Source organism: Tachysurus vachellii, chromosome 18 (genome assembly GCF_030014155.1).
Source record: "Tachysurus vachellii isolate PV-2020 chromosome 18, HZAU_Pvac_v1, whole genome shotgun sequence".
Taxonomy (NCBI): domain Eukaryota; kingdom Metazoa; phylum Chordata; class Actinopteri; order Siluriformes; family Bagridae; genus Tachysurus; species Tachysurus vachellii.
The window spans coordinates 18,219,038-18,291,126 of NC_083477.1; the positions used below are offsets into that span (position 1 = coordinate 18,219,038).

A 72,089-nucleotide genomic window follows, 5' to 3' on the forward strand; every position below is an offset into this window, starting at 1 on the left:
CCGGAGGTCAGATGAAACAACCACAAAGTCGATCATCGTCTTCCGACCTAGGGTGTCCTGATGCCATGTGTACTGATGGACACCCTTATGCTTGAACATGGTGTTCGTTATGGACAAACTATGACTAGCACAGAAGTCCAATAACAGAACACCACTCGGGTTCAGGTCGGGGGGGCCGTTCCTCCCAATCACGCCCCTCCAGGTGTCACTGTCGCTGCCCACATGGGCGTTGAAGTCCCCCAGTAGAACGACTGAGTCCCCAGTTGGAGCACTTTCCAGCACCCCTCCCAGAGACGCCAAGAAGGTCGGGTACTCTACACTCCCATTTGGCCCGTAAGCACAAATAACAGTGAGAGACTTCTCCCCGACCCGAAGGCGCAGGGAAACGACCCTCTCGTTCACCGGGGTAAACTCCAACACATGGCTGCTGAGCTGGGGGGCTACGAGCAAGCCCACACCAGCCCGCCACCTCTCACCGTGGGCAACTCCAGAGAAGTAGAGAGCCCAGCCTCTCTCAAGGAGTTGGGTTCCAGGAGTTGGGTTCCTAACCCTAACCCAAGCTGTGCGTGGAGGCGAGCCCACCTATATCTAGTCGGTATCTCTCAACCTCCCGCACCAGCTCAGGCTCCTTCCCCCCAGCGAGGTGACATTCCATGTCCCTAGAGCCAGATTCCGTGTCCAGGGATTGGGTCGCCTAGGCTCCCGCCGTCGACTGCCACCCAATCCACATTGCACCAGCCCCTTACGGTTTCTCCTGCAGGTGGTGGGCCCACAGGAGATCGGCCCCACGATGCTCCTTCGGGCTGAGCCCGGCCGGGCCCCGTGGGGTAAGACCCGGCCACCAGGTGCTCGCATGCGAGCCCCAACCCCGGGCCTGGCTCCAGGGTGGGGCCCCGGTTGCGCCATACTGGGCGACGTCACGGAACTTGCTGTATTTTTCTTCATAAGGGGTAATGAACCGCTCTTTGTCTGGCCCGTCACCCAGGACCTGTTTGCCTTGGGAGACCCTACCAGGGGCAAAAAGCCCCAGACAACATAGCTCCTAGGATCATTCAGGCACGCAAACCCCTCCACCACAATAAGGTGGCGGTTCAAGGAGGGGTTCCCAAGACATAAAAAAAAAAAAAAAAAAAAAAAAGACATATAAAAAAAATTACAAATGAAATCAAACTCTTTGTTTTCCAAAAAAATACCAAACCTAATTATCTTTACAGTAAGGGGAGGGAGTTCAAGCTCCCTAGACCGTAACCAGTTTTGCATATCCCTCCAAAAAGGTTGCACCATATCACAAAAAAAGAACACATGCTCTAAATTCTCAGTATTTGTTTCACAAAAAACACAATTATTCACATCAAGATTAAATTTCAATCTTAAAAATTCATTGGTGGGATAAATCTCATTTAAAATTTTGAAATTCACCTCTTTAGCTTTAGGAGGGAGGGGGAAAGACATATTTATACATTTATATTTATATTTATATTTATACAGAAATATTTTTTCTTATTTTTTTAATTTCAGAGTTATCAAAATCCTTAAGCATGTAGTCCCATTTAATAGGGTTTGGATAATATGCTTGTAAAATTAGTTTTCTAATGACTCTGTTTTTGCACTTTTTGTCACAAAAGTCACAACCTTCTAAGGAGAGCTGCCTCATTTCTGTGGAGACCTTCAATGTCTTCTCTAACCATTAATCTTACAACAATTGGAATAGCTCTAATCATTCTATTGTACACATTAACAGAGCACTGCAGTTGGTATTTCTCACAAAATTCTCTGTACAGTAATAAATTTCCATTATCATCTAAGCAATGGGCCACCGCCCAAATCCCTTTGGCTTTCCATTCCTCAAAATATACATATTTTCTGCCAAACCTTATATATGTGTTATTCCAAACTGGAGTGTTGTGAAGAGTAAAGTTATGTTTGAACAATAGTTTCCAATACAGCAGCACTTGCTGATGAAAGGTTGAAAGTTTAAGTGGTAGTGAGGTACACTCAAAGTAGCAGCGTAAAAAAATTGTATTCCCCCAATTTGCTAAAAATTGCATTGGGGACAATAAATCAAAAGGCGTGACTATTTTGAATAAAGGATTTTAACCACTTCGATTTCAAAACCCCATTCATAATGTCAAAATCAATCGCATTCACACCACCTTCTTCAAAATTTTTAATCATATCACCCTTTCTTATATAATAACATTTATTCCTCCAAATAAAATTAAAATTCACCCGATTTATTATTTACTTTATACATTATTGTCCACAAAGGGGAAATTCTTTTCCACAACACTGCACTTGTTTGACACAAACATAAACATAAACAGTCATAATACACACATTCAAAATAACACTCAGCGATGTCTGTTGTTAAGGTACTTAATGACTGAGGGAATCAGGCTTCTTCCAAAGCGGGCCCTCCTGCACCTCAGAGCCCTGTAACTGCGCCCTGAGGGCAGTGGGGCTAGATACTCATTTAGTGGATGTGTGGAATCCCGTTCTATTGAAATGGCAAAGTGTCCGATAGCTGTTTTATTGAGTTCTATAAGGCTAGGTGTTGGAAGACCTATAACTTTTGCAGCAATATTGGACACCTTTGTGAGTTTGACCATATTTTTAACAGAAAGCATGCCAAAAAAACAAGTTGAACAATACAATAAGATTGACTGAATAATGCTTTGATAAAGTAGCAATAGTAATCGAGGAGCGTCCTTTGAGTTTGCGAATGACTGACAGTCTTTGATAACTTCTTTTCTGAATGTCCATAATGTGCTGAGAAAAGGTGAGTGTGTTATCCAGTGTCACTCCCAGATATTTGAAACTGTCCACTAATTCAACTGGTTGATTTTGAATGACAGTATTGTGCTGAGGTGAAGAGGGACTGACTATCAGCTCTTTTGTCTTGCTAACATTCAGATTCAGGTGGTTACCCTCACACCATTGAGTGAAATGCATAACAGTGGTGTGATAATCCATGACAGAGTTGTTGTCTCTAAGCAGGGCAAGAATGGCTGTGTCGTCAGAATATTTTAAATATTTTATGCTAGGCAAAGAGCTGATATTGTCATTTGTGTAGAGAGTATACAAAAATGGGCTTAACACACAGCCCTGCATTGCTCCGGTATTGATAGTAAGAGCAGAAGATGTAATTGAGCCCATCCATACTACTTGCTGCCTGTTGCTAACGAAGTTGTGTATAAGTTGAATCAGCCGAGAGGGGATGTTGAGGTGATACAGCTTCTGAATCATCACATGTCTTTGGATGCAATTGAAGGCAGAGCTAAAATCCACAAAAAGTATCCAAGCAAAATTGCCAGGGGAATCCAGGTGCTGAAGAAGGAGATGCAGCAGACAGGCTACAGTGTCCTCTGTGCCTCTTTTAGCCTTATACTGTATTTGGAGGGGGTCGAGTTGTGGATTGACAGCTGGAAAGATAGATTTCAGCAACAGCTTCTCCAGGCATTTCACAATTATAGATGTAAGGGCAACAGGTCGGTAGTCGTTAAGCTCTGAAGGCCGAGGTTTCTTAGGAACAAGGATTATGATGGACATTTTCCATATGGGAGGTATTATGGCAGTGAGATAAACCTCACTGAAAAGTAAGTGAAAAACATATGAGAGTTCCTGAGCGCAGTTCTTCAGCACCCATGCTGAGATGCCATCGGGACCCGGGGGCCTTGCCCAGCTTACATCTGCTGAGCTGATGCCTTACATCTTCCACGGTAAAGGGGGGGTGATCCATCAGGGTCTGGAGGAGGGAGGGCTCTCAAGATGTTATTCAGTTGAAAAGTCCTACTTGTCAAAACGAGCGTAGAATGCATTCAGTTCTTCTACAAATAGTACTGGATCTGTTGCAGAATTTGCACATGAAGTTGTTCTGGGTTCACTGTCTTTGTATTTCAGTTTTGCCTTAAATACAGCATTCTTAATATTGTGGTTTGCCAATTTCAAGCTAACCCAGTTCTTCTCTCTGAATGCTTTATGTTTTTCTTTAAGACATTGTTTTATTTGGGAAGTAATCCATGGCTTAGAGTTTGGATATTTCCTTACTGTTTTAACATGAATGCATGTGCTGATACAGAAGTTTATATAATCAGTAATAACAGAAACCTTGTCATTCAGATTCCCATTAAAAATGTTCCAATCAGTGCATGCCAGGGAACCCTGTAAGCGTGCAATGGCGTCCTCTGACCACTGTGGGGCACTGTAGCATTGTGGACTATGTTTCTTCAGTTGTTGTTTATACAGTGGGAGAAGTGAGATGATGTTATGATCGTACGGTGGCCGAGAAGTGCAAAACAAATTAACAAATCAGAAAACAAATTAACAAATCAGAAAACAAATTAACAAATCGGAAAACACATTAACAAATCCGAAAACACATTAACAAATCCGAAAACACATTAACAAATCCGAAAACAAATTAACAAATCCGAAAACAAATTATAGATCTGAACAAACTATCCATTTTAGACAAAAGAACTCATCCAAAGATTGAAAGATCCCTCTGTAGCCATCTATTTAGTATATATTTACATTTATCTATGTTATTCAACACATTTTTACTCTCTATTGTTTCTCTATCTTTAGAAATAATTATCCCTAAATATTTAACTTCCCTCTTGATTTGTATATTAAATAATGACTGTAAAGGGAAGTCATGTAATGTTAACATTTCACATTTTTTAAGATTCAAATGTAACCCTGAGGCTTTAGAAAACTGACTAACAGCATGCAAGGCTAGTGGAATTTGGTGTTCATTTTTTAAAAACAACGTTGTGTCATCACTGTTAAACCTTCAATACCATTATTTTTTATCAATATAGATAAAAGTTCTTATAAAAACCATAATGGATAGCAATGGTGAGCTACCACATCCTTGATGAATTTGTTTGTCTGCTTTTTTCTAAATTACTAAAATATGAAGAGTTCTTTTCGCCTTCCTCAATCCACTTGGCACGGGATCTTATATAAGCACCTTGTGCCCTCTCGAGATACAAATGATCTAATTTACATTGAAGCTCCCTCACCTTCTCCTTTTCATAATTATTTAAAATTGGTTTGTTACAACACTGACTTATTTCACAAATTAAATTCCTTTCATATTCCCTTTTTTCTTTGTTTAGTTTCTTAAAGAAAGTTATGGAAAATTCCCTAATTTTAAATTTAAGAAATTCCCATTTACTTATATTACAATCAAAAGAATCATCTCTCTATAGCCCTTATTAATTCTTTGATTTTATTGCAAAATTCTTCATTATGTAAAAGAAAGGCATTGAACTTCCAGTAACCTTTGTTTCTAAATTGCTTAAATTTAGGTTCTAAAACAAGATCTATAAAGCAATGATCCGTTAGTGGAGCTTTAGACACTGTAGATTGAGAAGTATATTTTAAAATGTTGTCACTGACCATCCAATAATCAATTCTAGACTTGCTCTCCCCATTAGGCTTAAACCAAGAAAAACCTTCTACTTCAGGATTTAAATATCTCCAAACATTCAAATTATTTTCTGTTTTCAAAAAATCCACACTTATATTGAACCACCCCTTGTCAAGTCTAGGAGGCCATCTATCTTTCCATTCATCTGGAACCATATTCCAGTCCCCTCCAACTAAAACATTATCAGATGGGTACAAAACTTTGGTTTCTGAAATTGAAAAAAAAATTCAAATCATTGAAATATCTTCAAATAATTTTTGGTTTTGGGCTGCATTGTTAAAGCCATAAATATTAATTAAAATAAAAAAAAAAGAACATCAATTTTAAGTACCACCATCAACCAGTGCCCGCTTTCATCAGCTTTATAAGTGATGACTTCTCCAGGACATTTATTGAAGCATACTGTATTGCCACTCCTCCGGAACGATTTGAACCATGACTGAAAAGTATCTTGTCACCCCATTGATTAGTCCAAAAAAAGCATCCAAATCTGAAGAATGAGTCTCTTGTAGAAACACACAGTTAGCCTTTTGCCCTTTACAAAATAAAAAAACAGCTTTTCTTTTAACAATATCCTTTAAGCCCTGAACATTTAGTGAACTAAAAATAATTTTGTCCTTAATCATCAACGTTAAACAAAACAAAACAAAAAAAAACAGACGAAGAGAACTAGTAAAACACAAATTGAACCACTACTAGTAACTCAGTCAGTGTGAACTGTAGCCTTAGACAGAGCTTCCGTGCCCCATTGAAAAGTTACCAACTACCTGACAATTCGAAACGTATCACTTCATCCGTCAACTTCGATCCATTGTCCATCTATGAAACCGTATGGACCGCGAAAAAAAGCAAGTTTTCCTACCCGCCTTGCTTGATTGATTTGAGGCCATAGCTTTCGTCGGTCTTCCAAAACGCTCCCTTGGAAGCTACTCGGCGAATCGAACTCCTTCCGTCTTGCAGATAAGAGAAGTTTTGGTGCGACGCCAGATTTCATCTTTCACCCGCCTTTGAGTGAACAGCACGATGACATTTCTTATTTTATTGTCCATCCTTCTGCCCAGCCTATGGATGATGTCAACAGCCTCATCCATTTTCGCATTCATCTCAGGTGCAATTTTACTGAGTAACTGGATGACATGTGATCTGACATCTTTGTCTTTTTTCTCTTCTATGCCTTTGATACAGAGACACCACCTCATTCTATATCTTTCTTTTTCTCTCACTCTCTCCATAAGATCACAATTGTTCTTGCACAGATGTTCATTTTGAGTCTCCAAGTCCTTTACTCTTTTCTTGGACTCATTTACCTCTTCCGTGTTGAACTGAATTGCCTTCGTTAAGATTGCAATCACTGCACTACTCTGCTTGGCTTGTTCACTCAAATACGCCAACTTCTCGTCCACCCTCTTTTCCAGATTTAAAATTGCCTTCAGAATGGTTTTGTTAGAAATCTCATTCTTCTTTCTTTCGTCTGTTGGCTTAACCCTTTTTTCAGACGGAGTTTTACATGGCGTTGAAGGAAGGGAGCCTTCACCTTGTTCTCTTTTATTTAGCACAGTAACCTCCATCGCGTAGTCGTGCTGCGTTTCTCTGGCCTCATCTTTCTTTTCAATATTAGGCGTCAGATCTTTTCCTTTGAGGTCTAATTTCAGCTTGTCAGTTTTAATCAGTTTTTGTGCAGACATCTTGACATAAGCTGTTGGAATTACTCTCTTTAGTCAAACTTTTGGGAACAACTATCACGAGCCTCGGAAAACACGACTGCGCAACCCGCCATCTTAGCACAGCCCCTGAACAAGTTTAACTGAAAAGTTAAGTTTTGAGAGCGAATAAAACTTTACAAAAGCTTCAGAAAAACATCGACAGACGTCGAACAAACACAAAGGGTAAGTTTTCTACCGAACTAAAATACGGTTAAACTCGTAAAACCGCCCTTTTTCCTCTCTTTTCTCGAATTTAGTAAAAGAGTGTAGGTTTGTAAAATGGAGGCAGGGTGTGTGTGTGTGTTTGTGAAGCGCTGTCCAGCAATGGGATCAGGAAGACGACTAACACACTCTCACACAATTCACAATTAAACACTGCAAAACGCAAAACTGACGAGAAAATAAACTCTAGCCAAACAGTTTATTGTAAACAATGTGGACATGATGTAATGTACACACACACTTCTTCCGGAAAAGTAGCTAGCTAAAGTTAACTAAAGCTAGCTAGCAAGTGTACAGTAGCTATAAGTTTACCTCACAAACTCTATGTAGTAGCTTAGGAAAGTTTAATGAAATGTGTGTGTGTGTGTGTGTGTGTGTGTGTGTGTATGTGTATGTGTGTGTGTGTGTGTGTGTGTGTGTGTGTGTGTGTCCGAGCTGGACAGCGACTTTTAATTGGACGTGATTTTTGTGGCCAGAAATTCTTTGTAATAGTTTTTTTTAAATCGGTGAGATTTGAGCTGAAATGAGGAAACACGGACTGTTGGATTTACATGACGTGTCGTGAAAAAGTTTAGATCCAATATGGAGAGTCCCCCCCCGTCATTCCATCATGGCTGATTTGAGTCCCTTGAGTCTGGGAGCTGTCCAACAAACGCTCAGTTTTTAACACGAGTTAAAAAGTTTGGTCTATTGTTTTTGTGCCTTATATATCGGCACTTTTTTTTACCAGCACATGTGATCGTGAACAGAGACACATTTGTGTGTGTGTGTGTTATTCACTGTGCTGAGGAGTTGAAGCATTTGCTCTGCCAGCGTGGTGGTGCTGTGGGAAAATGGCCGCATAGCTCAACATGACATGAAGCTGTGAGCAAGGAGGGAGGGGGGGACTTAAAGGTGCACGAGAACATGCGCGCAAGGACAATAACAATGTGCGTGAGGGACAATAACAATGTGCGCGAGAACTTGTTTGATGGACAATAACAATGTGCGCGAGAAGTTGTTTGAGGGACAATAACAATGTGAGAACACACACAAGGGAAACTAATAACATATCAGATACCCGGTAACAAATGGCCAAGATTGGAACTGGATTTAAAAATTAAATATATCTTTATAGCTTTTAAAGAAAATCTTATTAAATGGGGGGGATTGTGGCCATTTCTAATAATAATAATAATAATAATAATAATAATAATAATAATAATAATAATTAATAGTAATAAGGTGGATGTTTAACACCTTGAAAATAAAACACATTTTTGAATTTGGCCTATTTACATTTTTATTTAGAAGCACTAGTAAAGAATTGTAAATGAAGACACTGGTGAGTGAATTGCTGTCTCTCAGACATCCACCAGTTTCTCTGCATCATTGCTTTACTGCTCCATACAGTAATTACCTTCATGCTCACTGATACTGATCTGTACCCTCAGGTTGCTTGGCCTTGCTCTGTCTGTTAAAGTTACTTGAGCTGTGAGACCTGAGCTTGTTGGTTGTTTTTTATTTTAAGATGACTTGAGATGACCAAATGATGCTATTTTAATTAGGATAGCATTAGCATTATATCTGTTTATCAAATCAAATCAAATCAAATTTTAGTTGTCACATACACATACATACAGGGTACGACATGCAGTGAAATGCTTTATGCAACTGTCCGGTATTAGAATAACAAGTATAAAAAAAGCAAAAAAATAAAATAATAAAAAAGCATAAACTATATAAGAAAACTATATTAAAAACTATATAAAAATATGAAAATATAAAAGGAGAAGTAATGTATATACATATGCATAAATATACATATACATAAATGTGTATAGTTTTAGGGGGCACGGTGGCTTAGTGGTTAGCACGTTCGCCTCACACCTCCAGTGTTGTGGGTTCGATTCCTGACTCCGCCTTGTGTGTGTGTGGAGTTTGCATGTTTGTGCCATGGGGGTTTCCTCCAGGTACTCCGGTTTCCTCCCCCAGTCCAAAGACATGCATGGTAGGTTGATTGGCATCTCTGGAAAATTTTGCGTGTGTGCGTGCCCTGTGATGGGTTGGCACTCCGTCCAGGGTGTATCCTGCCTTGATGCCTGATGACGCCTGAGATAGGCACAGGCTCCCCATGACCCGAGAGTTTGGATAAGCAGTAGAAAGTGAGTGAGTGAGTGAGTGAGTGAGTGAGTGAGAGTGTATGGTTTTTAAATATTGTCCTTAAAGTGTCCAGGTGCAGTATGGTGTGTAAATAGTGTATAAAGTGGCACTGTGCAAGTCCAGAGTTAAAGTGTCCTTAGAATGTCCAGGTGAAGTATGGTGTGTAAATAGTGTATAGAGTGTATAAAGTGGCACTGTGCTGTGCAAGAAGTCCAGAGTTAAAGTGACAGTGACAGTCCAGAATTAAAGTGTCAGTGCAAAAAAAAGGGGGGGGGGGGGGGGGGGTTTGCATAGAACAGTGGGGGTCGAGAGAGAGGTCCAGTGCTAGATCCTGAGTGTCTCCTGGTTTAAGATCCTAATGGCCTGCGGGAAGAAGCTTCTCCTCATCCACTCTGTGTTTGCTTTCAGGGAGCGGAAGTGTTTCCCTGAACGCAACAAAGAAAAGAGTCCATTGTCGGGATGGCTGAGATCTTTTACAATCTTCCTGGCTCTGTGATTTTTATGTAGGAAAGTGTCAGGTAACACTGTCATCTGTGCTTTTATAGCCTTCATCTGTGCCTTTGCTATTCACAGTGAAATGCTGCTCAAAGAAATCTGAACCTGCAGCAGCACATGTTCACAAAAACTCATATATGCATATTGTGAAGCTGATCAGGATCAAGCTCATATAAGACTGGATTGTTGGACATATTTTGGTAGATATCTAGTTAAAAGTTTTTTTAGGTTTGAGTAAGGGAGTGTGTCCATACAAGTCCTGAAGAAGATTTTGATGATAATAGTCTTTAGACTATTGTTCAGTTTTGAGTATAGAGTAGTGCAGTGACAGTTAATAGAGTTTGGGTCCATTATGTCTTTGTTTCAACATGTCATGAAGTCAGCCAAGCCAAGCCAGTTACTTCTATAAGTGTCTAATTTATGACAGGAAAAGCTTTCTGCCTCATAGAAAGAATGTTTCTGTGACCTTCCATGACTTATGGAGTGTTTAAATTTTGGCATGTGATGTATTTATTTATAAATAAGTGTTTGTTGTTTTTCAGCTGACCAATCATGGCCTCTCAGACAGCCTTTAGTCTCTGCATTGATGTCTTTGTGACCTCTGGAGGTGCTTCGCTGCCTGAAGAATCTGAAGTAAATGCAATTCCCGGTTCAGAGCTTCCTGCGCCTCAGCTTGTCATGCTGGCTAATGTGCCGCTGCACACAGATTCCCCTCCAGAGGAGGAGAAGCAGATGGCAGAACTTAAAAACGTCGGATGCTGTGGCTACTCTGATAGCGAGGACGAGAACGTGCTCCTCTACAGCTTCGATGAGACTGACCGAAAATGTGGACGAAGAGAGCAGTTTGGGAGAAAACAGCATAGCAGCCGCTATGATCATTATGTTGCACACCTGAGGCACCACAAGAATGAAGGGGATGAGCAGCAAGTGTTCAGGTGCACCATCTGCCCCTACTCCACTGTCAGCCAATATCACTGGAAGAAGCACCCAAGGAACCATTTTCCCAGCAAGCTATTCACGTGTGACCAGTGCAGCTACTTCTCTGACAGAAAGAACAACTACATCCAGCACATTCGCACACACACCGGTACGCAACCTTGGTCAAGGTTTATGGAAGAATCAGGATTACTCACACACAATATGGTGGCATCACATTCTAAGACAATCATCATGATCATATTTTAAGTGGCATTGATTTTGAATCTTTTAATTTCTACCTATGTTTATAGAGCGTGATAATTGAAATCAGATGTTTTAGATATAATGTAAAACCTTTGCTTTTGTGTAACGTTATGTTACATTTGATTCTATGTTCAGTCTGTATTTTCTATTCTTGATTTTTTTTTTATTTCTACTTGAAAAACAAACTGACAAGTGTGAGCTACTTGTTATTTAGAGGCCACCATCAGAAAAGCGATTGAAGCAGGTGAATTAGCTTAATGTTCTAGAAGTAAATATGAACAAAAGTCTTAGTACATAATGTCTCTCATTATTGTAGTGACACCCAGGTTTAACAGCAAAATCAACAGAACTGATAGGTATACAGGTGGGAACATTTTCTTGCTCCTGTTTACTTATTCCATGTTCTACTGTATGTTCCTCAAGGGAAAAAGAAAGAACTGAACTTCATGCTGCTGCTTGTTGCAAAAAACATTAGCTGAATGCTCTAGCAGACAAAATAAAAAGCCCTACAGAAGCTCTAATAACACACAGAGGGCTGACGTGGACTTAGCAGACACCCAAAATCACGTCTCTGGGGTCACGTGTCATAAATAGTAACTAGTTTCTGTTGCACTGGAAGGATAATCAGCACTGGGGGGTGGGCTGGGAAGACGGCTGAGAAGTATATGTAGGGCTATGCTTGGTTGTTTTGGTTATACTGGAAATCACCTTAAAACATAAATAAGACTTGTCTGTTTAGCAATGTCCAAATTATATCATGAATAAAAGCATTCTGGTTAGAATATTTACTGTATTATTTGGAGTCAGAAAACGAAACATAAATGGCAAAAGTTTGTGTACCTTGAATGAATGAGGACAAATCCAAACACCTATGCTCCAAAATCTAGTGAAAAGCCTTCCCAAAATAATTGAGGTTATTATAACAAAGAGGAAATAAATCTAGGTTGCATTTGTTTAACAAGCTCATATAAATGTGATGGTTTTATAGGAAATAGTTTTTATAGAATTCCATAGCTCTGATTTGGATGTAGATTTTGATTAGTGGCGTCACAATGAGGATTTACAAAAATGTGAAAGAAAGTCCAGACGGTATAAGGACTCAAATGGGAACCTGTGCTCCTCTTCGCTGTGCAAGAGGCTGGGTTGTTTATATGGTGATACATTGGTAATAACAATCCTCACAATGTCAGTCTAGACTGGTGAAAGTTGACATGTGGTACAGGTATCCAAACTAAGAAAAGTACAAGATAGATGACATCACGTGGCTCATAGCTTATGTGTTTTGTTGCTATTACTGTCAGCATTCCATGCAGGTATGTGGGCCAGAAAATGGTAGAAAAACAAACACTGAGCTATCACTCGTGCTATCAGTGATCAAGTCAACAAGTAAGGAAAAAGTTTGAACACTGGAGACTCCCTCTGAACATCTTTTCACAGAACACTTCACTTCACCAAAAGAACAATTAGACATTTTTCAAGATCGCATGGCTCGTCTACCATACGAGTCCATGGGATAGTTGGCACAGAAATGATTAAAAGGAGAAAACAAGAAAACGACTTCTGACTAATTAGAATAAAAAATTCAACAGCGCTGTGAAATAAATATGGAAATGAGAGAGAGAGCGAGAGAGAGAGAGCTTTAACTTGACAGAACAAACAGGCCTGATAAGGAGCCATTTTGGCTTAGTTGTTTTGTTGAGTCAAAGCAGACTGGATAAAGACAAATATTTAGAATGTAGGCTTAATCAGGGTTAAGTCTATTTAGTTCTAGGCTGTAACATAAAGGGTGTAAATACTTCAACGGAGTTGAATGGAGTACATGATCATTGGGGGGAGGGATGGTCTTCCTTGCTGTTACATTTTTCTGCACCTCAAACCAAGCATAAAAGTCATTCACCACATCTGGGAGGGAGGCGTCACTATCACAGGCAGGTGAAGCTGTCTTGTAGTTCATGATCACCTGTATGCCCTGCCACATGCACCGGGTGTCTCCGCTGTCCTGGAAGTGGCTGTGGATTGTATGGGCATGTGTGTGCGTTACTGATGGCTCAGGACAGTTTGGCCCTTATTGTTCTTATGTCCGCCCTGTCCCCTGTTCTGAAGGCTAGGTCTCTAGTCTTCAGCAGCGCATGCACTTTAGCAGTCATCCACGGCTTCTGGTTGGAGCGTGTGGTGATGGTCATGGTGACGGTCATTTCATCAATGCACTTGCCAATGTAGCTGGTCACTGATGCTGTGTACTCTTCTAAGTTGAAAGAGTCAGCATTGGTTGCAGCCACCCTGAAGATGTTCAAGTCAGTGCACTCAAAGCAGTCCTAAAGAGCAGAGGTGGCTCCTGCTGGCCAGGTTTTCACCTGTTTCAGAGCCGGTTTAGTGCGTCTGACTAGTGGTCTGTATACTGGAATTAGCATAACAGAGATGTGGTCTGAGTAGCCGAGGTGATGCGTAATGTTTGTGTAAATAAGATCCAGGGTGTTTTCCCCTCTCGTTGGGAAGTCCAAATACTGATTGAAATTCAGAAGCACAAATTTAAGATTTGCATGATTGAAATCTCTGATGATAAACAGTCCGTCGGGGTGAACATTCCGCAGATCGCTAATAGCCCCATAGAGTTCACATAGAGCCTCTTTAGCATTAGCTCTGGATGAAATGTACACTCCGACAATGAAAACCGTGGTGAATTCCCATGGTAAATAAAATGGCCTGCATCTAATGGTCACAAACTCCACCAACAATGAACAGTAACTAGAAACAAAGACAGAGTTCTTACTCTATTCCTTGTTAATGTAAACACACACACCACCACTGCGAGCCTTACCACACAAGGTGAGCCCATCTAACTGAATGGTGGCGTCCGGAACTCTCTTGCTGAGCCACGTCTCTGTGAAAACAAAGACGCAGCAGTTTCTAAACTCTCACCATGTAGTGCATTCCGCTTTTGTAGTGCGGAGGACTAGAGGCCTGGTCTCTGCAGCAAGCCAAGGTCACGAAGCATTTCCAACACATCATCGTGCAGGTTTGTTGCTGCATGATTTCTGTACTGTATTAACTTCTGGCAGTCATCTCCATGAACACTGCTGTCTCTGGTGTCCATGTACTAGGAATAGTCGAGCTAAATATCTTAAATAGCACCATATTGTATCCGGAGTGGCCGCTGCATGCTACTGCCACGCCGCCATCTTTAACAGAAAGAACTAGCTGAATCAGCTAGGATAAGTTGCACTTAGGTTACAAAGAGATATTTTTGTGAAAGGCATTGTAGCGTCTGGTACAGGTCATTTAGATTTCATGTCCCAGGCATCCCTCTTAACCTTCGACATCTGCTCTTCAATCAACCGATGAGCAACCCAGTTTACAATTTTATTGAGAGTCTGCGTTCCACAGTGTCACACCCACACACATACACCACCCTGAGAGCCAGATAACCCCCTGGCCTTAAAATTATTTGCTCCTTACTTTCCTGACAAGGGTGTACTTTATTTATGTATCAGAACACAATACTGTATTAACATCAGTTATACTTTAATTACTGGTCCTGGCATGTTAATGTATACCTGGTCTAATGCTGTATGTCCTTTTAAGGTCTGATGTCAGAATGTATACAAAATTATCTGTTTTTCACTTCCCTAATGAAAATGCATTTTGTTTTGTGTTCTCATTTTTGTTTTCTTTTCCTTTATCAGAACGCAATATCGTAGTAACATCAGTTACACTTTGATTACTGATCTGTGTATGTAATGTACCACTGCCTTTATGCCATCATTCCTCTTCATGTTTAGTATCCAAATGACCACAAAATTATCTGTTACTTATTTTTCAAACAATGTTGCATTTTATTTGAGCACAAAAGGTGCCATACCGTCTTAATACACCTTGGATAAAACTTTAAAGTCCTCTAAAGTTTTATAGCCCAAACCACACCCACAGACACATGAAACAAAGGGAGTTTTTCCCTCAGAAATTTCAGGCCATAGTATTGGCCATCTCCCCAAAGATGGGTGGAGTTCGGGACCTTTACAATGTCACAAACACCACCAAACCTTGGTCAGACTTTCGGACAAGCTGGGAGACAACTCCCTCTTCTGTCAAAGAACTTCCGTCAAGCTTCACTTCCAAGAACAACAACTGCTCTAACCTTCAGGAGAACTTGGAAGAATGTCTGACCCCACCCTAACTGACTCTTCAGAGATTTCTCTGTTGCATCTGGACTCCAATGCAAGTAACTGTTTCCTTTACCAACCAATTTAGATGCGTATTTTAAGTATGAACCTTGTATTGAATGTTAAGGTGAATTTAAATTTCCGGTGATGATTTCCCAGTTAGGGTGTGATTAATTTTGAAGTCTAAGCTTGCCATTCCTTTCCTTTCTTTCTCTAATTTCTTCTTTTCCAGTCTCTTCCTCCCTTTCCCCAATTTTAATTTCTTTTGTGTATGTTATTTTCATCTTTGTCTTCTCTACTTCTTTTGTTTGTTTGTATAGTTAGCTTTATGTTGTGTTTGTCTCATTCATTAAATGCCATATTTTTTCACAAGTGAGTATCGCTCACAAACTTAAGGTACCTGTAACACCTGGTCTGAACTACATGCTCTATTAAGTTAATTTAATTTAAATTACGGTATAAAGTAAAAGGGAAGTGCATCTTTCTTGGCCGGGGAAGATACCTCCTTCATAGAATTAATAAAGATTACATGGTCTGTTCGGCGGATGAACAGACCAAATAAGTGTAACGTTAATTCCATTACCGTCAATTTCAACTTAACTTAAAATATTTAGGAGTCACTATAACACGTTATAATTACTTATAAATATTTACCTTGCTTCGCGAGCTAATGTCGCTACAGCATAGAGATGCTTGAACAATGAACAGCAAGTGAGAGTGAATACAGATTTCAGTCCTTTGTCCTGGAGAGCTTACCTGAGTACTTCACCCAGGTTGAACCCTCATCTCCAGTTCTTGTTTACGTTACCATCTGCCAGCCAGTTCAACCAATCACTTTTTCATTTCATGTGCGAAACTGTTTACTAAAGTGTTTTGTTATGTAAACTAATTGACAATACCAAATGCAAAAAAAAAAAAAAGATCAGTACAGTATAAAATTTGGTCAAAATATCAACAGAATGCATTTTCCAAAATTCAAGACAATTCTCAAACATTTCTTAGAGTTCCTGCTAAAACAAAAACAGATGTTCCGGAGCAAATGGTCTTCCCGTTAGTGTTTACGAGTCTGGCTTATTCTCAGGACAATGTGCTGCCAAACACGGCTGGAGCTCAGCATGGCTGCACCAACTAAGGACTACAGATCTAACGCCTGCAGACTCAGACATGACGCTGTACTATAGTGGACAGCAAACTATTTTCTAATTATTGATATTGTGAAGATTTCTATAAGATCTTTAAAATTTATGGTAGGAGTCTCCAGTTTCACTGCACTGTAAAAAGTCTTCTGGTGGACATTCTGACTTTTTTCCTGCAACATGACAAGCTATGTTTCTTTTCTTCTTCGTTTTAACAGTGATTCTTTATTTTTGAATTTTTCAATTTTATTTTATTAACAAATAAAAGAAGTCAGAATCAAGAACTAGGAAACCAGCCAAGAGGCAGTTTGTGATATTTAATAAATCATCAGTGGTTTCTATAAACACACAGTTTGAACACGCCCATATTTGTTTTTCAATCCAACTGTTATTATCCCTTTGTATCAGGAAAACCATTTCCCAAGAGCTGGAAGGACAATAACCTAGATCAAACAAGATGGAGGACATTGTGTCAAAGGAAAATCAAACAGAGTTTGAAAACTACAACAAACCTGATAAAATAAAACAAAGAAATCATCCTACTATTCCACTCTAGTGAACACAACTGGTAGTGTACTTAATAGCATGCTTAACCAGTTGATTACTCATCTACATTAATTAAATAAGGAAAGGTCTTTTCAAATAAGATCAAACAGGGTAAGGACAAAGAAATAAATGCATTGTTCTTTTTTCCTCTCTCTGACAAGAGAGAAATGGAGTGTGTGTCACTGGATGTGCAACAGAAGTCTGTCATAAATTTCTATCTGTTATAACTAGAGAAAAGTGAGAAGTCCTAAGCGAAGGTTTCCACAGCTGCTCCATGCTTTTGCAATCAGTCCAATTACTAACAGTTCACAAAAGGAAATATATATCAGGTAAAGTGTACAGCCATAAAAGAATAATCTCTTAGCAATAATCTCTTAATTTCTTAGCAATAATCATAAAATGTTTAATGTTGAACGACATGCACCAAAATTTATACTCAGAATCCAAAACATGACATTTAGTTCAAGGTATACACTATATATAAAGGTAAATCAGAGAAGATGCTAACAGAAAATGACCATTTTCACTGTTATGTTGAAGATTTTTCTTCTATTGATCACTATTGTCAGGATGGCACACAAATGTTGACGTCTCATGGGAAAAAACACAATAAACAGAACCAGCACCAACCAACAAATTAGCACCTGAATCCTTAAACCTCCTGCACACCACAGGACAATTTGACCCCGCTGGAAAGTTTAATGTGTCATAACTTGGGTTTTTTCCACATATTTGCCTGAAATTTACCAGGATTGTTCCAAATTATGGACTTTGCAAGTAAAATTAATTTTGTCTATTTTAGGTGAACTATGTGTTTGTAAAATAAATACTTTCCTCCTCAAGAGCATGGGGTCAATCTTGACCCCGCCACATTTAGTGGGGCAATAGGTCACACTTTTGCCCTTTTTAGCGCAATGAACATACATACAGACACAGAAATGCACACATAAAATGTCCACTAACACATGTACCCAAAATATACACTCACACACCACACACACACACATGCACAAATACACACACATATTGGGCATTACATTTTATTAGGATCCAGAAGAAAATGAAAGCTACACATTTGTAAATATTTCACACTATTGATATGCCTTCGCTTAGCAGAGGGCAAAATATGATCTACCAAAATGATGCCCCACACACACACGCACACACACAGAGTCAAACACTGTTCAAAGCATTGGGCATTGCATTTCAGTTGGCCTCTAGACAAAACAAAAGCTACAAATTTGTAAACATTTACATTTACAGCATTTGGCAGACGCCCTTATCCAGAGCGACATACATAAGTGCTTAAATCTCTATCATTGAATACATTAATGCTGGATCACTAAGTTACATACTTAAGATACCATGAGTTTAAAACATTTGTTCAGAGTTACAATGAAAAAGTGTCAAAGGTGTTTTTTTTTTTTTTTTAAATGCAAAAGATAAGGAAAGAAGTGCTAGTTGAAGTGTTTCCTGAATAAGTAGGTCTTGAACCGCCGCTTGAAAATAGCCAGTGACTCAGCTGTCCGGACCTCTAGGGGAAGTTCGTTCCACTACCTTGGTGCCAGTACAGAGAAGAGTCTTGTAGTATACTTGCCTCTTACCCTGAGAGATGGTGGAACCAGTCGAGCAGTGCTGGTAGATCGGAGGGTGCGGGGTGCAGTGCGAGGAGTGATGAGGGCTTTGAGGTAAGAGGGAGCTGGTCCATTTTTGGCTTTGTATGCCAGCATCAGTGTTTTGAATCTGATGCGTGCAGCTACCGGAAGCCAGTGGAGGGATCGCAGCAGTGGGGTGGTATGCGAGAACTTTGGCAGGTTGAAAACAAGCCGTGCAGCTGCATTTTGGACCATTTGCAGAGGACAGATTGCGTTCATAGGTAGACCTGCCAGCAGTGCATTGCAGTAATCCAGTCTAGAAATGACAAGAGACTGAACAAGTACCTGAGCAGCCTGTGTGGACAGAAATGGCCGAATCCTTCTAATGTTGTAGAGCAGAAACCGACATGAGCGAGTCACATTAGCAACATGAGAGGAAAAAGACAGTTGATTGTCCATGGTTACCCCAAGGTTGCGAGCTGTGGCTGAAGGGGAGATCAGATCGTTGTGCAAGGATATAGCAGGATCATGACCTCGGGATGAATCACCTGGCATGAACAGCAGTTCAGTTTTGCTAGGATTGAGCTTTAACTGATGAGCAGTCATCCATGATGAAATTTCTGCCAGACATGCTGAGATCCGGTCAGAATCTGTGTTATCTGAGGGTGGGAAAGAGAAGATAAGTTGTGTATCATCAGCATAGCTGTGGTAAGAGAACCCATGTGAGGAAATAACTTCCCCAAGAGAGTGAGTATACAGGGAGAAAAGAAGAGGACCAAGTACTGAGCCCTGTGGGACACCAGTGGAGAGTCTGCGTGGAGCAGATGTCACTCCCCTCCATGTTACCTGATATGAGCGTCCTTCCAGGTAGGAAGCAAACCATTCCCAAGCTGATCCGCAAATACCAAGACTCCTGAGGGTGGACAAGAGAATCTTGTGGTTGACCATATCAAACGCTGCTGAAAAGTCAAGGAGGATAAGGACGGATGACAGTTTGGCTGATCTAGCAGCATGTAGTTTCTCAGAGACATCCAAAGGGCTGTCTCTGTGGAATGAGCTGTTTTAAAGCCAGACTGGTTGGGGTCTTGGAGGTTGTTCTGTGAGAGATAGACAGACAGTTGATTATAGACAATGCGTTCAAGAATTTTTGAAAGAAACGAGAGAAGTGATACTGGTCTGTAGTTACTGATGTCTGATGGATCCAGAGCAGGTTTCTTTAGGATGGGAATAACCCTTGCTCTCTTGAAAGTAGTTGGTACCTGACCAGATGCTATGGATCTATTGACGATAGTGGAAATGAAGGGGAGAAGGTCTTGCAAGATGGTCTGGAGCATAGTGGAAGGGAGTGGATCCAATGGGCAGGTGGTAGGATTGCAAGACTGGATGAGCTGTAAAATCTCTTCTGCTGCTACAGTTGAGAAATGCGACAACAAAGGTGTAGGGGAATCCATACTCTGAGATGTAAGTGGAGTCGGGGCTGAAGCGAAGGTCCGGCAGATTTCCTCAATCTTCTCCTGGTAGAAAGAAGCAAAGTCTTCTGCAGTCAGGGAGGATGAAGAAGGTGGAGCCGGGGGGTTGAGCAGAGAAGAGATGATGTTGTGGAATTTCCAAGGGTCATGTGAGGAAGCTTCAAGCTTTTCCTTGTAGAAGGAAGACTTGGCAGAAGTCACATCTGAGGAGAACTTGGCAAGAAGTGTTCGGTAAGAATCAAGATCTGCATCAAGTTGTGATTTCTTCCACTTTCTCTCTGATGATCTTAGCTCTCTTCGATTGTTGTGCAGCACATCTGAAAGCCAAGGAGCAGAACAAGTTTTCTTGGGTTTAGTGAACATAGGGCAGAGGAAGTCCATAGTTGAGGAAAGAGAAGAGAGGAAAGTATCTGTGGCTGAGTCCAAGGGTAGTGAGGAAAAAGACTCAGGATCAGGAAGGGAAGAAAGAGTGCCAGAAGCTACAGAAGAAGGGGAGACAGAGTGAAGGTTGCGGCGGGTAAGAGCAAGGGGGTGAGAGGTAGTTTTAGGAAGGGTAGGGAGAGTGATGGTGAAGGATACCAGGTGATGATCAGAGACGTGTAGTGGGGTAAACATTTCACACACACACCCACGCACACGCACGCGCACACACACCCACGCACACACACAGTCAAACACTGTTTAAAGCATTGGGCATTGCATTTCAGTTGGCATCCAGACAAAACAAAGGCTACACATTTGTAAACATTTCACACACACGCGCACACACACAGGTTCATATTTTTATAAAGAAGTTCAAAAATAAAATACATGTGTTTTGCAAATCATATTTGTTTCCTCTCTCTTTTTTATGAATTTAGTTGCATCAGTCAGCTTTGGCCTTGAGATATGCTGAGTAATGTTTGACATATACCAGTCAGTGGTTATCCAAAATAATATGTAATATTTTCTGCTTATTTTACTCAAAAACATGGCATAATTTCATAAGGTTTATGTTTTTGAGTGGTGTGAGTGTGTGGCCTGTTGTTGGTTGATCAGATGTCCTCTGGTGTGCAAAAATAGACATTACAATTGTAAAATGTTCACAAATGTAAGAATGGTGATCATTGTAGAATTTTTGATTTATAAGCATTCAAGTCAATTTGGCCTAGAAAAAACAGGTTTTATTATTTGCTGACATTAAAAATGGTTTCAAAATCTCCTGGCTTTGAAATATACCAGCCTATAATAATGCATCAACTTTTGTGCCTCTATAGTTGTCATGGTCAACGAACCACACACACCGCCCGAGCGTCAGCATAGAGAAGCGTTCCCGGAGTATTAGCTTGCTTCCGGACTACACTCCCCATCAGCCATCACCCACACTTACACCGCCACCTGTTCCTCATGTCCGCTCACTATTTAAACTGAACTTGAACTTCATACCAGTGTGAGGTCTCGACTTGTCTAGTGCAGTCATTCTGAGCGTTTACCTGTTTCTAATTTTCCTGTTTCGACTCTGTTTCTTAATTCTGACCTTTCTGATTGTTTGCTGCCTGCCCTGAACCTTTGCCTGTTTACCATTGCCGTTTTTCGTCTGCCCTCTGACATCCGTGTTTTGCCCGCTCTGATTATTGCCTGTCTGACTTTGTGTATTTTTCAATAAATCGCTGCAAATGGATCCTGAGTCGTATGCCGCCTCCTTACAGGAGACCTCGCCACCAGAAGGTCCAGTAGCTGCCGCTCAGCTCGCGACCCAGCTCACCGGTCAAGCGCAGCAGCTCGCCAGCCATCACCAACAGCTCACGCGCCTCACCGCACTCACTCAAGAGCTCGCCGCGGCTTTACAGGGCTTGCAAGGAGCCACTGGAGCACCGAACCCCTCCGCGCCAGCAACGGTTCCCCAGGCCGCTACGTACCCCACTCCTGCAACCACCGGCCCCCGCCTAGCCTTCCCGGAGAGGTTTAACGGGGATCCCGGGAGGTGCCGGGGTTTCCTCATGCAGTGTTCGCTTCGTGGTACAACAGGAGGCCTTATATCCTACAGAGAACAGCCGCATCGCTTTCGCCTGCTCTCTACTCACTGGCAAGGCGCTGGACTGGGCCACCGCGGTGTGGAGAGAGAACGCCTTCCCCACCTTCGAAAACTTCCTCGCACAGTTCCGCACGGTCTTTGACCACTCCGCTATGGGAGAGAGCGTGGAGGAGCGCTTACTGGCCGTCTCGGAACTCCCCCTGAGGCTACTCTACCGCAAGGGCTTAAATCCGGGCCTCCAAGCCGAACTCGCATGCCGGGACGAGAGAAGGAGCCTGGCCGAGTTTGTGGATCTCTCCATCCAGCTGGATAACCTGATACGTTCCCGTCGCGCCCCTGCATGCCCTGCACATCCCGAATACCCCGAGCCGATGCAAATCGACTACACGCACCTCACGCCCGAAGAGCGAGAACGTCACTTCCGCCAACGGCTCTGCCTCTACTGCGGGGAACCTGAACACCGACTGCCAACTTGCCCGACCAGACCACTGCGAGGGCGAAATAACACTGTGAGTCAAAATTCTGTCATTCCGCAATTACAGAGCTGTGCTCAAATCAGAGTACAGCTCAAGGTTCGAGGAGAGAGCGTGGAACTATACATGCTTATCGACTCGGGCGCTGCCAGAAATTTTATGTCTTGGAAATTCGTTCGAACCCATAACGTTCCGGTAATTCCTTGTGTGTCTCCCTTAGCAGTGGAGGCGATAGACGGACGGCCACTCAGAGAGGGACGTCTCACCAGGTACTTCAACCTACAGGTGGGGGACCAACATCACGAGCGTCTCTCCCTTCACATCATCCATTCTCCGCGACACGCCCTCATACTCGGCTTACCATGGCTCAGGCTCCACATCCCGGTCATCTCCTGGCCCGAGATGTGCATCACCAGCTGGGGCACTGCATGTGCTGCACACCGCCAGGACTCGGAGGAGCCTTTCCAGTTCAACACCATGAACACCACGCCGATTACCTCCGACATCCCCAAACTCCCAAACGAATACCAGGACCTCGCAGAGGCGTTCACAAAACCAAGGCCACGGAACTGCCTCCACATCACCCGGTGACTGTGCCATCGACCTCCTGCCATGGGTAACACCACCTAGAGGGAGAATCTTCCCCCTTTCACAGCCGGAATCCGCGGCTATGAATGAATACATCCAGGAGGAGCTGAAGAAGGGGTTCATTCGCCCCTCCGTGTCTCCAGCGTTGTCAGGGTTTTTCTTTGTCAAAAAAAAGGACGGGGGTCTTCGGCCCTGCATCGACTATCGAGCCCTCAACGACATGACAGTGAAGTTTCGGTACCCCCTTCCACTCGTGCTGTCAGCCCTGGAACAGCTCCGCCGCACGCGGTACTTCACGAAACTAGACCTCCGCTGTGCCTACAACCTCATCCGCATCAGAGAGGGGGACGAGTGGAAGACCACCTTCTCGACCCAGTCAGGCCACTACGAATATGTGGTCATGCCGTTCGGCCTTTTGAATAGTCCAGCGGTCTTCCAGTCGTTCATTAACGACGTAGTCCGAGACATGCTAGACCGCTAGGTAATCGTCTATATCGACGACATTCTCGTCTACTCTGAGAGCAAGGAGGAACACATCCAACACGTGAGGGCGGTATTACAACGTCTCATTCAGCATCGGTTATACGCCAAGGCAGAGAAATGCGAGTTTCACCAGACCGCGACAGCCATCCTGGGATACGTCATCTCGGCCGAGGGGTCGCCCTGGATGACACTAAAGTGCAGGCGGCGCTACAGTGGCCCGACCGCAAACCGTCAAGGAGCTACAACGCTTTTTAGGATTTGCCAACTTTTACCGCCGTTTTATCCGTGGGTTCAGCACTATTGCAGCGCCCCTCACCTCAATGACAAAAAAGGCACCGGCTCACCTCACGTGGTCACCGGAGGCATACTCCGCATTTAAACGGCTAAAAGAAAGCTTCACCTCGGCACTGATTCTCCACCACCCTGACCCGTCCGTAGTGGAAGTAGACGCTTCCAGCACAGGAATCGGAGCTATACTGTCCCAGCGCCAGGGACCTACCAACAAAATGTTCCCATGTGCCTATATCTCCCACAAACCTGGAGTACCTGCACCCCGCTAAATGCATGAACCCATGCCAGGCTCGGTGGGCCATGTTTTTCACCCAGTTCCAATTCACGGTAACCTACAGACCAGGAAGCAAGAACACCAAGGCCGACACTCTGTCACGCGTGCACCGGGAGACTAGTATCCTCGCACCCATTTAGTGGGACATCTTGATCGAGATCGGCCAAGTCAACGCGCAAACGCCGCCGCCACCGCCGATCGAATGCCCGACCACCAGGATGTACGTACCTGAGCACCTGCGCACTCCACTCCTGGAACTGCTGCACACTAGCCCTGCCTCCGGTCACCCCGGCATCACGGGAACAACTCATCTGGCCCAGAATCAGTTTTGGTGGCCTTCGCTGGCTGCGGACAGACGCGAATACGTCCGAAGCTGCGCTGTGTGCCACACCTCCAAAGCCTCGCACCAATGCCTCGCAGGCCTGTTACTGCCTCTACCCATGCCACAACGACCCTGGTCACATATTGCTCTGGATTTCATCACAGATTTGCCCTGATCTAACAACCATACAGTCATTCTGACTGTCGTCGACCGTTTCTCGAAGGCCTGCCGACTGATCCCTCTAATCAAGCTCCCCACAGCCTTCGAGACAGCAGAAACGCTATGCAACTACGTTTTCCACTTTTATGGTCTGCCCGAGGACATCGTCTCGGACAGGGGCCCCCAGTTCACCTCGCGGGTCTGGATGGCCTTCTTCAAGCAGTTAAACATAAATGTCAGCCTCACTTCGGGGTACCACCCACAGTCCAACGGCCAGTCCGAACGCCTAAACAAGGAAGTTGTCCGCTTTCTCCAAACATACCCGACACACCCAACGATCTGCCAGCCATCGACGATTGGTTTCGCCGGAGCAAGGAGACATGGGCTGCAGTGCATCGACAACTACGGAGAGCCATCAGGAGACAGAAAACCCAGGCTGACAAACACCGCAGGGAACATCCCGAATATCAACACGGCCAGTGGGTTTGGCTTTTGACCCGCGACATCCGCCTCTTGACCCTTTGCCTGTATACCGTTGCCGTTTGTTTTTTTACTAAAAAATGAGGCATTTTTGTATATAAATAAGGTTTATTATACCAAATATTAAATTTTTTTTTGCAAAATATATGTTAATATGTTGGAAACAAGTTAGACTAAAAAGGTGAAAAAAAAGGCTATCATATATACTTCATTTTTTATAAGCAGTCAAAACAGACAAGGTCAACTTGACTTGGCGCTCCTAATTTGCATGTGAATGCAGAAAAGGTCTGCAGGCGGGTTACAGAAATCATACACATTTCAATGTTTAACACCTTTCAGGGAGGGTTGATGATTATTATTATTATTATTATTATTTTTAAATAGCCTGAACTAAAGACCAAATTTATCCACAATACATATTAGAAAGCAGTAGAATTAGTAAGGGTGCTGTATACTTAAAAATGAGACAAAATAAAATACCTTAAGTCAGAGATTCATTTAATTCTTTGAGATCAACTACAATTATCTTCAGCAATATGATATGAAAGGCAGAACATTCAGAAATCAAGAGACTGTTCCATCTTGGTATGTCAAAACAAAGTATAATAAACAAAACTTATAAAGTATTCAGCAAGACAGTTTTTGTAAAATGGATTTAAAAAAAACAACCAACCAACCAACCAATCAACCAAAAAAAAAAAAAAAAAACACCCCGAAACTATGTGCTGGCTTTTTGGATTACACAGCATTGTCCAAATACATAGAAAATGTAGATTGCTGCCTGATTATTTGAGGAGAAAGAAAAGTTTAGGACGCATGAAAGAACCTTTAGAGAAAACGCTGATGAAGTCGTTGGGGTTTGGGGAGTTTGGAATGGGGGAAGGTGGGAGGGGAAAATATACAGAAGTCCTACCACTGAGTGCAAGATACATTCTTATGTACCAGCTGGAAAAACAGCTGGATAAGGCATAGCTGTCTATAAGGTATAGAAAAGCATCATGTTAGAATGAGATTTCTGCTTATCCGATGAAACCCAATTTGTGATTCAGTCTTTAGTTTTTACTGTCTATAAAATATAAAGGAAATACAAACAGATATGCAAATCATTCCAATCTATAGAGAACGTGTTCAATTTGGGATTGAGGAGAAATCAGGCCCGATCCCCAGGACACCGCTAGTTTTGGAGTTCAAGAAGAAAATTAACTGAGACTAGGGTCGGAATTCTTATTGATGACAAACCAACAGATAACAGATCTATGACATTTTATACCTATGATATTTTAATGGCTTTGTTTTCCTCTCAGATCACAGCAAATAAATGCCCATAGAACATTTCACCATACAAGGAAGTCCAGAGAAAAAAGAAAAATCAGGCATTGAACATTTTAAACACTGAAAAATGCTTCAACACAAATTAAGCACAAACCAAAAGGTAGACATATTTTTCCATGAACCCAGTGATGATGCAGTTATTATCAAAAACAACAAAAGGCATTATAATATATTAATTATTTCTCAAATGTAGCTCACAAAAAGAAAAAAAAACAAACAAACAAATTTAGAAAATGCAAACACGACCAGCTACACTACATTTTATAGGGTTTTCCAAAAGCAAACTCCTGTTTAGCTGTGTAATAAATTATAATATGCTTTTTATCTTATCACAGAGATTATCACAACTTGAGAGTAGGATGATTTTTGCTGCAACGAATAGGATATCATTATCTGTTTTTATCTTGTCATTTATGAGTATCAAAGACGTGCCAGGATCACTAATAAAAAATCTCGGGAAGTATGCAGTTCTCTTACCTATCTAATAATATCTCAAGACCAGAGTGGTTAAATATTTGCAAGATTTATGTGTAATTAATATTTTATTTATGAACTAATTATTTTTTTTTCACCCACCAACTTGTTTTCTAATGTCTCCCAAGACCTAGGATTGTAACATCACAGCTTAAATTCACCTAGAAAAAGTGCCCACTACAAGAAACACATTTTTTCCCCTTACAATGAATTAACATCGCTATAGCTGAGAAGCCAGAAACGGCTAGTTTTAATGTGTCTCCCATATCACCATAGTAAGGTGTCAAGAACCTGATAAAGAAGTCATGCATGCTGGCACCTCTGACATTGCTTGGATTGTCATACTTACTACTAATGTGTAAATCTCATTCATGACTTGTAACGTCGTTTCTCCTGTTCCATATTAAATGGCTTTTTTGTAAACACAAATGGAAATTTTCAAAGAGTGAAAAATTACATTTTTTAATATACATTACAAAAAGTATCAAGATATTATTTTGAATATTTCTTAAAATAACCACCTCAATTCCTTTACAGTAAAAGGGTAAAGCACAAAGCATACATTCAGGAAAACAAGTCTTTCTTTTTTGGTTTCAGGATCAAAAAAAGTGGAATGAGGATTTTAAGAAGGCTTAAACCCTTTGCATGACTGGAATGATAGCAAGTCCGGGACACAGACTCCTCTCTAAATCTTCAACTTACAAAGAGGTGATCTTAAGGCAAAGCTAGAAAAGTCACAAACACAAACATACACTGCAGCTTACATTCTTTATAAAATGCCTTGCTTGGCAAGTTGTGGCTCAAGAGATGCTCTAGTAGCTCAGTGAGAGCATTTTAGAGTAGGGGAAAAAACCCAGAAACACAAACACACGCGCGCACGCGCACACACACACACACACACACACACACACACACACACACACACACACACACACACACACACACACCAACAACCTTCAAATCTCCTATATGACCTTAATTCACACGTCCACTTCCTTTCTTTTCACCTTCACTTGTGCAAAGATGGCAAATAAATTTCTGAGTACTAATGTCTTTTAAAAATAGTGAATTCTCCTTGAAAAGTTAAAGATTATTTTTTAAAAATTGAAACGTATATTTTCGACTTAAATTGTCAAGGCACATTTGGTTACTGCATCCGGTCTTCCTGATGGACAGTTTTAAAACCTTTTAGGAGGTCCTGGTAAATGATGTGCGTTCTATGGTTTGCCGACGTCCACTGTGATTTTGGTATACAGCTTGTCCTTCTCCACTTTGACCACTTTGTAGGACACTGAGTTGATGCCATCTGACTTCATGGTCTCTCTGGTGTGTGATACTCGGTCAAACCTGGGCCAACGAAATGACAGGAAATGACATCATTAGACTAGCAAACAAGTAGAGCAGCTTTCCATTTAATCTCTTGGAGATAAGGTACACATTATCTCCTAGTCACCTTTAGGTTTGGCTTACAATGCGGTTGATATTTTACGAAACACTTCATGAGGGCGCTTTCATGCTTAGTTAAGCTCCATTAGTGAGTTTAATATATGAACACGTTTCCTGACGGTTGCTATGGAGTATGAAATCATTGCATCTGTCAAAACATATGCTGTCACAATTACCAGTTTCATGCCAATTACCAGTTATGGTTATATATACAGCGGGTAAAATAAGTATTGAACACCACCATTTTTCTCAGTAAATATATTTCTAATGGTGATTGATATAGACATGAAATTTAGACCAGATGTTGGTAACAACCCATTCAATCCACACATGCAATCAAACCATAGATGTCTGTAAATTATGTTTAATAATGTTAAATGACACAGGGAAAAAGTATTGAACACGCTTACTGAAACATTTAATACTTTGTACAAAAGCCTTTGATGGTAATGACAGCTTCAAGACACCGCCTGTATGGAGAAACGAGTTGCATGCATTGCTGAGGTGTGATTTTGGCCCATTCTTCCACACAAACAGTCCTCAAATCTTGAGGGTTCCGTGGGCCTCTTCTATGAACTCTGATCTTTAGTTCTTTCCATAGGTTTTCAATTGGATTCAAGTCAGGTGATTGGCTGGGCTATTCTAGCAGCTTTATTTTCTTTCTCTGAAACCAATTGAGAGTTTCCTTGGCTGTGTGTTTGGGATCATTGTCTTGCTGCAATGTCCACCCTCATTTCATCGTCATCATCCTGGTAGATGGCAGCAGATTTTTATCAAGAATGTCTCTGTACATTTTCCCATTCATCCTTCAATCATATGAAGTTTGCCAGTACCGTATGCTGAAAAACAGCCCCACACCATGATGTTCCCAACTCCAAACTTTACTGTTGGTGTGGTGTTTTTGGGGTGATGTGCAGTGCCATTTCTCCTCCAAACATGGTGTGTATTAAGGCATCCAAAGAGTTCAATTTTGGTCTCATCTGACCAGACTATATTCTCCCAGGATTTCACAGGCTTGTCCAAATGTTGTGCAGCAAACTTTAAATGAGCTTCAACATGTCTTTTCTTCAGCAGTGGAGTCTTGCGTGGTGAGCGTGCATACAGGCCATGGCGGTTGAGTGCATTACTTATTGTTTTCTTTGAAACAACTGTACCTGCTGATTCCAGGTCTTTCTGAAGCTGTCCACAACTGATCCTTGGCTCTTGGACAACACTTCTGATAATTCTTTTCACTCCTCTGTCAGAAATCTTGCGAGGAGCACCTGGTCGTGGCCCGTTTATGGTGAAATGATGTTCTTTCCACTTACGGATTATGGCCCCTACAGTGCTCACTGGAACATTCAGAAGTTTTGAAATCCTTATGTAACCAATGCCATCAGAATGTTTTGCAACAATAAGGTTACGAACATCTCGAGAGAGTTCTTTGCTTTTACCCATCATGAGATGTTTCTTGTGTGATACCTTGGCAACAAGACCTTTTTATAGGCCATCAGTTTGGATAGAACCAGCTGATATTAATTTGCATTGACAAGGGGCAGGATTGCTTTCTAATTACTGATTGTCTTGGCTTTCCCATTGCACCTCCCTTTCTTCAGGTGTTCAATACTTTTTCCCTGTGTCATTTAACATTATTAAACATAATTTAATTTATTGTTACCAACATCTGGTCAAAATTTCATGTCAATAACACCTTTAGAAATAAATGTACTGAGAAAAATGGTGACGTGTTCAATACTTATTTTACCCGCTGTATATAATAATTTCCTTTGGCTTTGCTGCCATTTTCTCAAACTAATACTCATAGTAATGGCTTGTGAAACACGGTATGCTTAAGAATAAGTTTTTAATTTTAAACCCCTGTATCCTCTCCTGACTCGTTTGACTCGTCTTTAACTTTATTGTGCAATGTTATTGTTTAATCCTTACTTAATAAGTCTGATATTAAATCTTGAATCTTTTTTTTTATTAAGATTTATGATGTCAATTGTTAAATGAAAACAAATAAAAAAAAATGTAATGAATTTCGATTCAATTAGAGAGTCATAGTTTACTGTATTATTTTAGATACAGCTTTTTATCTTGGACGATAATGTTTCGTGGAAACAAAAACCTGCGCAGCACACTGAAGCTTTAACTTTACACCAGAGGGCCAATAATATACATTTATGACCTACATGTATATTTTTCTGTCTTTCTGTGTTTACTTTCTATGTTTCTGAGGTCTTAAAACATGATCTACAGAAATCCATTCAAGTTAAAATGATTTGTTCAGGTCTACATGTTTGCATTGTTTTACTGTTCACACAAACCTGTTGAGCAGCAATGGATGTGAAGTACTGATTCATACCGAATAATGAAATGGAACCTTTTTACTTTAAATGTAAAATGTTAAATAATGTAGATAACACTTAGCACATAACGCATAATTAATGGCTATGCTGTAACAAAGGTGACTATTTTTCCAGATTTTCCAGAAAAAAAAAAAAACTTTGCAGTTAGAACAGTAATAAATCTGTATGCTGTAGATTATAAGCAGTGAACATCATATGTGATGTGTAAATATTTATAGTGCTTTTGTTTAAACAATTAAATAGCACAACCACTTTTAAATCAAGTCATTTCCGCCTTTGAATAATTAGCAGTTGTGACTCTTGCTTGGTGTGAATGAAAACTTGCAGCCAAGACCAAAGACACATTCATTGTTTGTCATGTACATTAATCATTTCTCTGATTCGTGTTTTGTAATTCACTATTTTTATTTTGATACAAAACACAAAAATACATCACAACAGAAGGAGAGAAAACCTTTTTAAACTAGTGCCCTCCCAAAACCACTCCCGTCCCACGCCATCCCATCGCACCCCAGGACCCATGTAAATACAAAAGTAAACAATATAAGCTCAAATAAGTATATATAAAAATATACTAACAGAATTTTAATATTAACAACAGAATGACATGTTTATACTAGATAACCAAAATGTTCGAGGTTATAAATCCAGTTCTGCCACATAGATAGAGTAGCAGGCTTTGTGTGATTAGTCCGTGCAGAAGACAGTTCCATGTATAGTATTTCCAACAAGGAGTGAATCCAGTGCTTAGCAGAAAAGTCATGAGGGGGCTTCCAGCGTTGAACTAGTAATTTCTTTGCTGCAGTCAAAGCTGCTAGCCAAAATTTCTGTTCTTTTACACTTACAGAAAGTTGAGAATTATCATTCAACCATAAAATAACAGGATCCTTAGGAAAACGAATCCTGATAACCTTGTATATACCATCAAGCACAATGTCCCAAAATTTTTGTACACCTGGACAGTCCCATAACATATGTCTGAAAGTGTCAAGGCAACCTGGTCCACAAAATATGCAATACGGATGGGGTGAAATACCCACAGCATAACGTACACGTGTGGTTAAATATGCTCTGTGAATAATTTTAAAGGGAATGAATTTGTGATTAGAGATTGAGGATGCATGGAATGTATTAACCTACACTGTGTCCCAATCAATACTTCTATTATAGGGAGTCAAGTCTGATAACCACACTCTAGCTTTAGGGAAATCATCAGAGTTGAGGTTTGAGAAGCAAGAGTAGAAATAAGAGACAATTCCTATGTTTGGCGCATTTTGAATCCATTGCATTACTGGGTGAATTTGTAGATTATTGCCCCAAGGAACCAACGAAGTTGGAAATATAGAAATAAAGTGTTACGGGAAATGTTAAATCTTTCTATTAAGTCTTGAAAATTTAAAATTGATTTCTCTCCATTTACATCGTTTAACGTTAGAATACCCTTTGTAGCCCAAGTTGGCTGTACAAATGGTTGTCCACCAGAAAGCATGTTCCGATTGTGCCATACGGGAGTATGGGTATACCATATAGTTTTAGAAGGAAAAAGGGATTCAATCTTTTTTTTCTTTAATTGTTCTTTGTTTTTATTATGATTTTATCGTATGTCACTTATTTTTACATATATTTTTTTTTTCTCTATTATAAACTGTTTCCTAATTTCTATGTAAAGCACTTTGAATGACCTCTGTGTATGAAATGTGCTATACAAATAAACTTGCCTTGCCTTGCCTTTTTAAATATTTGGAGAGTGTAGGAAAGTATAGGTCCATAATGTAATGAGCACTTCCTATATGTATGACCAGAAAATAAAAAGTCTTGCAATCGAATTGGTGAAATAATCTCTTGCTCTATTACTTTCCACGAGGACTGTGAACAAGGATCAAACCATTTCTTGACCTAATAAAATTAATGCGAGGCAGAATATTCATCTTTATCACTGACATTCGGGCTGAAGGTGATGAGGGTAGATACATCCAATGCTGAGTATCTGACTCTGAGAAAACTGATTTTCTCATAGATTGACAAAGTTTATTTTTGAGATTGGGGTAAAGTAGGTCTGAGTTCGATCCCTAAATATTTAACTTGCGTTGATATTAAGATATTGTTTGGAATAGAAAAATTTAGATCATCGGAATTAAGAGGCATCAAAATAGTTTTTGTGTGATTAATTTTAAATCCCGATAGTATGCCAAATTCGTCTATAATTTTGAGGGCATTAGAAAGCGAGCGCTGCAAGTCAGATAGAAATAATAATGTGTCATCTGCATATAAAGAAATAGAGTGGCTTGATGCGCCTAACCGAATTCAGGGTTTCTGCAGGGTTTAATCAGTCAAATTTAAGACTTTTTAAGACCTTTTTATGGCCATTATGATTTGAATTTATGACCTACACGAATTACGATAAATAACTTCAGTCATTAAAATTCCTTTCAAAAGTCTTTATTATTGACTTTCATTGAAAGTAACAAGTTTTATTATTTAAAGAGTAATTCTATTATTATAGTATTCAACACCCACAGGACCTCCGCTTTCAGTGTGGAGGTTGATCCGAAACCACTGTGTGTGGCACTGGATGCGACAGAAACGGAATCCCGCGCTGTACTTGGACCGGGAAACGTTAGTGACGGAGCCAAACAAAACTGACGGATCGCCTGTACCCGCTGCAGGCCTTTTACAGCAACGATATGCTTTTCCGACTTTGCATGCGACTTCAAGGCTTTTATGCCTAAACTAGACAGCTCCAACGTCTTCTTACACAGAGTGCAATAGGCTTGATACCGATTGTTAGCGACGGGCTTGAGCCAGCTACTAAACGCACCGTCTTCAAGCCACAGATCGTTAAAGGTACATTTTCCCATTGTGATAGCCAGGATGATTGCAATTAAACTAAGCAGTGACTCAGTATAATACAGTATGTTCGGAGTTCGCGCGGGTTTCTGTGAAAGTCCTTCCGACAAGTCTGTATGCTGCCGCATGGATCTTGTAGTTCTGGAACGCTGTGCTACCAGTGTGATACCACCCAGATTCCTCATACAGAACTACAACAGGCGAAACAAATGAATGCCATTGCCGCTGCGAGCACATTTTGATTGAAGAACAAATTAACGGATGAGAATATCAATTTAAGACGTGGCTAAATGTTTTTTATGACCTTGTATGGAAAATCCGGACGTTTTTGTGTCTTTTTATGGCCTTAAATTCTTATTGTTAAATTTATGACTTTTTATGACCCCGCGGAAACCCTGGAATTGGTGTAATGAGACTGCACTGTCTAACATTCTGTGCCAGGGGTTCTATTGATAAGTTGAACAAAAGGGGGGAAAGTGGACAACCCTGCCTTGTACCTCTATGAACATTAAACCTGTCTGAGATGAGTCCACCAGTAGATACCCTGGCCACGGGATTAGTGTATAAAGTTTGTATCATTCTAATAAACCGGTCACCAAAATTTAACTTCTTTAAAGTATACCACAGATTGTTTAAAAAACAGATTGTTGAACATATAATCAAGATTTTCACAACCATATGTAGTAACAAAATCAGTATGGGTCCTGGGTGCTTTATGCGCCTAAGCAACCCCTCCCTCTCCCATATAACCCTTTTAATAAACATCTGTGGCGATCGCGAGGCAATGTCTAGAACACTACTTACCTTATTAACCTCTATGATTTAAACAAACAGAGAAATGTAGAATTATAGGATGATTTTTATAGAACTCGGAATAGTCATCTAACATGTGATTTCCATAGCTTGACTCTTTATGGCAACCGGAATTAAATTATGAACTGAGGCCCAACTTTTCAAGGTTAGTGAGCTTACAATACTCAACTAAAAACTCTCTCTAAAGCAATATCTAATAGTCTGCACATGAGGTAGAAAATATAAAAAATAGAATAAACAGTTAAATAAAATACCATATAAAAATAGGAATGTTACCATTTCACTCTGATGGGCTGAACCATGAGCAAACGTTGAAAAGGTTGCTAGTTCTTGTATTGAACAAATTCGTGGTCAAAAGCGATTATAAGTCCTCCTCCATTGACTCCACAGGCGGAAATTTTAAAGATCTGTGAGCAGTTGTTGTCACTGTTTCATCAAGACCCTCCAGATACTTTTCAGCATCTTCTGGAGATTCAAATGAGTTTTTCTGACCCTTGTAAGCGACTTTCAGCAATGCTGGGTAGATCTTTCTGGTTAAGTTTGGATCTTATGGTTGAAAACGGCTTCCTTTTTTGTGCCGTCTCGTGGCATAGTCAGCATAGAACTCCAAACGCGCTCCTCCGGGCAAAGTGGGTTTTGCTTTACGTGCTCCTTGAAGGATGGCTTACATGTCAGGATAGCGAAGAAGCCGTAATATCATCGATCGTGGTCTAGATGAGTTGGAATTCGAATAAACACGATGGGCTCTGTCGATCTCAATCTGGCATGAGCGCGCCGAAAGGTCAGGGATCCATTTAGGTAGCATTTTCTGTAGAAAACCGATGGGGTCGTCACCTTCCATTCCTGTTGGTAGATTAACCAGACGAACGTTATTGCGACGTGACCGATCTTCGAGGTCATTGCATTTTCGTAGAACCTGCTCTAACTGAGTCAAGCATAAGTTTGTATCCTTTTTTGATTTGTGTAAACCGCCTTGAAGATTGTCCACTTCCATTGTAATAGACGCCATACTTTTACTCAGAGTCAATTTCTTGTTTCATTGTACGAAGAACAGCACTGTTTTCTTTAATGTAGTCATTGAAGGGATTAAGAGCCATCTTTATCGCCTCTGTCAACATACACGATTTCTCGCATAGTCTCCTGTTGTGCTTCGATTGTGTGACTAACAATTGAAGCAACATCGTCGTCGAGTGTTTTGAGGCGTTTGCTGCTCGTAGCAGACTTTTGGGGAGAAATAGACTTTTTGCCGGTAGCCATTCATGTATCAGAATTGACCAGTTGTCAAAAAGAGACAATATTCCCTCTGTATGAAATGAATATCCAGAAATAAGAGGTTAATATTCAGGAGCCTAGTGTTGTACAGCCATCTTGCAGCGCGCGCCACCGGAAGTTCTTTGATTCGTGTTTGGTCATTTGCCACCTACGGAGTTCTCATAAAGCCAGCATTAGATAATTTTTCCTGACAGGGTAAACTGTGTGATTCATAAGTGTGTAATGCAGCTAGATAAACAGACAAAACAAGAACAACTAAAAGGATGTTATAAATACATAATATATAAAATAACAAGTCCAAAAAAAAAAAAAAAACTGGCTAGGAGTTATGACGAGTAAACTCAAGCACAATTTCTTATGAGCCAAATCATTTAGACAAGTTGTTCAAACTGACAATGTAAAAAAAGTCCACAGAGGAAATAATGAATAGGATGCTGGAAGGGGACCTTTGTACTCAGATGTTTACTCGTGAGTACTTACAAACAGTTAGGCACAGTGTATAGCAGGGTGAATTTTATAAAAAAAAAAAAAAAAAAAAAAAAAAAAAAAAAACACGCTACCTTTGGGGATTCGAGTCGTTCTGCTTGTCCCGGTTGTGACGGATCATCCTGCATTTTCCAATGACACCGGTGGGTCTGGATATGACCATCCCTTTGGAGCTCAGCCTGCGAGAAACACAACAAAGGCTTCACTATGTGTGTGTTTGATTAGTAACTGATAAAAAAACAGATAAACATACAAAGGAAAGGAATATACTGTAAAATGTGTTACAACATTCAGAAACATTGAAATGATGTCAGCAGGACATATGAACATAGCAAATTTGGTACATATGGTTAACATTTGGATAAAAATCTGATGACGTTACTGACCAGGCCTAATATTCTATAAAGAATTCATGACTTCCAACAGAACCTGTTATTGAGTATAATACCAGCCTGACATCTGCTAGCTAAGCCTTCACTAATTTGGCTGCTTAAACTTTAAAGGTCGAATAAAAAGCATAAATTCAAAGTTTTATGTTACCTAGGGCACTAAATGTTAGACTGTTTATGATTTCCCTGTGCTTACAGACTTCGCTCACAAATTTTAAAAGCTGTGCTGAAGAGAAATCACTATTTATAAGCCTCTTCCCGGCTTAAAAGCTACACCATCTGTGTAGACAAGAGCACCAAACAAATGAGACCTGTCTGAAGTTTACAATCCTACAGAACTATTCCAGCTCTGGCCTAAAGTCTGTTTTGTGTCATTCTGACTTATATTTATAAAACCATGTGATAAGGATTTCAGAGAAATTCCAGAGCTGCTCATTAGGCATTCTGCCATAATCGCTTCAAAAGTATTTATATAAAAGATTTGATAAGTTATGATATATATGAGGTTTCTAACCAGAGTGCTCTTGAATGCAGTTATAGACAATTGCCATTTCTATAGTAACAACTCACACACGGAGGCTATATGGCAAACCTTTTGAGAAATAGATTTAAAACATTGTAATTGTCGATATGGTGTGATTTTATTTCACATTTTAGGAAAATTACGTTAATAAAGAGTAAGAAGTAAAGTTGTATGTTTATTAATATGGAACATAATATGGTCTTCAAAGCAAATTTTGCACTTAGTGACATTTGGTAATGACATTTGGTGCTGTAACTTATGTAACAAAAAGTCTCAGACCTGTTGAAGATGTCATCGTCCTCGCCTCCCCAGCCCCAGTAGTTATTTGGAAAGCCGTTGATCTTCAGATACTGTTCCTTGCTCAATGAGGACACCCCCCCAAAGTACTGGTTATATGGAAGCCTACAAAAGGAAAGTGTGTTAGGAAAGTGTTTGGGTTCATGCTGAAAAATGAAAGAAAATCTTCCAAGTAAGCTGATATTCATTACAAAACACAGACGCTGAAAATTATACAGTGATGCCTCGAGATACGAGTGCCTCGAAAGCCGCCTTTACACTGCACACGACAAACGACGGCCGATAAAACGGAAGTCATTCCTTTCCTATGGAGAGTCGCAAAGGCGCTGCGTGAGGTGCCGACGCGGATCGGCGACATATGCGGATCCGTTATTTTCGGATCCGTTTTAAGCGTTGGATCCGTTAAAAATTTTTAACTTGTGCGACTACACCACAACTGATATGCCAACCGGACAGGTTTTTATTAAAACAACCGGCAGATGTTAGTGAGGAAAGAGTGACAAAAAAGGCAAAAACGAGTGAAGAGAAAAGCGATGAAGAAAATTAAGCAAAATTAATGTAAAGAAAACAGAAATTGTAGCAATTAAGTTCAGTTAAGTTAAGAGAATTTCAGTTCTGTCAGGACCACTTTGTCAAAAGAGAATTTATTAGATGATATGCATACAGTTAGTGTTGGCGGTATGGTTCTGTTCTGGACAAATGGCGTGCGCATGCGTGGTCAGAGCGTGAAGAGCAGCGACTAGAAAATAGAATAAACCCCCCGTATAACAGAACCACTAATCACGCATAGTATTAGATATGCTCGCTTACGCGTTTTTGGAAAGTAATAAATGAATGAATGGATAAATAAATAATTACAGAGAGAGGGAGAGAGAGAAAAATATGTGAAGATTTATGACGTAAACTGGTACAAGGAACACAGGTTTCAGCATGGTGGAGTTGGGGTTGTAGGAGGGAGTTTAGATCGCGGCAGCAGCGACGCTAGAGCGGCTCTATGAATGGGAATTTAAATTGTCAGGTAATATGGATGTCATAACCGGATTGGTGCGCGTCGTGGACAGCTGATTAACAGCTGATGCACGCTTGACGACGTGGCCTGCCAGAACTAACGCAATGCTTGATTTAACCCTTGTATTGTCCTCCTATACAAATTAGGAGCGCTGAGTCAACTTGACCTTTTTAGTCTAACTTGTTTCCAACATATTAACATATATTTTGCCAAAAACAAAAAAAAAAATTATATATATATATATATATATATATATATATATATATATATATATATATATATATATATATATATATATTTATTTATTTATTCGGTATAATAAACCTTATTTATATACAAAAATGCCTCATTTTTTAGTAAAAAAAACAAAAACAGAAATTTTGAATTATTTTCACTATAGAGGCACAAAAGTTGATGCACAATTACAGGCTGGTATATTTCAAGGGCAGGAGTTTGTTTTGAAACCATTTTGACTATTTTTAATGTCAGCAAATAATAAAACCTGTTTTTTTACAGGCCAAATTGACTTGAATGCTTATAAATCAAAACTTCTACAATTATCACCATTCTGAGTGTAATGTCGATTTTACACTTGTAATATCTATTTTGCCCACCTGATGTCATCTGATCAACCAACAACAGGCCACACACACACACACACACACTCAAAAACATGCCATAATTTCATGTGAATAAAACTTTGTTTACCTCCTTATGTTTTTTTTTATTATACTTAATTTATGAATGATAACCCTTATGAAATTTTGAAATGTTTTAAGTAAAATAAGCAGAAATTATTAAATATTATTTTGGATAACCACTGACTGATAAATGTCAAACAAACTCTGCATATCTCCAGGCCAAAGCTTACTGATGCAACTAAATTCATAAATAAGAGAGAGGAAACAAATATGACTCGAATATGAAAACACAATGTGTGTGTGTGTGTGTGTGTGTGTGTGTGTGTGTGTGTAAAGATTGTTGGTAGAAGAAGAAGAGCTGGACAAATGCATCTAACAAGTGTGAAATATTTACAAAGAGTAGCTTTTGTTTTCTGGAGGCCAACTGAATTGCAATGCCCAATGCTTTTAACAGTGTTTGACTGTGTGTGTGTGTGTGTGTGTGTGTGTGTGTGTGTGTAGCATCATTTCGGTCGATCACATTTTGCCCTCTGCTAGGCGAAGGCATATCAAAAGTGTAAAATATTTACAAATGTTTGGCTTTTTTTCTTTTCTGGAGGCCTAATGAAATGCAATGACCAATTTGTGTGTGTGTGTGTGTGTGTGTGTGTGCATGCGTGTGTGTGTGTGTCTGTGGGGGGTGTGAGTGTGTTTTGGGTGCGTGTGTTAGTGGACATTTTATGTGTGCATTTTTGTGTCTGTATGTATGTTCATTGAGTTGAAAAGGGCAAAAGTGTGACCTATTGCCCCACTAAATGTGGCCGGGTCAAAATGACCCAAGCGGATCAAAAACGCGTAGTATATACTGTTCTGAACACATAGTTCAACGAAAATTAATTTTGCTTGCAAAGTTCATAATTTGGAACAATCCTGGTAAATTTCAGGTAGATATGTGGAAGAAAACCCAAGTTATGACACATTAAATTCTTCCAGCGGGGTCAAAAAGACCCAGGGACAATATGAAGGTTAAGTTCGTTAATTGTAGTGAAGTTTAGATAAGTTCCATTTAAGTGTAAAGTAGCATTAAGAGTGTACAGTAGCGAGTACGTGAACGAAAGCGAAAGTGTACGTACGAGACAAAATTCCTCCTGTTTACTCCTCCCTCAACCTCCGTGCGCATCTTCCGTAAAGTAAAACCAGTTTTTTTTTTTTTTAACATTCTCTTTTATTACTGTATGTTTTTATACAATATTTGTCATTTATATATACACAGGTACTGTACATTTTTCATATTCAAAACACAAACAAAACAACTGGAGTGGAATTTTGCGAGCTGGATTAATGGGATTTCAATTAAAGGGGTGGTAAAACACGTTTTTTTGAAGGCTTGATTGTGTTTGTGGGGTGCACTGTAACATGTGTTCATGCTTCGTTTTTTAAAAAATTGCATTATTTTTCATATATTTTACCTTTATTCTACACTGCTCTGTCCCTCCTTGTAAAACGGTCTGATGGTTTCCGGGTTCTATGAAGCCAGTCCCTCAAAAATAGCAATGGGCTTAGATTGGTTAGCTGGCCCAGTGTGTTGTGATTTGCTAACCGCCTAGTGCACGTTTTTCGTTAACGTCACGCCCCTTACCTTTACCAGTAGTCTTATTTAATATTCTCGGAGGAGGGGTTTATGTAAATATTGGGCTTAGTGACGTCAGCAACCCTGGAGGAATGTCGTGTAGTCCCTTCCGGCCGTTTGCTGTAGACCTTAGAAATGGATTTCTTCAAAAGCAAATATTTTCCTTTGCTTAAAACTTTGAACGTTGTAACTTTGCAGATGTAGTTTATGCTCAAACAGGAACATTACACACTTGCTAAAGTTAGAAAAGTGAAATCGTGTTTTACCACTGCTTTAATTTAAACAGGGAAAATTGTTTTGAGATACGAGCAATTTGAGATACGAGCAAGGTCACGGAACAAATTAAACTCGTATCTCGAGGCATCACTGTATTCCCAAAAGGGGTTGCAAAAGAACAAGGTGTCCCTTTATGTCCCTCGGCAATCTGTCATGAAGTTTGCATCGTATTTTGTAAAAAAATGTTAGAGAGCTGCCACGCTTGTGCACACACTGTTATCCTTTGGCTACATGAGGTTTACAGGAGGATAAACGGAAAAAAACAAGCTCTGCACAAGCATGTAAGGGCAGGAAATACACTTCAACACAGAAGCAAAACAGATAGGAAGCATTTGGTCATGCTTGAGAAATGGCGGTCTGATGTGTGCGTGTGTGTAGAAGGGGTCACCCAGAGAGAGTGAAACGTCATCCTAACAAATCCATCATAGATGCTTCAAAAGTAGCGAGTATACTTTAAAAGTGCCTACTTTTACTTTTAAAGTGGTAAAAGGTCATTATTTTCTTATTAGATCTGAAGCATTATATTTTCCCGACAGTAACTTCAAGCTGCACTGTAACAGCCTCTGTTTACAGTTAAAGAGTGAAGACTTTTGGCTGATGTCTTTCTCTGTAGTTTGCGTTGTGAGCTAATGCAGTAAAATTACAACCAGATGCCTTTAAACCCTGGTAGGTGCAACGGTTGTGCACTGGAAAGGGGAGAGCGCTAAAACGCTCATAGACACCTGGTACAGATCCAGATGCATGTTAAGGTGATGAAGAGGCTCGTCGTGGCGTGTATTTTCTTTACCAATCGTTCAGTGTTTGTTCACACTTCACGTTTGTGTATGGGTGCCTGTACCTTTATGTGTGTGTTGTGCACAAGAACTAGCATCTACATTTGAATGCAAATGAGGCCCTAGAGGGCTAGTTGGAGCATGGAGGGTATGCATGAAGTCAGAACAAAATGGAAAAACACAGGTGTTGCTCAGACCCGATGCAAATGAAACCTCAGGAGGAAATGCTGCAAACCGCAGAGAAAGCCAGAACACAAAGGAGGAAATAAGAGTCTTTTACTGTACAGAACTTTATCCATTTACTATAGTAACCTCTAGTCATTTTGTCAGGCCCCCGGATACGGTGGGAAGGAGACAGACCCGTAGGCAGGATAGCTTCAAATGAAAGGGGTTTAATACAGTAGGGAAACAAACAGACATCCACACGACACGGGGAACTAACGGAAATTACACTAATGAATCCGCGCTGCCATAGGCAACGCGGCTCACATAAATACACACACAGACAATCACAGAATGGGCAACAGGTGAGGAGGCAGGGAAGAGCAGACGAAGGCGGGGCAGACACGTGACAATAATAAAAACATTAGCACGTGTCCTAAGGTCCGCGCAGATCCCTGACACATTTATCCTGAAGCCCTTCAGACACTTGTGTAAAAAAAAAAAGTAAATATGGAACATAATTTATTAATTTTGCAGTTTTGTATTACATCCAAAGTCAAAATACAAATAATGTACTTAGTTCACCAATAATCACAACTGCTTCCTTACATTCATTGTGAGCACAATTAAAACCTAATCAACTGTGCGCCATCTAAGCTCGTAATCACTTCTTAATTCTTTTGCTCTATTTTTAATTTGCCCCAATAATATTTCTTTTTTTTTCATTTTTTCTGGACTACCATCCTGCAGTTTCAGCTGGGCTTGAGCTGAAGTAAGGAAAACTGTAGGGGAGCTGTATAATTGTCGTTTCAAATTCTCTCTTCCCAGAATAGAGCTGAACAAAAGGGATAGGTTACCTGAAGCCAAATTTGTCCATGGAAACAGAAAGGTGTCTTGGTTGGCTGAAGCATTTGTATGTGTTTCGGTCGTCCATGGGGATGAGGTCGACGTCACTGAATACGAAGCAATCGTAGTCGTACTCCTTCAGGGCCTCGACATAGCCTATATTGAACAGTTTGGCCCGGTTAAACGTCTCTTCTCCATCCTGAGAAACAAGAGCAGGAAACAGCAGTTTTTAAATAAAATACCAAACACATTCATGCACACATCTGCTGCTTGCTATTGGAAGGGTCTTCATTTTACTAGCAGTTGCTATGGCTTTAAATGTTAGCCCTAATTCTGCACTGTTTGAATATAAAAGCTAAGAAGTCTTACCTAAAGTGGCTTTTTACCACAGAACAAACATCCTGACTGAAAGTGCCTGATGCATACAGGGGAATGCTAATGACTGTGTAGCCCATGCTTTATGGCTACACCAAAGGCTGTCAAGCAACTCATCTAAATTGTAGGAGCTTTCACTTAAAAGTGACTGTCTATGAATTTTCTGGGTTTATAATAGTGAACCTGCAGATAACTTGGAAGCAAACAGCTCAGGATCATGTAATAAATGTGAGAATCTTCTGGCCTAGAACAAGAGCTCTGGCTATCTCAAGTTCTCATTTAAATCCTTTCAGGTGATTTTTGGCCTCTCCCTTTCTTTGTGGTCTCTGGAGAATTGGCTGAACCTGTCGCTTGAAAGCGCAAGAGCAGCAAAAGAATGAGTCTCGAGATAACCAATGTAGCGTCTGGTACAAGTCATTTAGATTTCATATCCCAGGCACCCTAAACTTCGGCATCTACTCTTCAATCAACCAATGAGCAACCCAGTTTTATGGTTTTATTGAGGGCCACATTCCACAGTGTCAAACACACACACCTGGCCCCAGAAGGTCTGGGATCCTACACAAAGTCCAGATAAGACCATGCTGTTTCTCTGATTGAACTCATAGGGACCTCAACCAGACACACACACACACACACACACACAGGGACATTCCTTTTACTAATAAAACAAGTAGATAGGATACTCTAAGATTCTTATTCTTATAACCCTGTTGTAATGTGTTTCTTCTTTTAAGGCTTGCCTGACTTAAAATTACTTGCTCCTTACTTTCCTGAAAAGGGTGTATTTTATTTAGGTATCAGAACACAACACTGGATTAACATCAGTTATAATTTGATTACCTATCCTGGCATGTTAATGTATACCTGTTCTAAGGCTGTATGTCCTTTTAAGGTCTGATGTCAGGATGTATAAAAAATTATGTTTTTCACTTCCCTAATGAAAATGCATTTTGTTTTGTGTTTCATTTTTGTTTCTTTCTCCTTTATCAGAACGCAATATCGTAGTAACATCAGTTACTACGATATTGCGTTCTGATAAAGGAGAAAGAACGCAATATCGTAGTAACATCAGTTACACTTTGATTACTGATCTGTGTATAATGTACCGATGCCTTTATACCGTCATTCCCCTTCATGTTTAGTATCCAAATGACCACAAAATTATCAGTTACTCATTTTTCAATCAATGGTGTATTTTATTTGAGCACGAAAGGCGCTATACCATCTTAATACACATTGGATAAAAACTTTAAAGTCATCTAAAAGTTTGATAGCTAAACCACACCCACAGACACCTGAAACAAAGGGAGTTTTTCCCTCCGAAATCCGGGCCGTAGTATTGGCCATCTCCCCAAAGATGGGTGGAGTTCGGGACCTTTAAATTGTCACAAACACCACCAATCCGGGGTCAGACTTTCGGAACAGCTTACAGACAACTCCATCTTCCTTCAAGGAACTTCCAGCAAACTTCACTTCCAATAACAACTGCTCTGATCTTGGAGAACTTGGAAGAACATCTGGCCCCACCCTAACTGACTCTTCAGAGAATTCTCTGTTGCATCCGGACTCTTGTGCAGAAAGCCAATGCAAGTAACCGTTTCCCTTACCAACCCATTTAGATGCGTATTTTAAGTATGAACCTTGTATTTGAGTCTTAAGGTGAATTTAAGTTTCCGGTGACGATTTCCCAGTTAGGGTGTGATTAATTTTGGAGTTTAAGCTTGCCATTCCTTTCCTTCCTTTCTAATTTCTTCTTTTCCAGTCTCTTCCTCCTTTCCCCACTTTCAATTCCTTTTGTGTGTTTTATTTTCATCTTGGTTTTCTCTATTTCTTTTGTTTGTTTGTGTAGTTAGTTTTATGTTGTGTTTGTCTCATTCATTAAACGCCATATTTTTGTTCCACAAGTGACTGTCTCTGAGTATCGCTCACAAAGGTAAGGTACCTGCAACATCTGGTCTGAACTACATGCTCTATTAAGTTAATTTAATTAAAATTACGGTATAAAGTAAAAGGGAAGATGCCGCCCTCATAGAATTAATAAAGGTTACACGGCCTGTTCACCGGACGAACAGACCAAATAAGTGTAACGTTAATTCCATTACCGTCAATTTCAACTTAGGTTAAAATATTTAGGAGTCAATGTAACATGTTATAATTACTTATAAATATTTACCTTGCTTTGCGAGCCAAAATCGCTACACCAAAGATGAACCCAGCATTGATAAATGCTCTCAGTTGAGCAAGAGAGTGGGGGAAAAAAAGAGAGAACAAGCATTCACTTCAAAGAAAAAGATCTGTGGCCCCAAGGATCCTCGGCTGCTCTCGTTCTTCACGATGGGACGAAGTGACTTCCTCAGAGAAGTGGTTTTTACCAGAGAATCCCATCAAATATCAGAATATGGAAAAATGTGACCTCTGTGACTTTTATTTTGATGTTGTGGTTGTTGCAGAGGTTTGGTCTGGGTATCCCTGAAGCTACTGATCCTGTGGGATGTTCACAGTGGTCTCTAGAGTTTTTACAAACCAACCGTGCACTAGGTGAGCCTGTGTCTATAGAGTGCACAGATTCCTATTTTTTGGCAGCCAGTTATGTGATCAAATGAAACCTGTTATTATATTATTTTTTAGGTTTGAAATGCTGTGCAATCTTTTCTGTTCATACTGTTTGTGAAGAGTGATTGAGTTACTGTGGTTTTCATGTCATCTTAAGCTAGTCTAACTATTCTTCTCTGAATATTCTCATCAACAATGTGTTTCCAAAAAACAAAACCATGACATGTTCAGCGTCACGGACGGCACATTTTCTCCCCTATCTGATGTTTGATAAGAATGTTAATTGAAGATTTTGACTTGCATCTGCGTGTTTTTTAAGCGTTGTGCGACTCCCACGACTGGGCGATTGAAAAACTGCATGAATGAGCAATTGTTCGTTACATTAAAATAAAAAATGCTTTTATTCAAAGGATTAAGAGATTAGATTGAGATTATTACCAAGCTTTAATCAAAGCTGTTAATCGTGTAGTTAAATTAAAAACGCAGCAGAAGAATAAGAAAAATTAGTGCAAAAAGTGACAGACAGACAAAAAAGAAAGAAAGAACGAAAGGAAGAACCACCCAGACTTAGTAACAACCCATCACAAAGAGCAAGTAGACCATTCTCACCTTTTTCTCCACCCTGCTGTTAACACCAGGTGCTGCAAGCCATCATGCATAAGACCAGCAATTTTGTCAGGAAGAGGATGGCAGGTAGCCAGCAAGAGATGGACGTGGTGGAGGGTGGGGGATGGGGTAAGGGCAAAATGGAAAGGAAAGGAGGGTGGCAAAGGGAGCGAGAGACAAAATTAGAGAAAAGAGTGAGCAGAGCAGCAAGTAAAGACAACACTCAGAGAAGAAAGAAAAAACGTTTTAAAATGTCTACATCCTTTTTACTACACCAAAACACACCTATATTGAAGAAGAAGAAGATCTAGACGAATGCGGAAAGTGTGAGTCAGGATTGGGTAAATTCCTGGAAAATCAGCAAGAAGAGATTAAAGTGTATGAAGCAGCATTTGCACCCTCGTGCTTTTCCCTTATTTGGGAAAATTTGAGAAAAGAACCGCTGCTGGTTTACACCAGAAGCTACAGAAACACAGTAAAAGAGAGCAGAAATGTCTAACATTTCTGACAAACATAGAGGGGAGAAAAATGTTAAAAAAGGATAAAATGAAAAAGTTAAAGAAAATATAGGTGAGAATTCTGACACTGTTCACTGCCTGAAAGAAAGATAATCAATGTGTTGTCCTGTTATGGCCAACAGTTTAAATGGAACCCTGGGAAATTACTTTGGGGGAAAAAATGTGTCATCACAGCTGTTTCTGATAAACCTCCTAAATCTGACATCTTCAGCTGTCCATCTAAACTTGGTTTTAGAATTTGGTTTATACTACTCAAGATGGCGCCGCGGATGGCAGCCTCAGTGCTTAGCTCCTCAGTGTTTACTCTGTTTTTGTTAGTTTTTCCTGTTCTGTGTCAAGAACATTCGATCAGTTTCACCAGGGATGAACAGCTGAACATTCGACAGTACACACCACAAGATCTTTTACCGGTTTTTGATTATTGCCGGTGTTTTGCTGTATATTGTAGCTGGCGGGCAGAAACTGAAATCAGCTAAACCTGTATTCTTCTTCTTCTTCTTCTTTCGGCTTTTCCCTTCAGGGGTCGCCACAGCGAATCATCTCTCTCCACCTAACCCTATCTTCTGCATCCTCAACACTTGCACCCACTAGCTTCAAATCCTCATTAATTACATCCATATACCTCCTCTTTGGCCTTCCTCTTTGCCTCCTGCCTGGCAGCTCCATGTCCAACATTCTCCTACCAATATACTCACTCTCCCTCCTCTGAACATGTCCAAACCATCTTAATCTCGCCTCCCTAACTTTGTCCCCCAAACGTCCAACATGGGCTGTCCCTCTGATGTACTCGTTCCTAATCCTGTCCAATCTTGTCACACCCAAAGAGAACCTCAACATCTTCAGTTCGGCTACCTCAAGCTCTGACTCCTGTCTCTTCTTCAGTGACACTGTCTCTAAACCATACAGCACGGCCGGTCTCACCACTGTCCTGTACACCTTCCCCTTGATTCTTGCTGATATTTTCCTATCACACAGAACTCCTGACACCTTTCTCCACCCACTCCAACCTGCCTGCACTCGCTTCTTTACTTCTTTCCCACTCTCTCCATCACTCTGGACTGTTGACCCCAAGTACTTAAACTCCTGTACCTTCTTCACCTCTTCACCCTGTAACCTTACTATTCCACTTCTCTCCCTTTCATTCACACACATGTACTCAGTCTTACTACGACTGACTTTCATTCCTCTTCTCTCCAGCGCAAACCTCCACCTCTCCAGGTTTTCCTCCACCTGCTCCCTGCTCTCACTACAGATCACAATGTCATCTGCAAACATCATCGTCCAAGGAGACTCCTGTCTGACCTCCTCTGACAACTGGTCCATCACTATAGCAAACAGGAAGGGGCTCAGAGCCGATCCCTGATGCAGTCCCACCTCCACTGTAAACTCCTCTGTCTGACCTACAGCACACCTCACCACTGTCCTGCTCCTCTCATACATGTCCTGCACCACTCTGACATACTTCTCTGCTACTCCTGACTTCCTCATACAGTACCACAGCTCTTCTCTTGGCACCCTGTCATACGCTTTCTCTAAGTCTACAAACACACAGTGCAACTCCCTCTGACCATCCCTATACTTCTCCATCAACATTCTCAGAGCAAAAATTGCATCTGTTGTGCTCTTTCTGGGCATGAAGCCATACTGCTGCTCACAAATTTCCACCACCTTCCTTAACCTAGCTTCCACTACTCTTTCCCACAACTTCATTGTATGGCTCATCAACTTTATCCCCCTATAGTTACTGCAACTCTGCACGTCACCCTTATTCTTAAAGATCGGCACTAACACACTCCTTCTCCATTCCTCAGGCATCCTCTCACTTTCTAATACCCTGTTGAACAAACTAGTTAAAAATTCCACTGCTTCCTCTCCTAGACACTTCCAGACCTCTACCGGGATGTCGTCAGGACCAACTGCCTTTCCACTTTTCATCCTCTTCAAGGCCTTCCTGACTTCATCCTTTCTAATCTTATCTACTTCCTGTTCCACAGAGTTCACCCCTTCTACTCTTTTTTCCCTCTGATTTTCCTCATTCATCAGCTCCTCAAAGTATTCCTTCCATCTCCTCTGTACACTCTCCTCACTTGTGAGCACCCTTCCATCTCTATCCTTAATAATTCTAACTTGCTGCACATCCTTCCCATCTCGATCCCTCTGTCTAGCTAACCTGTACAAGTCCTTCTCTCCTTCTCTAGTGTCTAACCTAGTGTACAACTCATCATATGCCTTCTGCTTGGCCTTAGACACCTCCCTCTTCACTCTGCGCTGTAACTCCTTGTATTCCTGTCTATTCTCTTCAGTCCTGTCCATATCCCACTTCTTCTTGGCTAATCTCTTCCTCTGTATACTATCCTGAACTTCCTCATTCCACCACCAAGTCTCCTTATCTTCTTTCCTCCTTCCAGATGACACACCCAGCACCTTTCTCCCTGTCTCCCTGATCACTTCTGCTGTAGTTTCCCAGTCATCCGGCAGCACTACCTGACCACCCAGAGCCTGCCTCAACTTCTGTCTAAATTCCTCACAACATTCCTCCTTTTTCAGCTTCCACCACTTAGTTTTCTTCTCTATCTTTGACCTCTTCCTCTTACAGACCATCAGAGTCATCCTACACACCACCATCCTATGCTGTCTGGCTACACTCTCTCCCACTACCACTTTACAGTCACTAATCTCTTTCAGATTGCCTCTTCTACAAAGGATGTAGTCTACCTGTGTTCTCCTACCTCCACTCTTGTAAGTCACTCTATGTTCCTCCCTCTTCTGAAAATACGTGTTAACCACAGCCATGTCCATCCTCTTAGCAAAGTCTACTACCATCTGTCCTTCAAGGTTCCTTTCCTTAACTCCAAACTTGCCCATCACCTCCTCATCACCTGTGTTCCCCTCACCAACATGTCCATTAAAATCTGCTCCTATCACCACTCTCTCGCCCGTGGGAATACTCTCAATCACCTCATCGAATTCACACCAGAATCTCTCTTTCTCCTCTAACTCACAACCTACCTGTGGGGCATAACCACTAACAACATTCAACATCACCCCTTCAATCTCTAACTTCAGACTCATCACCCTGTCTGACACTCTCTTCACCTCCAGAACATTCCTCACAAACTCCTCCTTCAGGACCACACCTACCCCATTTCTCTTACTATCCACACCATAATAAAACAGCTTGAATCCTGCTCCTATACTACGAGCCTTGCTACCCTTCCACTTGGTCTCCTGTACACACAGTATATCCACCTTCCTTCTCTCCATCATATCAGCCAGCTCTCTACCTTTCCCTGTCATAGTACCAACATTCAGAGTCCCTATTCTCAGTCCTACACTCTTACCTTTCCTCTTCTCTCTCTGTCTGTGCACTCTCCTCCCTCCTCTACTCCTTCGACCAACAGTAGCCCAATTTCCACCGGCGCCCTGTAGGTCAACGGCGCCGATGGCGGTCGTTGTTAACCCGGGCCTCGACCGATCCGGTATGAAATTCTTACTGACAACTCGCATGGTTAGATTTGGCAATGTTTTATGCCGGATGCCCTTCCTGACGCAACCCTCTCTATTTATCCGGGCTTGGGACCGGCACAGAAGTCACTGGACTGTGACCCCCATGGCTAGATTCAGCTAAACCTGTATTAAGGACTGTAAAAAGATGGACTAAGGAAGCGGAGCAGGATTTACAAGCCTGTTTCTCTCACTGATTGGACTGTTTTTGCCTCCACTGTGTTATGAGAATCGCCATGTAAACATTCAACTACTTCAGACATTTATTGGTTTGGTTAGGGATCATTTTAGGTTGGATTAAACATCTTCACATTTCTCAAATACAGTGTTGAATGTTGTTCATCCAAAAAGCTTTTTCAATAAGTTTTGATGATGGTGGTGGAAAGTGCTCACTCCAAAATCTCCAAAAGGTGTTTCTATTACAATCTAACAGCTTTTATTTGATGCAGTTACGAAGATATAACATGTTTATAACAACAAAGCATCTTAATAATGGCCTGATTTTATAATCATGACACACTAGCTATATTTCCATGCAGTAAACTTATTCTGAATAAACTGTTTAAATGCATCTGGAACAGGGAAGTTTGTAGTACTTTATACACATGGTACATGGAATTTGAGCCACTGTGAAACCCAAACATGGGTGAAGCAAGGCTGTCAGTGTCAACGCTACTGGTGCAACAAGTTTAGCTGCAGGTATTACATTGTTTTTCATGTCAGATAATTGTCATGAAGGCGTAACAAGAAAGTATTTTAGCTATCGTGAGCTTAATAGCATTGTAATGAGTTTTGTATGATGTAGCAAAGCTTTATCAGCGCTTCATGTGTTAGAAATAAAGGTTTGTTCTTTCCATAGTGGCAGGTTTATGTTTACACTTCCCCATTCCTAGTTTAAGAAAACATTTGCATTCCAGAGTTCAAAAAGAAAGCACAGTCATCAAATAATGGAAGTAACTGCAACTGATACGACATTGTGTGTGTGTGTGAGGGGGGATTTCCCAAGGTGTGACATTTGACATTTGCTCAGGTATTAATTTCTTTTTAGAACCTGGTTTCCCAAGAATTATTCAAGAAAACCTGATGATAACTGCCATGAGACACAAAACAAAGTGTCAGTAAAGGGAAAAAAAAGCAAACATAAAACAAACAACCTTTGCAAATAAAGGGAAATTATTCTGTCAATGATTTAACTTATTTAACTCTGTAAATTATTCGGAGTATCTAATTTTCGATTCAGTACTTCAAAATACTTTGTTGGCTGTGAAAAATAAGGGAGGGAGAAGGGAGTGTGTGTGTAGGAGGAATTTTCAGAGTTGTCAAAGATTCAATTCTTAGGTAGACTCAGCTCCTTTTTGTAAAAAGGTAAGTGTGACAAGATTAACAGTTCAAAAGAATTTCTAGTAAAACAGACTACATTTCCATTTCTTTTTTTTTTTTAATACAACTGAGCAATTGTGGGTTATGGGCCTTGCTAACGATTACTTAGATATTCCTAGACATGGATCCATATCCATCCATTATGGTTTAGGATCCATTAACAATTTCTCTTTTGTTTGACCAACAATTTACCAGTTTAACCACATTGTTTAAATCATACTTCTCCTTTCTCTACTTATTCATACATCACCTTCTAAGTTTCACACTGCCTCCTGTCTGTCAAACCACAATATATGGTTACCTTTCTTTGACGGGAAGAAAATGCAAACATTTTTTAAAAATAATAATACTAAATACTACTATACTCTGTAGTAGACTGTCTAGCCAGATGGCCTCCACCAGAACGAGGACCATGAATCCAAAATGTGTTGAAGGCATGAACACAAAATAAATATTGGAGACACAGAATTGCCTATAATGAGTTTGTATGCAACGGCATTACAATTTCCCTTGTAAAAAAAAATGTTATGCTACAAAGTCCTACTTAAATTCCTGCTTAAATTAATGTCTTTATAAAGCTTGAAAAGGCATTTTTATACAATTACACATATTCAGTGGGTAGAGAGTTGTGAGGGCTCACTTGGTTAATGACATAGACCCCATAGTCGAGCTGCTGCCGCTGCAGGATCGGGTGCATGTAATAAAGCCAGTACTTCAGGTGTTCGTCTCGATTTCGAAAGGGGATGATGAGGGCCACTTTCTGCAGGGCTATGCAATCTTTGGGTTTGAAGCGTCCTCCCTCTTGTAACACCGAGTTCATATTCCTCACCTCATCGAGGTTCACTGGAAAGTTAAACTCAACTCTGAGCGGACCCACTGAAACGACACAGAAGAGTTAGTTAGTTTCACAGCAACATCTGCTGTTCTTGCTGTGGTAAGGGTTTGCATGAAAGTGCAATCTTTTTAGATCTTTAACCCGTTCACAAATAAACAAGTCCACATTCACAGTGGTATGTTCGAACACTTGAGATATCTTTGAGATATCTCTGTTTGCCCATCTATTTTAATGCATCACTCATATCGTTCACTCATTCAAATTCAATCAGGTTGTTTTCGTACAATGGACCTCATGCGGACCTGTGAGGCTCTGCTTATTTACTTAGACCATGCTTGGAGACACACGATGACTGAAAAAAAAGCTTAGTGTTTCAGCAGAGGGGGAAAATGGTATAGTAATCAAAGTTCCCACTTATATAAACCAGGTGAGATTCCACAACTTGCTGTAGTGCACACATTGGCAGAGAAGATCAGACACACATGCTAGTTGAAACATTGCTTGCAGGTGAAGAGAGGATAGACCACCACAGCTGAACTTCTGAAACTTTTTTTAGAAGAGGAATGTACAGTATCTAGTCTGTTTCAGTATCTAGCCATTATTAACTGATGTCAGGAAACAACCTTCAACCCTTTCAATCATAATGACACTGAGACATTACAGGACTGGGGGTTTTAACCAAATTATTGCTTAAAGTCTCACTGCCAATGTGCTCTTTGTCCCATCACGTTTACAAAGGGAGGTGGCACACTGTAATAAACGCAGACCTTTTAATTTGCTTAGACATAATTTAGCTAAAGAACTGATCACATCCAGCTAGCTTTGTCATTAACGTATATTTTTTTAACAAAGAGTCAGTTCTTCATTAATATAAACTCAGGTCTCATATCTCTCCTGAAAGAAACAAGTTGCTTTTCATCTGCAAAGATGGCAGTGTAACTATGTTATCAGTTTGGGTTCATCACAAATTGGTGTGTCCATAAATAGGGATGTACAAAGAGGCTTTAATTAATGATATTCAGAATTGTGAAACACTCCAAATTTCACATAAGTCTATATTTGTGCTACATCATATGACTTTCACAGTGCAGGGTGTGCTTGTTTTGAGATAATTCTATAATCAGAGGTTATATCATTCAGTTATTTTCTCAAAAGTACCGCATGAAGAATCATCTCTTTACATACATCATTGTCTTAAATGTTTTCCAGCCAGGGACCTTAGCTTACCTTAAGTCCTTAGCTCTGTCTTTGTTCTATGAAGCACCATGATCCTGGAAAAACATCTCATTTCACTATATACTGCATCAGCTAAATATGGTTGAAATGACAATGAAAGCTTCTTGACTCGACCACTATAACCGTACACGCGTTTTCACGCACATACATACACAAGCACAAGGAGACACATGCACCAAAATTCCACTTCCTGGACCTTACGTTGAAAACACTGGATTTCAATTACACCTTTTGTTTCAGGTCTATGCCCTCAAACTTATAATAACCACCACTGCAAATTTTAAGCAATTAAATTTTTAGCAGACTTTTGGTCTTCTTCCAAATAAATCAAACAATGAGCTAATTTGCATATACATCTGAAATATTTTGATTGCTTCATTATTAACTGACGTTGTCAGGAAACAACCTCCAACCCTTTCACTTATAATGACACAGACATTTTAGGAATGTTGTTTTAACCAAATTATTGTTTAAAGTCTATCCGCCAATGTGCTCTTTGTGTCATCACGTTTACAAAGGGAGGTGGCACACTGAAATAAACGTAGGTGTGACCTGTGTTTATTAAAGACCTTTTTATTAGCTTAGATATAATTGTGGGATCAAACTAATGACTGTGATGCCACATTTTGGACCTTCCCTTACACAAAGCTCACACAATTAAAGCACACAATTGTCTAAAATGTCAACCGTAGTGTTCAGATTTCCCTTTTCTGGGACAAAATGGACAAATCCTGTTCCAGAGAGACAACGACCCTGTGCACAAAATGTTAACAATGGTGTACGAATAAAAACAGGAGGAGCAGTGTGATAATCAGGTGTCCAAAAACTATTTAGCGTTAACTACAGTCTTCCTTCCCACAGGCAATATCTCAGACATACGTTCACCAAGTTATGGGTGCTTCTTGGGAAACGGTTAAAGAACAGCACTAACGTCAGGCTACCAATGCTGGGATCTATGAGCAAGGATCCAGGGGTGCTGTATCATGACTGACTGTGCGCTCTGACTTTCTAACAAGCTTGTATATTTTAATAAACGAATTTCACTGCGATGGTTCATCTTTCTCCGGTATTAACAATTCAATACTCAGTCACTCATTTTCTACCGCTTATCGGTAGCATTTTTATTCTACCGCATTTTCTACTGCAGGTGTCATCGGGCATCAAGGCAGGATACACCCTGGACGGAGTGCCAACCCATCGCAGGGCACACACACACTCATTCACTCACGCACTCACACACTACGGACAATTTTCCAGAGATGCCAGTCATCCTACCATGCATGTCTTTGGACCGGGGGAGGAAACCGGAGTACCCGGAGGAAACCCCCGAGGCACGGATGGAACATGCAAACTCCACACACACAAGGCGGAGGCGGGAATCAAATCCCGAACCATGGAGGTGTGAAGCGAACGTGCTAACCACTAAGCCACCGTGCCCCCTCAATTCAATACTAATCAACCCAATTTGTTTTTCTCTTATCAAATGACTTAAGTACACGTAAATGTGACGGAAGCATTTTTCTTTTTATATCCACACTTATGCACAACTTTTCAGATGAAGATCGGTGGATCTCTACAATCACTCTACTAGGTGTAGGGAGCTTAGTAGTAGTAATAATAATAATGAAACAAATCTCAGACCTACAAATGAACCCTGCAAGATTCAGGTGTGATTTTTGATGAGTTTAAATGTGAGTCAAATGACAAAGACAGGACATACGATTCAGATTTCGTGTGTTGAATCGACGAACCTGTTACGATGCAGTTTAAGTAAAAATCTAAATAATTGACATTTTCACCTACGTCAGATGTGCCAAGACTAAAAATAAATAAGTCAGCAACATGATGAACTTTGATTCCATATGACTTGAGCAAACATACAATTATAAGAGGTTTAAAAAGGGTTTCATACCGAGCAAAGGAGACGGATCAGGGCATTTTTCCAGCTGGGTTTCTGTAACAGTGTTTTTTTTGGAAGTTAAAGTGCTGCTTGATTTGAGTTCTTCTGTGAGTGCTGCATGCTTTTCCAGTTTCCCGTGGTTTTGGTACGTTTGATTCTGGTTTTGGACAAATGACTGTCTAAAATCCAGCGATCTGACATAATAAAATACAGTGACAAAAATGTGCAGACAGCAAAGGAGCACAACGAGAGTGCAAGTCTTCTGGAGCAAATTAAAATTCACATTCGGATCCGGCATCTTTAAACAAACAAACAAACAAACAAAGGCAAATAAACTCAGAGTCTCTTTAGTGTCGTATAGCATCAATTACATTAACAATTTAATGTTTTATTAACAATTTTAAACAACTATTAACAATTATATAATCCATATACACAAATCTACAACTATATACACCTCGTTTGAGTTAAAAATGAAAATCCAATGCTTGAAGAATAGAAGTTTTTTTTTGTTTGTTTTTGTTTTTAAAACGAATTTACCTACCTGACCTCCTGTATAACAAACATTTATTAGTTTTCTATACAGCCAGTCTACAATACTAAAAAAAATTTTTTACCGAACACTAAGATTCCGGTTGCTAAAAATCTTTCCGGAAATGTTTAAATCCATGACTTTAACCTGTGGTGTTAAAACAAAACTGACATGTCAGGGCTTCATTAGCGTTAGCATGTTCACTCGGCTAATTAGCAATCCTGGCTAAGCTACTACTTTAGTTCGTGTCTCCTTAAACAAGCTCGTCCTTCTTTTCGTTATCCGACAGCTTTTAGAAGAACCCAACGGTATCACGAATGTGAGAGGAAAGGAAAAAAAGAAGGAATTTAGTCCATGGAAAGTCATACAATAGAAAATATGCTCCAGGGCGCTCTGCTTCCCGTTGTACTGAGAGATTAGATACGCCTCGCGCGCCGAGAAGCTGACGTGAAGAGATACGTCATCGGTTCAGTAATTCGAGACAGCTAACTATGCACGAGCCTTTCAAATCAGTGTCTATCTGTCTATTAATCTATCTATCAGTAAAGCCAGCAGATAAATCTGTTTATCTATATATTTTAGATTAGATTATATTAAACTTTATTGTCATTACACATGTACAAGTACAAGGCAACGAAAGGCAGTTTAGGTCTAACCAGAGTACAATAGCAGCAAGTGCAGGATATACAGTGTTTACACGAGTTAAATAAATTAAATAAAATGGTAATATATGAGTCATTTACAGATGTGTATGTACTATGAATATAATATACAGATGGCTATAACTATAAACTGAAATTTATAGAAGGATATGTGCTATAAGCAAAATATATGGCTCTTACCATAAACAGAAATATACATAAGCATATGTACTATGAACATAATATATGGCCGTTACTATAAACAGAAATCAGGTGGATATATATCTATCTAGGTCTATCTATTAATCTATCTGTCAGTAAAGCCCACGGATAAATCTATCTATCTATCTATCTATCTATCTATCTATCTATCTATCTATCTATCTATCTATCTATCTATCTATCTATCTATCTACACAGCAAAATCTGTAGTGTTAATTTGAGTTAAATTCCCAGTGTAAATTATTCCAAGTGAATGGGTGTTGATTTGTGTGTTAAATTTTGAGTTACTAATTTTGAGTTACTTTTTTTTCGCGCTTAATGACGAGCGGGAAATTGTCTTCACGACACCTACCGAGGCAGTGAACTTAACGCCCAGAAGAAAACTGTGTGGGATTGGGATATTCGGTTTAAAAGGTAAGAAACACATTTATCAATTTTATAAAGGTTGTTAGTCATTATTTAAACTAAGTTTTAACGTTAAGTGTGGTGTGATGCAGTCGATCGTCGCTTTTTTTTATTTGCGGACAATTAAGGGGTGTGAGAGAGCACATTTCTGTCAGGAATATTCGGTTTAAAGGTTGAGAACCTCATTTACCAATTTATAAAGAATGTTAGTCTTTAACAGTCTAAGTTAGTCCAGCAACTGTAAAACGGTAAAATGACGTTAGCATGTTTTAATATAACATGTGCTTAACGGTGTTAGTACATTTAAGAAAATCACTGTCTAGTCAGTGTTTTTCACTAATGTTTAATGAAAGCCACCCAGATAGCAATTACGTTTGGGCCACATGTGGGTATTATCTGGCACATATGGCCTAGATGTGGCGTGGCTATACAGATATGGGCCAAATTGTGGCCATATTTGTTTTGCCATAACTTTAAAATCGGCGGGAAATGCCCTCTTGGTTCACAACTCATTTTGAGGTATATGGCCCAGATAACAACGAACACATGAGAACCATATGTGGTTGAGCTATGGCACACAGTGAGAAACACCGACTTGTGGTAAACATTTGGCTTATACGTGGAAAAACACAGGAATCCTGAAATCAAGTGCGGTTGCTATGCATTTTCCCTCCTATTGGTGGAGTGAGACTATGGCGCGAATTTGACTGAGACTCGGGCAGCGGGCAGCATTTCTGCCTTCCTCACAACTGTGTAGGCTACGTTCAGGTAAGTGATTGGCACTTTACAGTCATATAATTGAAATATGCAGCATTATGTGTCAATATTACATGTTATAAGCGTTTAGTTATTAGTTTAATTGAGGAAGGGGTCAAATTAGCTAATATTTTCCTCAGTTTAACAATACAGTTTAATGTACGCTAGGGGTCTGCTTTTAAATTCCGATGTTTTTGGCTATAAATCAACAGCACTTAAGTAAAGTTGGTCGCATATTTACAGATTGGAGTTTCCCGAGTCAATAACTCCTGAGCTAAACGCTGTTACTACACAAATAACACCTCTTTTTTTTATCGTAGTAATGTAGAGAGGCAGCTACAACCCAATTTTCCTCAAAATCAGCTTTCCTCCGCATTGGACAAAATACACAAGTCTCTATGTGCGAACCAAGAGACCATCTGCAAAGTGCAAAACCCGAAAAGCGAATACTAAAAACAGTCAACTTGGGAGAAATGACTTTTTGTATAATTTTTATGTTTTTTTTTTTTTTTATGAAAATATTTCCCCCAAAAGTAAAACACATTTCCCCCAAATAAGTGTTGTAGTATAACTATCAGGACATCAGTGATGTGTGAGCTGGTGACAGCAGTGTATTACAGTGACGTTATTGACTGTTTTTTAGTATTTGTTTTTCGGGATTTGCACTTTGCAGACGGTCCCTTGGAATCTGTCAAATACACTGAAAGTCATGCATGTCTTTTTTAAAGCAGAATACATCCAGTGTTGTAAATTTTAACCGGTTGGTGAAAAAGTATTCTAAAAATATATTCTAAAAACAAAATCTAAATAATTTGTCATAAGAAATTATGGTATTATTATGGCCCACATATTGAAAAATACAATTTGCAATTCCTTTCGAAAATATACTGGAATTTTTTTTTTTTGGTCAGTCAGAGGTGGTTAATTATTGCAATTAAAATATTAAAGGAAATAATTTAGATTAAATGAATTTTTTCCCATTATCCTCCAGCTCTAACTTCCAGGTTGTATTGCTGCTAGCATTATTTAAATTCATCTTTATTGCAGGTGCAGTCAGGCAGAATCCCCTTACTGCAAAAGCCTCAAATAAAGACATTGAAATCAACATAAATGTTTGCACCTCGCTGGAGACTGAGAGGGGATAGGAGGGAGCGAATGAAGAAACACAAGCCCCAACAAAACACTGCCGACCCTCATTAGGCACATTAAAACCACATCAAAACGTCCCTGAACATCAAAACTCAATTTCTCAATTCAAGTTCTCTGTACAAGTTACTCTGATTTCTTTGTATTTTTTTTCTGTGATTTTTATTACTCTGAGTTGAATACATTCTTAAATGTATTCTTATGTTTACTCTTAAAGCTGTAATTATTTAAACACTTGTTTTGAAGTAAATTGTTTTGAGTACATTTGTTGTTGAGTGTTTCATTTACCTTTAAGTTAATAAGACTTTTACATACTGTCGGCTGCATGTGGGGCACATATGGGCCGTTAGATTTTTAACAGAACTCAACTATACTAAAATTGCATATAAGGCTCACATATGGGCCACATTAAATTGTATTATTTGTCTCATGTTTGGTGGAGTTATGGCACTCCTTTGGTTCAGTTCTTTCAAAGAAGAGGTGTGCCATATTTGGGCCACATAAAATTACATTCGTCTCATGCTTGGTGGACTTATGGCACTGCTTTGGTTCAGTTTTGGCAAAGAATAGGTGTGCAATATTTGGGGGATATAAATTACATTTGTCTCATGCTTGGTGGACTTATGGCACTGCTTTGGTTCAGTTTTGGCAAAGAATAGGTGTGCCATATTTGGGCCATATAAATTACATTTGGCTCATGCTTGGTGGACTTATGGCACTGCTTTGGTTCAGTTTTGGCAAAGGAGATGTGGGCCATATCTGGGCCGAGAAACACAAACTAATCTGGGCCACAGCTCAGCTGTTTATCTGGCCCAAATCTGGGCCAAAGGAAATTTGCTGACTGGGATTTTATGTGGTGTCGTCGTCAGTTTCAAAATGCTTGGTGCACGTCCGCGAGCAGTGACGCAGGGAAAATAAAATTTTTTCGTCTGTGATGATGGCTTAAACAAGGCTTCGCAGCCTGCATGTTCAATCCCGCAAACTTTACTCGTGTTTAACGTTACTCGATAGCATGGGCGTAAATCCGGCGGGGGTGGGGGTGTGTTGGGGGGATTGCACATGTCCCCCCCCCACCCGAGGATTGCCCCCCCCCCAAAAAAAATATTTAAAAAATATTGCACTCTCTATTGTGAAAAATATATGTATGTATACCTAAATAATTGTGTAAGTAGAAAAAAAAACGCAAAAAAATGCATTTAGAAACAGTTGAGGTCCCCTTCCTCACAGTGGTTTGACCCACTGCCTGCTTTCCCAGTTCATCTCACCTACTCTGCACACACGAGTCAGGTGTGTGGCTGCAGCTCAATTAATGTTGAACTCCATTAAGTAGGGGATTTTATTCACTTTAAATTAAGCGATTCTCTTAAATGTAGTTGATGCAGATTCATTCATAAATTAGTTGCGGCAAAATGCTGATTACCGATGTAATTTTCCACGAATCTGCTATATTAGCGATTAAAATATGACTTATCTAGTTAACGTTAGCTTGTTTACAATAGCTTGTTGCATAGTGCACTGCAATACACTGGTTAAAACTAAGCCGAAATACAAACATTGTGATGAAGATTTGAAAAAGGTTTGAATACATACTATATCAGTTCCCTCCGCAAGACAAGCAAACAACTTTTAAAATATTCGTTCTCTAAATAGTTTGGGCTATGGTGGATGCATACAAGTGGTATGAACCTAAAATAAACTAGATTTGTAAAGTTTGTCACAACAAACTTTGATGTTGGCTTTGACAAAGCAAGTACTCGCAAAGGCCGGTGTTTATTGGAGGCAAGTGGACATAAGGATCAGTGTTACGTTTGGAGGCAAGTTAAAAGTTTGTTCAGAGTATCCGAGTTTGGTGTAGATAGTTTGAAAGCCCAATAATTTTGCCCAATTATTCTGGACATGTGCGACTGGTTTGAACCTCAGCGACGAAGAATTAAAGTTGTACTTAAATGACTGTCTGGATGAACCTTTGTCTCAAGCAGAGACACAAAGCTTACAAATTTTGGACTTTTCGGGGTTTGTGAGTAATTTAGAAAGCCGAAGCCGATGGAACTTATGGGAAACCCTGGATGGAAAAACCATTGACAGCATGGCCGTCACTAGGCCGGTCTCTGCTCCTAAAACAGCCGCTGTCACGCCTGCCCCTACTCCCAAAATGGCCGCCAACATGCCTGTCTCAGATCCTAAAATAGCCGCTCCTATGCCTGAACCCTTGTCTAGGAGGGCTATCAGAAGAAAACGCTTCGCAAGCAAGACTGCCATGTCTGCACCTACCTCTAAAATGGCTACCGTCTTACCTGCACCTGTTTTCAAGAGGGCTACTACTGTATCTGCACCAGCAGTTGAAAGAGCCACTGTCCTGACAACACCTGTCCCTCAGAGGGCCGTTACCATCCCCGCACCTGTTGTCAAGATTGCTGCCATTCCTGCATCCCAACCACTTCCCGAAATGGCTGCCTCACCTATCTCTCCTGCTCCTGCAAAGCCACACCTTCTAGTGTCTAGTCTACTGGATCCCCAGATAACGTCTGCACGAGTGACTAAGAGGCGTAATCTAGTTTTGTCAAGTTCAGTGATCCCCAGGGCCACCGAGGTATGTTCTCTCAGTCTCATGCCTCCTGTACTTGCTATGGCACCGCGGCATGCTTGCTGCCCTTCTGTTTCACCGGGCAGTTCCCAAATCCGCGACTCTGAACCATCTGCCTCTCCCAAGCCACCTGAATCATCTTCCACCAGACCCCCTGACCCGTATGAATCACCCGAACCTGCTGAGGCGCCCGAACCTGCTGAGACACCCGAACCTGCTGAGGCACCTGAAGCACCTGAACCTGCTGAAGCAAATGAAACACCCGAACCTGCTGAGGCACCTGAAGCACCCGAACCTTCCGAGGCACCTGAGGCACCCGAACCTGCTGAGGCACCCGAACCTGCTGAGGCACCTGAACCTGCTGAGGCACCTGAAGCACCTGAACCTGTTGAAGCAAATGAATCACCCGAACCTGCTGGAGCACCTGAACCGACCGAACCATTTGAATCTGCTGAAGCACCTGAATCTGCTGAAGCACCTGAATCTGCTGAAGCACCTGAACCTACTGAGGCACCTGAAGTACCCGAACCTTCTGAGGCACCTGAAGCACCCGAACCTGCTGAAGCACCTGAATCTGCTGAAGCACCTGAACCTGCTGGAGTAAATTAATCGCCTGAACCTGCTGGAGTAAATGAAGCACCTGAACCTGCTGGAGCAAATGAAGCACCTGAACCGGCTGAATCACCTGAACCTGCTGGAATAAATGAAGCACCTGAACCTGCTGGAGCAAATGAAGCACCTGAACCGGCTGAAGCAAATGAATCACCTGAACCTGCTGGAGTAAATGAATCACCTGAACCTGCTGGAGCACCTGAACCGACCGAACCATTTGAACCGTCTGAAGCACCTGAATCTGCTGAAGCACCTGAACCTGCTGGAGTAAATGAATCACCTGAACCTGCTGGAGCACCTGAACCTGCTGGAGCAAATGAAGCACCTGAACCTGCTGGAGCAAATGAAGCACCTGAACCTGCTGGAGCAAATGAATCACCTGAACCTGCTGGAGCACCTGAACCAACCGAACCATTTGAACCGTCTGAAGCACCTGAACCTGCTGGAGTAAATGAATCACCTGAACCTGCTGAAGTAAATGAAGCACCTGAACATGCTGAAGCACCCGACCCGGCTGGAGCAAATGAATCACCCGAACCGGCTGGAGCAAATGAATCAACTGAATCATCTGTAGCAACTGGAGCACCTGAATCAACCATATCATCTATGTCCGCATCATCTTTGTGTCATGCAGGGCCCACCTTTTGTTCTTCTGCTTCACAGGAAATCCCACACTCTCATGAACCAGAGTTCCCCGAACACTTAGTCACCATGCACTAACCATGCACGACTTCCAAGGTCTCAATGTCTTGTCAAAAACAGTCGACCCTGAATTATTTGCTTCATCTAAGATGGCCAACTATGAACTCTCTGCCTGGCCCAAGATGGTCGTTTCTTGGTTCCCTGAGCTCTCTGCCTGGCCTGAACCAACCAATTTGCCTGTGTTACCTGTCCTGTGTTTTGTTTCACTGGCTTTGCCAGCCCCTCTACCTCCTGTCCCTGTTTACAGGCTCAGAACACCTCCAGCACTGCCTTGGATTGCGATGCTGACCAGTTTGCTGAGTTACTCTGTGGCACCACCCTGGTCTCCAGTCCTGCTCTGGTCGCTGGCTCTGCCTGCAGCACCACCCTGGTCTCCAGTCCTGCTCTGGTCGCTGGCTCTGCCTGCGGCACCACCCTGGTCTCCAGTCCTGCTCTGGTCGCTGGCTCTGCCTGCGGCACCACCCTGGTCTCCAGTCCTGCTCTGGTCGCTGGCTCTGCCTGCGGCACCACCCTGGTCTCCAGTCCTGCTCTGGTCGCTGGCTCTGCCTGCGGCACCACCCTGGTCTCCAGTCCTGCTCTGGTCGCTGGCTCTGCCTGCGGCACCACCCTGGTCTCCAGTCCTGCTCTGGTCGCTGGCGCCGCATGCTGTACCACCCTGGCCTTCAGCTCTGCCGGCTCTGCCCTGCCCTCTACCGCCACATGGACCTGGCCCGCCTTCCCGCCCCCTGTTCCGCTTCCGCTCCAACACCCTCCAGATCTACGTTGGAGTGTCTGGAATCCACTCCTGGGGGGAGCTCTGTTATAAGAGCCATGAGGGCTCCCTCTGCTGGCCTGCAGAGGATTTGCTGCACTTTACCATCAGGACTCTAATTCCCACAATCCATTGCACCACCAACTCAGCACACCTGTTTCCTGTTTGTAATCACCTGGTCTATTTAAGCTCACTCAGAACTCTCGTATGACGCGAAGTATTGTTAGCCTGTCTGCATACCGAGCGTATTTCTCTGTTCTGTTTATTGCCTCGTTTTTGACCCTGCCTGTTTTTCGTGTTTGTGATTGTTTGCTACCTGCCCTGACCTACGCCTGGATTATTGACTACTGCTTTTGGATTTCCTTTGTTGCTGTTTGCCTGGTGTTTTGACCCTTGCCTGTTTTGGATTTTGCAAATAAACCTGCATTTGGATCTAACCAGTTTCACGACTATGACAATAGTGCCCTTATTTTTAAAATTACTTGGGTTATAGGGATATTGCACATTAATTTGAAAAAAGAAAATCTATTAAATAATTAATTGTTCTTTTGTTTCACAATGCTGCATCTGCACTTTGTGTAAGATCATTTTGTGAATATTTGTGTTTATTCATTTAAATGGAACAGGAGCATTTCTATGATGGGGAAAAGGGCACTGGATATTTAGCATGGCACTTAAAAACCATTTCCAGGACTTCAGGAAAACGGCCAGTCAAGGAAGCCTCAGTGCATCAAGCACAAGGACCAAAGCGCCGAAGATCAGCAACCACACTGCCTCAGCAGCTTGATGGGGATGCCTACAAGGAGGCCATTTCATTTCTTGTTCACTCTCCTGATGAAGCAAGTGTATTTCAGAAGATGATGATGTTTCAACACCGTCAGGACCTAGTTCATGACCCACAAATAAGCACAGATGTCTTCAAAACATTTCCATGCTTTTTAGATGTCAAAGGACTGGTGAGTTGTATATTTCTTTTATTAAATTTATAAAAATTGTCTTTTATATACAGTGTTTTGCTGGATGTTACCCATGAAAACACCTAATCATTTATATTCCTGTCTTATTGACTGTATTGTTTTTTTTTTTTCAAAATCTTTATTCTGATTTACACTGGTTTAATATACCACACACTGATAAAAATCATTAAGCGCACCATTAACAATGCACTGAGCCCTGCCATCATATATATGCTTGTGTGTATAATCAACAGGTGAATCAAGACTTACTGCTGCTGTTTGCTGCTGAAACAGCCTCAAAGATGTTTGAGAAGTGGGACACTTCATTCAAGCCCAAGGTCATCAAAGAGGCCAAAAAACTGACTCAGACCACTGAGCTGTGCCGACTTCTAAAAGCTGCTGAGAAACTCGCAGAAAACTATGAAACGGGTAAGCTACACAGCATGCATGGTTCACAGTGTTGTGAAAGGAATATGATTTAGAAAGCGCAATAAACTCCAGCAAGAATGTTTTTTATGCTTTTAGTTGGGCTTAAACGTAACACAATAGAATGCACAATATCGGACCTCACTTTGAAGCTGCAGCCGTGGTGTTATGATTTTTGGTGTGGCAGACCACCATGGCAGAATGAATGTAGCAGAAACACTGGTTCATAATACAAATTAGTTAGCTAGTTTTATCTTTTCCTATTAGACATTAATGCCTTGTTTTTCCTCCTGATAGACTGGGACAGTGACATCGCTTCTATGCTGCTTCTTCTCTATCTCTTGCCACTCACAGCTGGACGGAAGAGGACCAAAATAGGTCCAAGTGATGCAGTGGACAAAATGGTGCACTTTCATAAGGTACACTATTAAGCCTCATTTGTAAATTCCACGAGACAATTTTTTAGTTATATGCACTTGCTAGATTTACTAGAAAGTAAAATGAGCATGGCCGCACGGGCATTCATAACAGTGCCCATTTCTCTCGCTCGTGAGCGCGAAGCTCAACTTTCAAAAGAATGAAGAGCCCGATCTCATGAAAGTGCGTATCAATAGCACGATTTTCTGTTTCTATGTGGCGTTCTATTGATACTCAGAAATTACTTTTCTTGCACTTCTGAATGCACTTCTGCATATGCACGTCTGGTGTACATATAATACGTCCCTACCCCACACCCCTACCCATTGCGTATCATAAGCATGCAAAAAGTAATTTCAGTGTATAGATATCACGCCAAATACAAACATAAACTTGTGGTAAAGATGCGCATTAGTAGGAGATCGTGTTGGAGCAAACTGAAAACGCTTGCTCCGCGCCAGTGGTCACGCACCGTTATGAATGGCCGTGACCATTTTACTTTCACTTTTAAATTAGCACCAATTAGGGGGTGGCAATTGCTTGAATGTTGGGTTAATTATTATTCCTAAAGTATAAAGACAAACTCGCTTAAATATGCGCTTTAATGTTTCGCTTTGAAACCAAATCTTCCACCATTGTCTTGTCAGACTGTGAGGTGAAATCTGACTCCTGCTGTTGATCTGTGCTGTGACTCTCGTTCAGCTTACACTGCATGGAGCAGACACATACAGTTTTTAATTGTAGTGTAAGTTCTAACTGAACTAAATGATTTTTATTACTATACACAATCAAAACGATGGTGGGGGCCGCGGTGGTCAAGTGCACATAACTGGTGTTGCGGCTGAACACCGGGAACACAGACTATCACAGCAAGTCTAGTTCCTTTCAAATGAATGGGTATTAATGACCAGTATGTCCAAATTCCCCCTCATTGGGTGCTTTTGATGAACTGTTTAAATCCCACTACGTGTTCAACTTGTCTTATGATGAGTCCCTGGTCCATTTCTACACTTTTCTGCAGACAACTGTCTACAACATTGATGTTACCACAACAGATGAGTCTCCAAGATTCAATGAGTTGCGGGCAAAACTTTTGAATGACATATGAATATGTTCAAATGTTTCGTTTGTCAAGCAGTGCATGCTACCGGCCAGAGCCTAATAACTCATTTGTGAATTAGCCACAGTTTCTATCCAGGCACCAAGTTTAAGTTAGTTTGTGCACAAGATCATTGTACTGTAGGCGTCAGTTTTCAACATTTTCAGGTTTAAAAAAAACATTTAGTTAGTGTGCATGATAAGGGATATTGTCAAAGCGGTGATGCAGAAACCTCAGAGTCATTTCAGGCTGATTTTCACAGTTTACGAAATGTACGAAGTGTTTGAAAGTGATGAAAAAGATGTGATAAAGGCAGACTGTCTTCAAATTTACAAGCCTTTTGACTTACAAAGTGCTTATGGTGGAGATGACAGCCTTTATATTGTACCATTATTTTCTCTGTAAATGTGCATTAAGTTTAAGTTGTATGGTGCTTGGATATTTTTGTCTTTTATTAAAAAAGTTGAATTCTTCATATGGTTTCTTTTTTCTTGTAGTGAAAAAGCATTTTCAGAACATTGAATGTAACACAACTGTCATGAATACACTGTAAAGTGTTAATAACACTGAATGATCTAAATTAACACTAAGAGTAAGGAAGTAACATGATATAGAGTTAAAAATACACTTTAAAGTGTCATAAAATAACACTGAATGTTAGGAATTAACACCCCCAGTGAAAAGGAATAACACATGTTTAGTGTAAAAGATACTCTTAAATGTGTTAAGAAACAACACTCTGAGTGTTACATTTTTAACACTATTATGGAGTTAAAATATTAACACTATCCAAAGTGTTAATTTAACTCTGAACTGGTGTCGATTATATAAACTCTGGGAAAGTGTTAAATTTACATTTACAGCATTTAGCAGACACACTTATCCAGAGTGACTTACAACTGAGCGTTAAGGGCCTTGCTCAGGGGCCCAGCAGTGGCAGCCTGGTGGACCTGGGGTTCAAACCCATGACCTTCCGATCAGTAGCCCAACACCTTAACCACTGAGCTACCACATCCCATCTAACACTATGGGAGTTGAAATAACACTGACGTTTTTGCTGTGTATCTATCTATCTATTAATCTATATGTGAGTAAAGCCCGAAGATAAATCTATCTATCTGTCTGTCTGTCTGTGTCTATCTGTGTCTGTCCGTCCGTCCGTCCTTCAGTCCGTTTGTCTGTCTGTCTGTCTGTCTGTCTGTCTATCTGTCTATCTATGTGTCTGTCCGTCCGTCCTTCCGTCCTTCAGTCCGTTTGTCTGTCTGTCTGTCTGTCTGTCTATCTATCTATCTACACACTTGCAAAGGCTTAGTCTTTCCTAATATTATTGTATTGTACAGTCACTCATTTAGCTGTGCAATTTTTCTGACATCACAGAACATTTCGTTTATCCAAAATTCTTTTGAGGTTACTTTTAATTTGAGAGTAAACTAATACATCATGTGAAACAAAAATAGAAGTGTGTCATGGGAAGAATGAGGAAACCAAAATGAAACCATTTTATAGAGTTTGAACTCCGCCTAGTGGTTGTAATAGTGATTTAATATCCCTGTAAGGTAGAGTATATGGCCAGATGTTCGTTGAATGTGTTTCTTCTCCAAACTGCTGTCACAAATAGTGGAAGCACATTATTGTTTATGCTGTAACATTATAAAATCCATTCAGTGGAACTAAGAGGACTAAACTTGTTCCAGCATGACAATGCCCCTGTGCACAAAGCAAGCTCCATGAAAGCTAAATCTATTTAACATTTTATACATGATATTTTAGTTCAATAGTGTAAGCACAGTAATGGTAGTTGGTACAAATAACTTTATATAATAGTCACTGTTCACATTTGAGTACAGTCTTAAAAACCTTATAAACAGAAATACACGATAATGTTAATTACATCTCAGCAAGTTTCACCTCATTGAAGCTGATTTGTAATAGCAGGCAGTTAAGTAAAGCTACTTTTAAATCCTTTTTAGAATGAAATATAAGCTGCTGATGCCTTTCTACCTTGCTTTGTCATGCTTAATACAGTGCTGTGCCAACAAAAGTATGCACAACACACCTTGCAAGCACTTTCGACTTTGCTCAGGTTTATCATTCCTATATATTTTTTCTTGACACAATGTCATACGAAAACTCGATATCTTTCTTCACGTCACAGTATTTGCGCTTTCAGAATTAAAACCAATCAAGCAATCAGCAATGTTTTTAAACTTAACCAGCTAACAGGTAACCTTTAACTGTTCTTTTTGCGATCTGAACAAATAGGTATTGCGGAAACAAGAATTCTCCGAATTTCAGAATCTTCCTTAGATAATTACAGTTTAGTATAATTATAGCTTACAGTTTAACAACCGCTACGAGCTAAACAATTCTGCCACATCGAGAAATGTCAACATTTTATCAAGACTCTGAAAAATAATTAAGAGCTTGTGGAAAAACTCAAGCAAAATATAACAGGGAAGTGTTACCAGATCCTACATGCCAGAGGAAAGGACAGAGCCTCTGTCGGCGTTGGAACACACGCTCCTGTCTGTCATAGCAGATCCAACACAATTGGTCCTTCGCGTAAGTGGATCTTTCCTAAAGATGTGACGATGAAAGGGAATAAAAATATGTTCAATTTATGATTTTGCTTTAATTACACAAGGGTTGGAGATTCATGGGAATTCATTTATTTATTCACATCAATAATCTGTAAAGGCAAAGTCCATTAAGGATTTAAATAAAACTTAACCTCCTGAGACCTGTATGCTACTGTTGTGTACATTACAATTTCTACTGACTGTTTCTCTTAATTCATAGCTGATAACTATAAATTTAATCAGTGTTTTCAAGGAAGCAGTTTGGCAAAAGAATTATACCTAACAGTACTCATATAAGGTTGGTACAATAAATATATATAGACAATGAAGTGTGAGAAAATGTTATGTCCTCATATGAGGACATAACATTTCGGGTCTCAAGAAGTTAAATAAAAAATTTAAAATCATGGTTTGTTGTAATCAGTCTGTAAATTTTAGGGTTTTTTTTTTTTTTTTTTTTTTTCACAAAATGAATTTATTCCTTTACCATGTGTTTCTGTTTGGTGTTTTTATAACCTGTTGGTTTCTGTACTCAAAGATCTTTGTTGTTTGTCAGTATTGTTGAGAAACTTTTCAAATAAAAGTATAATTAAGAGCTAATGTCAAAATCTGAATGAAATAAATGCATGTTTCATTTTAATCCCAGGGCCCTAATTTATACATAATTTGTAACTTTCAGAAGAAATTTAACTTGTTGGTCCACCTGGTTGATTAAAGTTCCACACTGAAATATTTACTACACTGTGTTGTGGTCTGCACACTGAGATTCACTCACACTGAGTTTGTATAGGGAATCAAGATGGAGGTTTGCAATGTGCACCTCCTGTGGTCATTTTATTTCCATATTATTTGAGGGACTTTTTTCACTTAGGAGTGTGGTAGCCTATTGGTTAAGGTTTTGGGCTACCAATCAGAAGGTTGTGAGTTTGATCCCAGGTCCACTAAGCTGCCACTGTTGGGCCCCTGAGCATGACCCTTAACCCTCAATTGCTTAGTTGTATAAAAATGAGATCATGTAAGTCACTTGGTGGACCTGGGATCAAACTCACAACCTTCCAATTGGTAGCCTAGTAGTTAAGGTGTGGTTAAGGTGGTTGGGCTACCTAGTGGTTAAGGTGTTTGGCTACCAATCTGCAGGTTGTGAGTTCAATCCCAGGTCCACCAAGCTTATCCAGAGCAACTTGGCAGCTTGGTGGACCTGGGATCGAACTCACAACCTTCCGATTGGTAGCCTAGTGGTTAAGGTGTTGGGCTACCAATCGGAAGGTTGTGAGTTCAATCCAAGGTCCACCAAGCCGCCACTGTTGGGCCCCTGAGAAAGGCCCTTAACCCTCAATTTCTCAGTTATATAAAAATGAGATCATTTAAGTCTCTCTGGATATAAGTGTGTCTGTCAAATGCTGTAAATGTAAATTACAGACGTTTCTCTGATAAATTAGTCTTCTCTGAATTGGGCGTCACCTTGTGACGTCAGTATGGCGCAACACATACATTTTAAATAGATGCCTTCAGTAACTGCATCTTTTCCCATGACTATTTACATTCAATGACGAATTACTGAAGCTTTATTGTAAACACTAGAGCAATAATCATCTCCGAATAATCGAATTCGAAGCGGCCTCGTGCAACGCGGTGACGTAACGCGCAACGCAAGGCCAATTCCAAACGGCACCCCATTGGACAAGTAGCGCCCTAGGTAGTGTACAGGAGCCTATTGTTATGTAGCCTGTTTAGTATGCAGCCTACCTAGGGGTCAGTAGGCATTTGTAACTCCGCCATGCAGCGCTGTGGTGGAATGCATCGACACTCGCACTTCCCTGAACAAGTTTAACTGAAAAGTTAAGTTTTGAGAGCCAATAAAACTTCACAAAAGCTCCAGGAAAACATCGACAGACGTCGAACAAACACAAAGGGTAAGTTTTCTATCGAACTAAAATACGGTTAAACTTGTAAAACCGCCCTTTTTCCTCTCTTTTCTCGAGTTTAGTAAAAGAGTGTAGGTTTGTAAAATGGAGGCAGGGTGTGTGTGTGTGAGAGGCGCTGTCCAGCAATGAGATCAGGACCACGGCTAACACACTCTCACACAATTCACAACTAAACACAGCTTTTCTCTGGAAAAACACATTCGAAACGACAAAAAGAGCAAAACTGACGAGAAAATAAACTCTAACCAAACAGTTTATTGTAAACAATGTGGACATGATGTAATGTACACACACACTCTTCTTCCGGAAAAGTAGCTAGCTAAAGTTAACTAATCTAGCTAGCAGGTATAGCTATAGGTTTACCTCACAAACTCTGTGTAGTAGCTTAGGAAAGTTTAATGAAGTGTGTGTGTATGTGTGTGTGTGTGTCCGAGCTGGACAGCGACTTTTAATTGGACGTGATTTTTGTGGCCGGAAATTCTTTGTAATAGTTTTTTTTTTTTTGAAATCGGTGAGATTTGAGCTGAAATGAGGAAACACGGACTGTTGGATTTACATGACGTGTCGTGAAAAAGTTTAGATCCAATATGGAGAGTCCCCCCCCCGTCATTCCATCATGGCTGATTTGAGTCCCTGAGTCTGGGAGCTGTCCAACAAACGCTCAGTTTTTAACACGAGTTAAAAAAGTTTGGTCTTTTGTTTTTGTGCC

General features: G+C 40.5%; 2 protein-coding genes across 7 annotated transcripts in view; one reads left to right on the top strand and one right to left on the bottom strand.

Annotated features, from left to right (window-relative positions):
• Window positions 1-25,648: 25,648 nt before the first annotated feature.
• On the bottom strand, window positions 25,649-56,591 carry LOC132861211 (beta-1,4-galactosyltransferase 1-like). 6 transcript variants are annotated; one of them, XM_060892624.1, is made up of 7 exons: window positions 56,528-56,591; window positions 55,640-55,925; window positions 52,297-52,532; window positions 42,729-42,916; window positions 37,384-37,506; window positions 36,267-36,371; window positions 25,649-28,324 (listed from the first exon to the last, which is right to left on the bottom strand). In XM_060892624.1, exons 2-7 carry the CDS (start codon window positions 55,923-55,925, stop codon window positions 28,195-28,197), a joined length of 1,068 nt encoding a protein of 355 aa, XP_060748607.1. In that variant the 5' UTR covers window positions 56,528-56,591; the 3' UTR covers window positions 25,649-28,194. The 6 variants fall into 6 exon arrangements, with proteins under 6 accessions (XP_060748607.1, XP_060748606.1, XP_060748605.1 ...); XM_060892623.1 differs by lacking the exon at window positions 56,528-56,591 and adding an exon at window positions 56,245-56,521; XM_060892622.1 differs by lacking the exon at window positions 56,528-56,591 and adding an exon at window positions 56,172-56,521.
• A 14,643-nt stretch (window positions 56,592-71,234) lies between these two features.
• rest (RE1-silencing transcription factor) overlaps window positions 71,235-72,089 on the top strand; it is an 8,731-nt gene continuing 7,876 nt past the window's right edge. The window contains exon 1 of the mRNA XM_060892619.1: window positions 71,235-71,368. The gene's annotated coding sequence lies outside the window, so the exon portion shown is untranslated. The remainder of the gene's footprint in view (window positions 71,369-72,089) is intronic.

What these genes read in the sequence shown, in the direction of transcription:
- LOC132861211 (XM_060892621.1), bottom strand. Translation starts at nt 55,991, where the DNA reads ATGCTATACGACACTAAAGAGACTCTGAGTTTATTTGCCTTTGTTTGT. An exon ending in ATGGACAAATTTGGCTTCAG is followed by an intron (nt 37,507 to 42,728) that starts GTAACCTATCCC and finishes TTCCTTTTGTAG; the next exon opens with GCTTCCATATAACCAGTACT. An exon ending in AACGACTCGAATCCCCAAAG is followed by an intron (nt 28,325 to 36,266) that starts GTAGCGTGTTTT and finishes TCGTTGGCCCAG; the next exon opens with GTTTGACCGAGTATCACACA.